At 48.4% G+C, this 69,938-nt stretch overlaps 3 protein-coding genes across 3 annotated transcripts; 2 read left to right on the plus strand and 1 right to left on the minus strand.

Annotated features, from left to right (window-relative positions):
• Nucleotides 1-8,365: 8,365 nt before the first annotated feature.
• On the plus strand, nucleotides 8,366-28,036 carry Irf6 (interferon regulatory factor 6). The gene is made up of 8 exons (XM_057769764.1): nucleotides 8,366-8,514; nucleotides 12,480-12,656; nucleotides 17,951-18,155; nucleotides 19,132-19,260; nucleotides 22,293-22,454; nucleotides 23,497-23,889; nucleotides 24,526-24,644; nucleotides 25,299-28,036. Exons 2-8 carry the CDS (start codon nucleotides 12,483-12,485, stop codon nucleotides 25,521-25,523), a joined length of 1,407 nt encoding a protein of 468 aa, XP_057625747.1. The 5' UTR covers nucleotides 8,366-8,514; nucleotides 12,480-12,482; the 3' UTR covers nucleotides 25,524-28,036.
• A 1,874-nt stretch (nucleotides 28,037-29,910) lies between these two features.
• Nucleotides 29,911-53,456, plus strand: C5H1orf74 (chromosome 5 C1orf74 homolog). Its single transcript, XM_057770744.1, has 2 exons — nucleotides 29,911-31,583; nucleotides 53,412-53,456. Exon 1 carries the CDS (start codon nucleotides 30,770-30,772, stop codon nucleotides 31,559-31,561), a length of 792 nt encoding a protein of 263 aa, XP_057626727.1. The 5' UTR covers nucleotides 29,911-30,769; the 3' UTR covers nucleotides 31,562-31,583; nucleotides 53,412-53,456.
• Nucleotides 31,872-57,195, minus strand: Traf3ip3 (TRAF3 interacting protein 3). The gene is made up of 16 exons (XM_057770745.1): nucleotides 56,974-57,195; nucleotides 53,280-53,680; nucleotides 51,679-51,826; nucleotides 51,514-51,577; nucleotides 51,290-51,314; nucleotides 51,034-51,063; nucleotides 50,855-50,950; nucleotides 43,318-43,389; nucleotides 41,091-41,231; nucleotides 40,469-40,606; nucleotides 38,022-38,157; nucleotides 37,395-37,457; nucleotides 35,918-35,974; nucleotides 34,771-34,907; nucleotides 33,017-33,123; nucleotides 31,872-32,228 (listed from the first exon to the last, which is right to left on the minus strand). The coding sequence occupies exons 2-16, from the start codon at nucleotides 53,619-53,621 to the stop codon at nucleotides 32,132-32,134; spliced, it is 1,653 nt and encodes a 550-aa protein (XP_057626728.1). The 5' UTR covers nucleotides 53,622-53,680; nucleotides 56,974-57,195; the 3' UTR covers nucleotides 31,872-32,131.
• Nucleotides 57,196-69,938: the final 12,743 nt, after the last annotated feature.

The following is a 69,938-nucleotide window of genomic DNA, read 5'->3' on the forward strand; positions in this document are numbered from 1 at the left end:
TTTCCTAAGTAAGACAATAACTAAATCTGAGCATTACATGAAGTAATGTCTAAGAGACTTGGAGAAGGGATGGTGCTCAGTAAGCAGTGCCTGTCGACCCAAGTGCCATTGTTATACACACTCCCACTGACAGGGACTCCAGCTAGGATTAGCAGTGGGAAATGTGTTCAAAACCTGTAATTCCAGAGACACTGATGCAGGAGGATGGGAGTTTTAAGGCTACCCGTAGCTACAGGGTTAGTCCGAGGCCAGTTTGGGCTATGTGAGCATCTGTCTCAAAATAATCTAAAGTCAGGACAAAATAATCTAAAGTCAGGACAAGCAAATAAAACCCAAAGTGTGTCGAGGAAGAGAATCTTAAGGTGGTTGCAGGAAAGAGGCTTGGATGGTAAGACATGAGTGGAAAGGGGGTGTGCAGCCAGAAAGGGCTTCCCAGCTCCCCACCTGGACCTGAGACACAGCAGTCGGCCTGATCCTGCAGACACCTCCACCTACCCTATGTTGTCCCACTCCTCCACTTAGAGGCCTCAGGGCTCCTGCCGCAGTGCAGGAGTCAGCCCGGGCTTCTCAGGCTTAGCATCCTACCGCTCTCCCCTCGCTCAGTCCCCACTCAGTCCACCTCAGCCACACTGACTTCCTCATCTGTCCTGAGCTCTCAGGTCCACTCCTGCCTCAGACCCCTGGCACTCGCCTGCCCTTCTTTCTGATATGGTTGGGAACCGAAAAGCCCTTCAGCTGGTCTGCTGCCCACCTGGGGCTTTTCACTCCCGAAAACTGCCATTTTCTTGCCGTTCTTAGGAGTTGCCATTCACTGACAAGTTTGATCTTGTTGAGAGCAGAAGCTGTCGCCTGTCTTTCGTGTTCACTGCTATGCTCCCAGCACCAGCGACAGAGCCTGGCACATCTTCAGTACGTGAAGCATATGTGTTGGCTGAGTGGATAGAGTCGATCGTTTGACACACACTAAGCACTGGTAGAAAGCTGGGGAAAGCTGGGCTCTGAGCTCATGAGGGCTCAGGCAGAGACTGGAGTCCGCCTGGGATGTGAGCACAGTGGCTGGAGATGAGGAAGTGACCGCAGTAGCAGAGGAACACAGAAGTGGAAACAGAGGCCTTCAGTGGGAAGCGAAGGAGACCACAGGACGGGGGAAGTTTCTCGGGGGAGGGAATCCCCTGGTGTCCAGCGGTTGCCCAGTGGCTGTTTCCCAAATGGTGAATGAAGGGATGTGGCATGTGAGGTGAACCCAGGGCTCTGGGCTGGTCATTCGTGGGAGGTCGGAAGCACTGTAGCTCCAAAGGGTTCACCCAGCCAGGAGCTCTAAGATAGCACCAGTGAATTCCTGTGTTCTGGTGGACTTTGGGAGCTGCGCTTGGACAAAGGTGAGATTTAGGTTGTAGAAACAGGTAGGGTCTGGGCTGTGGGTATCTACATGGAGGGACCAGATCAAATGACCCCTTGGGTACTAGTATACTAAAGCTATGAGCAATGTGGGGGAATTTGTGTGGACAGGAGTCTGGAGGGATCTCCTTGGCCATTCCATAAGAGTGGGAAACCCTGCAAGCACCATCTTTGTCTCTTCCATGGAACCTTGAGATTATTTCTCAGAAGGCTGGAAAGTGGGCCAAGTTAAGAGAAAGCTCCAAGGTGGAGGGATGAAGGGTAAGCCTACTACTTGGCCAAAAACCTCTCATTTATCCTTCCTGGTTTTTGTCCTTCAGAAATATTCACTTGGCTCTGAAATTCATGCTCAGGCCTCATTCCTGGTCCAACCCACAGAAGCAAAGTGCCCCATACTCTGCCCAGGCATCAGCACGCAGACTCATGTTTTGAGATTTTTCAGGTTTTATTAGATGAAGACTGGAGCCTGGAGTCCTGCTCGCCATTGCCTAAAGATGGGAGTGTGGGTGGGGAACGAGCAGCAGTAACAAGTCACACTTGCTAATCCCCATCGTGTCCTAGTTAGTCCATTGGGTCCCTTTGTCATCCCCAAGAGACAGTCGGTGCTCTCATTAGCAGAGCAAGCTGAGGCAGATACAGTTAGGAGACACAGGAAAGCAACACTGAGGTGCATTTGAGCACACTTCATTTTTCTGAGGGTCTCTGTGTTAACTCTGAAATGTAACCACAGAACACATGTTCAGCAATGGAAACAGAAGTTCTCCTTCTTCTTCCCTAAAAAAAGCAATGTTTAAAGCATTTTGCTGGGAGATGGAGAAATGGCACAGCAGTTAGGAGCATTTATTGCTCTTGACCCAACTTGAATTCCCAGCACCCACATGGCAGCTCACCACCATCTGTAACTCCAGTTCTAGGGGATCTTATGCCCTCTTCTGCCTTCCTTGGGCACCAGGGATGCATGTGGTGCCCATAAGTACCTGCAGGCAGGCAAAACACTCATACACATACAATAAAAATACATAAATCTTGGTGTTGGAGAGATGACTCAGTGGTTAAGAGCACTTGCTGCTCTTGCACAGGACTGACTTTGGCTCTCAGCACCCACACAGCAGCTCATAGCTGTCTGCAACTCTCGTTCCAGGGGCTACAAAGCCTCTTCTGACTTCCATGGCCTTCTGTGTACATGTGGCACACATGCATATAGTCAGGTACACAAATTTATGTTTGTTTTGTATTCTGTGTATCTGTTGTATTCTGTCCAATAGTTCTGAATGTTGTGCAGCTTGGGCAGTCTCTTCTATGCTTTTGCTGATGTAATAGTTTGTATTCTAGCATTTTGTTGACTTCATTTTCTATTCCTTTTCGTTAGTTTTTAAAAAATCTGTACGTGTGTATGCACATTTATATGAGTGAATATTGGCATGTATATTCCATGGTGTGTATCTGGAGTCAGAGAACCATTTCAGGTTCAGGCCTTGTCTTCCACGTTGCTTGTGGTCTCTTTGTTGTCCATTACTGCATATTCCAGCCCACAAGTTTCCAGAGATTCTTCTCTTACCTCGCCTGAGGAACACGACCTTGTTGGGTTTTACATGGTCTCAAGGCTTCATGCTTGTAAGGCAGTTGATTTACCCACTGAGGCAGGTGTCAGCCTGTGTTTGCTTGTTTTGTTCTTTTTTTCTTCAAGAGACAGGGCATCATGTGGCCCAGGCTGGCCTTGAACTATGCATGTGAGAACGACTTTGAAATTCTGATCCTCCTGCCTCCACGCCATGGTCATGAATGCTAACATTGCAAGAGTGCCCACCACACCTGGTGTTAAGCTGTGTGGAGGATCGAACCCAGGACTTGAAGTGTGCTGGGCAAGCATTCTGTCAACTGAGCCACATCTATACCTTTCCCTATACTTTCAGCTCCCTTCTCATGCTCTGCTCTGCTCTCACCTCGTGGGTTAGTATTTATGTGTCTCCAGTCCTCGTCCTCATTAGACTATGGAGGTCCAGGGAAAGGGAAGAAATAAACATGTCTGGCTACTCACTTTACCACCAAAGAGGTCGGTGTCCATTTTGCTACAGTCAGTGAACGGCCTTGAGTCAGCCAGCTCCCTCTTAAGCCCAGTCCTAGGCTGGGGTGGCTGACAAGAGTTCCCATCTTGTCGTCTTTGGAAAAGGCCTGGTGAATATGGCTGTGTAACGGCTCACACAGCCAAACACAGAACAGCTGACAACAGTGAGGGTGGCTGTCCTCCCTCACACCATTGGCTACTCTCGGGACACTTTCTTTCTTACCAGGATCTCGTGACGGGCTAGGTTGTTTGCTGTTGACCATTAACCCAAGTCAGGCGACTGCTCTGTCCCTGCAGAAGCACAAAACCTCACACTCACAGTGTCTGTTTGGTGGATGGCTCTTTTACTGTAGATGGAAACCACTCATTTCAGGGCGAGAGGAAAATGGCATCTCAGATTCGCAGGTATGGAGGCAGACAGACGGAGAGACCCGTGTTGAACTGACGAACTTCTGAGGGACCCACTTAGTCTTCTTTTCGTCTGCTCTTCCTGCTCAGGAAGAAAACTGCCTCTCCAACAGCAATTGTCAGTGTTGTGCTTGATTCAAGGACAGAGACAGTTAGAAACGAGAAACTGGGCACCTTGGTGGGGTTTCCTAGAGCCTGAGTCAACGTGTCTGTTCACAGTCCAAGGTAGAAAGTGAGGTTCGTTTGTGAATTTGTTTTTGCTGCAGCTCCCTGCCATCTTGATAATTCTAGGATGCTGTGCACAGGGGTCAGAGGGCAGAGGAAGGGTGATAAAAGCAACAAGCCAGTGCATCCCAGCCAGGTTGGGCTTTGAGGTAAATGTGTAGTCCCGAGACCTTGAAATATCTGGATGGAAGCAGAGGTGGCCAGGGCCAAGAAAGGGTTTGGGCACAACCTCCTGGGGTATGGAATGCCTTCTAGAAGGGCCCACTGGAGCCTGAGTTTCTTATGGGAGTGCAGAATGGATTGCTTAGCTAGGTGTCTTCATGCCGTCCTCAGACAGCCTGGGAGAGCGGCTGCTATCGCTGACTCCTGTAAGGTTCAGGTCTCCCTTGCACAAGCTTCTGGCAGGGGTCCCAGTTTTACCTCACCCTTTGCTCTGCCAAGACGAAAGGGAGGATTGGATCTCATTGCTTTTTTGTCACACACGCAATATCAATAGAGGTTGCCATCTCCAGCAGCAAAGGAAACTCCTTCCCCCGAAACGAGAGGTGCCAGGAATAGAAGTGACGGGGGAAGGAGAGAGGAGGGACTTCCCCAGGTCTCTGTGTTGTGCCCTGAGTCAGGGCCTCTGCACTGCAGCATTCAGCTACTGCCTGAAACTCAGACTCACAGGTGAGTCAGCACCACCCCACCTGGGCAGCAGCACAGGGAGAAATGAAAGAGCAGGTCAGGCCCAACCACGCCGGAGGAGGTGGGAGGGGACTGAGCTCCCAAGCAGGGCATAGAATCCATTCCTGCAGGACCTTGGAGGGGCTTACAAGGTACTCGCTTCCCAGCCCACACAGCTGAGGCTTATTACAAGCTAAAGAGACCTGGGGTTTTCTATCGCCAGAGCCAGAGTTTCTTCCCAGCTGCCGCCTGGCTTCCTCCTGCTGATCCTTCAGGAAAGCAGAGAGCTGGAGTTCTGTGCTATGCACTACATTAGCAGTGGCGCCTCCATCCACATGTGGTTTGTGGGTTGGGAGTCAGCCAGTATAGCATCAGTCAGAATAAAGTCTGACTGGGGTGCTGAGCAAGGTACAAGGAGAAAGAACCAGGTCTGGGTTCTAGGCCTGGCTTTGCTGCTATTTGGCTGGACGACTTTGAGAAAACCACTCAACCTCTCTGAGGTCTCTTCTATGACCTCAGAGACTCCAAGCTTTAACACTCAATTTCATATAATTAAGCAAGTGAATCCAAGAAGGACAATGATTCTCAACCTGTGGGTCTCAACCCCTTTGGGGTCACATATCAGATATCCTGCATATCAGATACTTACAATTTGTTATGATGCAGCAATGAAATAATTTTATGATCGGGGGTCATCATAACATGAAGAACTGTGTCAAAGGGTCTCAGCATTAGGAAGGTAGAGAACCACTGCCCCAGGGTGTCCTGTCCTAACCCCAATACACAAATTTCCCTTTGCCTGGGCAGCTCTGGCCAGCTAGGAATGCTGGCCAGGTGTCTGTCCAGTGTGATCGCCGGGGCTTATGTGAAACTTTCCCGCACCGAGAACGCAGAGTGGGACCAAAGAAACACTGTAAGCCATCTCACCGCTGAACTAGATAATCTATTTACCTTTGTGGTGGTCGGGGTAGGACCCAGGGCTTTGCATACGCCTGGCGAGTACTTTACTAGTGTGTTATGTTCCCAGCCTCTGGACTAGAGAATTAGACTCTTCCAGCTTAAATTTCCCTCACTGTAAAATATGTATCTTGTTTTTGAGACTAGACCTAACCTTACTTACTGGTGACATCCCAAGCTGAGTTGGAACCGGGAGAAAACCAAGTTTGTCACCAATCCAGGGCTCTCCAACTAACTTATGTGAATTCATAACCAAGGCTGGTCATGAATTTATGATTCTCCAGTCTCAACTTCCCAAACACTGGGATTACAAACACATACCATACCCAACCCCCAACATTCAAAATTCTTCTACAGAAGACCCTCGAGGTATCACTTTAGTCTTGGGAGTTCACACACACACACTCAGCATTTGCTTGATCTCAAGAGCCAGCCTCCTCCTCCCCACCCCCAGGGAAGACCTGAGCTTTCCTGAGCATCTGTCATAGTGGGCTGGGCTGATGAGCCAGCCCTTCCCCTGAGCAGAGGGAAGAGTGACCACAGGCAGTGACTGACAGGGAGGCGGGCTGAGTCATGCCTTAGGGCCCTGCTGCCTTCCTGGGCCTTTGCACTGGTGACATCCCAAGCTGAGTTGGAACCGGGAGAAAACCAAGTTTGTCACCAATCCAGGGCTCTCCAACTAACTTATGTGAATTCACTATGATCACCAGAATAGATACCATAGCCAGTAATGGCTTACTACCTTGTCATTCAGGCCTTCAGAAGGGCAATGCTGTGGTGTCATTTAAGCCGAGGGCTGTAGGAAGAAAGTAACCCCAGGTCTGCCTTTGACTTCAACCATCTCCTTTATCTCTGAATCATATTCGTTCTACGCTGTGTTCAGCTCTCTTCCTTTTGTAAAGACAACAGTTGTATTGGATTAGGGCCAACCCAATGACCTCATTTTAACGCCATCATACTTTTAAACAACCAAATAAAACTGCACTCTGATCCTGGGGGCCAGAACATAAAGTTACAGGGCTCCACACTCAACTTCTCACATCACCAGGCCACAGCTTCTCCCTCCTTGCCTTGCTTTATTCTATCTATCTATCTATCTATCTATCTATCTATCTATCTATCTATCTATCCATCCATCCATCCATCCATCCATCCATCCATCCATCCATCCATCCATCCATCTATCTATTTATTTTTTGAGACAGGATCTCACTATGGATCCCAGGCTGGTCTCCAACTTGCTGTCTTATTTTTCTTTGCATCGTTGCAATAAAATATTGAGGAGAAGCAGCTCTAGGGGGAAAGGGTTTGTTCTGGCTCCATTCAGGCATGCATACAGTCTGTCGCTACTGGGATTTCAAGGTCCAGGAGCTTGCAGCATCCTCAGTCAGGAGCACAGAGCACTGAATACACACTCGCTAAAGCAAGGCTTAGGGTCTCTATTCTATACAGTCCAGAAAGCCCTGCTCAGGGAGTGGTCCTGCTCACAATTAAGTTGGGTCTTCCCACATCGATACGTTTAATAAGATAACCCCTCACAGACACTCTCAGGGGCTAACCTTAATCTACACAATCCCCTACACACGTGCCCAGAGGCCTGTTCGCTGGTGTTCAGATGACGGTTCTAACCTGCTGTATCTGGATGGTTTGAAGTCTCAATCTTCTTGCTAGAGTCTCTTGAGTGAGGGAAGTCCTTTATTACTGTTAGAGGTTCTTACCCGGGGGGCATGATATATTAGGGAAACAATCTACAGAGGAGTTCTACCGCCTAAGTGCCTTGCCCGCGGTCCATCTCCTTGTGACTGAGGTATTTGGGGGTGAGGTATTTGCCTCACTGGCTGGACGCTGCTTTCATAGGTGGTCTATTGATGGGGGCGGTGAGTGACGGTCTTCAGGCATGCAGGACTTGAATTCCAGGTGACATCTTCTTATTCCACAAGGCACTATGGGATATTCTACCGCCACTTCAATAATAACCGAGTGCTACGTCCTTTAGACGCTCGCCGAATGCCCACATCCCCCAAAAGGCAGGCACCATTAGCAATGTAAATCTACAAAAAGAAACGGAAGCCTAGACAACGGAGAAAACTTTCCCGAGTCTCTAGTGCCCGATAAAGTTGGGGGTTTGAACCCCACAGCTGGCTCCAGGGCCTGTGCTTTCAAATAGCACTTCCTGGAGAATGGAGAAAGCGGAAATTGCAGTGGTCTTCGAATAGATGAGAACATAAGGTGGAACCCAGGGTCGCACGGACAGTCCCGCAGGTCACATTGACAGGTCCTGACGTAGCTTCTCAAAGCCGAGTCCACTTACGCAGGTCCTTAAGCTAGTTGTGGTGCCAGCCAGTCACCAAACCCTCATTTGTGCGGGGTCACTCCGGGAGGAGCGACGTCCTCCCATTTCCACGTGACCTCCTAACCTCCCGGGTCCCCAGGACCATCGGACACGCGCAGGGCGAGGCCCACGCAGGCACCGCTCCCTCGGTCGGTGGCAGGGGCGTAGAACTGGCAAGGCGGGGCCCGCGGCCCAAGAACGCAAAGTATCAGATTTCTTGTACTGCACCAATCCTGATCTCCGGGGGATGTGGCCACACCTGGAGGGCGTGGCCAGACGGCTCAGGGGCCGCGGCAACCTGGGCTTGGCGCTGAGCTCCGGGCACCTAGGTGGGCAGGTGCGGGCCTGTGCGGGCCGCCAAGGAGCCCGCGGTTCCCAGCCGCGCCTAGCCGTCGAGGGGGACTTCTGTGCTGTGGCGGCGTGAACTCCTGTACACCTGCTCCCGGACACCGACTGAGGCCAGGTGAGGGGACACTGGCGTCGGCAGGCCACCGTGACCGAGTAGAGACATATGACGGGTGGGGCCGGGTCCCCTGGAGTTGGTGTGGGCGGTGGAGCTGGCTTGGGCACTGTTTCGTGTCCCGCACCAGGCTGGGTACTGGGCACCCTTCTCCATGTAGCTTAAGGGCGGCACCGGGCCCCTCCTGATCTCACACCGACTGGACACTCTTTTCCTTCCCGCGGAAAGAGCTCGTTCTTTGCCCTGCCTGCTCTGCGGTTGGATGGAGTGAAGGCATCCCCCACCCCAGCCCCTCCGGTTTTAACTAGCTAGCTTGGTGACTGACTCCTGTACCCCAGCGGGGACTTTCCAGGCTCTGAGGCCCTGGGGTCCTAGTGGCGGGTTAGGGGGAACTAAGATAAGGATGACCCAGGGCTTTGGCCGACTTGTTTTCCTTTTTCCAAGTGTCTTAGCTTTCACGCGCTGGGCCTGGGAGAGGTCCGCGGAGTTCCAGGTAGCCAAGCTAGGTGCTGGGGAGGGTGGCGCTAGGCGTGGCGGCTCTGCGGGTGAGGCCCTCCTGGCCTGAAGGGGCTGGAGGCGTCGCAGGGAAAGTCTCCCATACTTGCCTGGAAGGGAGGCCTGGGCTGCAGTGCTTCATGGGCGGGAGCCTGCTCGGTGGTAAAGTGGTCACCATCCCTTCTCTCTTCTCTTGGTGGGTATCAAGATGGAAGCTAGGGAAGCGAGAGGGCGAAGGTGCTTGGGCAGGGATTGGCGAAGTTGCTAATAACCCACAACTAGGCTCTGACATCCACCAGTTTCAATTCTGCGGGGAGGAGGGACCTGTGGAAGTGATCAGAGGCCCATAATATACTCCCAGGCATGGCTAAAATCCACAGAGCCGGTATTTCTGTTCCCGTCAGGGAAATTAGGACAGCCCAACAGCTGCCTTTGAGAACTGGCTCAAACCTTGACAGCCTTCCAGCTTGAGGTCTGTGGCCCCAGAAACTGGCCCGGTAGGGGCTGCAGATGTGGTGGGATGTTTCTTGTAAAGGACTTGCTTCTGGAACAGGCAACGAGAGGATAGTTAGTGCCCCAGGGAGCCTGAAAGTGCCCCTGCTCTCTGCGTACCGTGAGAAGGTGGGTGGTGGCTTTGCCACTTGGATGGTTCCTACCTGTCAGAGGCACCGAGCTTCCATTTTCATGTGGCAGGGCTGAGGCTCAGTGGCATGAAGGTTTAGAGTGGTCTGATAGAGGTGTGTTTAAGACTGGGTGCCTTTAATCTCTTCACCCCATTGTGATGGGGTCCTTGATGGTTTAGATCTGACCTCGTATGTGGAGAAGAAGGTAGGGGACGCTTAGAGTGCAGGGCTCAATTGGCAGGGTTTGGGGCAACCCCAAGGTAAGATAGGAGCCACTTCACATCCCTGTGCTTCCATCAGCTCAGCCCGTCAAACTGGGCTGACACCCCTTGTAGGATCCTGAGGGTGAGCTAATGCAGGGGGACACTGTAAAGCCTTGTTGATGAGCAAGATGGTGCTGCCGTTCTTCCTGAGAAGTGCTGTTGTCCTGTGGCGTAGAAAAATGATGCCGCAGTTCTAAAATAAGTAGGAATCGAAACATAATGTGGATAGTATATATAAAAACACACAGAGAAGCGCACAAGGTGTGGGACAAGCACTACGATATCTTCCCCGACGTGTGGCTGTCTGTGTTACAGAGCGGAGAGGCTGCTGTACGTACGGTCATGGTTGTGGGCTTCGCAGTCCCTGAATTTCCTCTCTGGCATTTTGGCTCTCTTAACCCCCCCACCCATGCCTGTTTTAAGAATCTCAGAGAGCAGATGAGGATCTCTTGACTGACTTTTAAAAGGCATGGAGGGCTGCAGAGGAGGACAGGCTGAGGGGCCACACATGTGTGATCCCAGCTGAGGAGAACATGGAGAATCCAAACGCAGATCTAAGTCATGGGCATCCAGGGGTGGCTCTTCTTGCCTTGCTAGTGCAGATTGCTGTCATGGGCTGGATGCTTTCATTTTTTTTTTTTGATGGCTATGAATCAACAATAATAAGCCCTCCGGGTACACGGCCAGACAAGAGATAGATTTCTCATGTGTGACAAACCCAGAGTCAGGACTTATCAGGACTGCTGTGTGACTGCTCAGAGCCCAGTGCTAGGTTAATAGGTCTGCTGTCCCCTCCCTTGTTCTGACTCCCCTATCCCTGTCTCATCCTCTTCTAGCAGGAATGGGATGTGGGAGGAGGCAGTGGCAGCTCTTGCCATGGGGGTATGGATTCCTTCTAAATATTTCTTCTTAAGGCAGGGTCTCATGGAACCCAGTCTGGTCTCGATCTCCCAGTCCTCCTGCCTTGTAGTAGCCCCTTTCCATCAGGTGTCCACAGGCGCTCTGGTTTAATGGCTCCATGGGATGCCCAGTGAAGCATCCCAAACCAGGGCCAAGAGTGAGGGTTCTAGAAGGCTCTGTGCCCTGCTTACCGGTCCCAGCAAGCTGTGCTCCCAAGGGGAAGGTTTCAGTTGCAGTACTTGTTAATTGGGTCAGAAGGCTCAGGTCATACCTTGCTCTTAAAGTGCCAGAAATCAAGTTATGTTGAGTTCCTTGTATTTGGGGCAGCGTGGGGGCGGGGGGCAGGGGTAGGGTGGGGAACCGGGCCAGGCAGAGAAGTGATGTTAGGGGTTCACCCATGACTAGGCTTCTCTGAAGACAGTGTTCAGCGGGCACAACTAGCTTTGCTTCAGAACCGTGACCCTGATAGGGGTTTTCTGGAGTGAAGAAGGTAGCACTTTGCAAGCCATAATGGGGTTTACAGTTCCAGTGTAGATTTCCCCCAGAAGGAAGGGACGTGGGCTGGGAACACTGAGCCGTGTTCAGTAATTAACACAGTGCTTGGCGTGTGACCACTAGTGAACAAATATTTGTGGAATGACTTACTTTTTCCAGGTGTCCATTTCTAGCTTAAGTAAAAACAAAACAAGGACACTAAAGACACCCGAGGAGTCTGCGACCATACTACTCTGAACACACCTGATCACATCCAAAAACAGCCGACGTAACACCGCCCGCAGACAGTTTGCTAGCGAGCGGCACTGGATCCACAGGCCTTTGTTTTGGGCTGTGAGTGCTGCCTGCTGTACAATGTTATCTACAGCGTCCATGTTTCTAGGAGAATCAATCGCAGACTTTACCCAGCCTGGCGCCTGGAACCAGTTGGTTCCCTGCAGCCTCTGTGGGGAGATAAACAGACCCAAATGAGGCCAACCTAGCTGCACAGGGCTTGGCTGTGACAACAGGATTTGGTTAGTGTAGGGCTTCTTAGGGTTTCACCATGCTTACCTCGGGGAAGTGGTCCCAAGCTGTACCTCAGGTACTGGAGACCAGCTGGGACTGTTTTGGAAGTCGAGAGAAAGAAAGGCCGTCTGGGCCCAGCTCTTCAGATTTCTGTGCACAGACTGCCTGCTCACCCGTGTAAGCAAGGACTTTGGAACTGGGGCCCGCCCCTCGCCTGCTTCTCTCAAGGAACCGTCCAGCTCATTTTCCATTGTCTTCTTGGAAAGACGTGTGTTTAGCCTCTGGCCCATATGCTTTCTGTTTCTGAGACTTGACTTCCCTCTCCGAGGCAAGGTTGAAAAGAGCAATGCGTCTCCTTTGCAGAACCCCCCCTCCCCCCCAGGAAGCTCTGCTCCAGCACAGGTGACATCACCTTTTCATTACCCTGCTTAAAGACTTAAATAGAAGAAATGCGATCTGCTCGCATGATAAGTCTGATTTGGCTGAAGCATGAAGAATAAATGGCTTTGCAGTCAGAATCAAAAGAACCCTTTTACCTGGTTCCTTTTCCTCTCTCTGGCACAGGTTATTGCCATATTTAATTTCTTTGCTGTAATCTAGCGAAACTGTAGCTGCTGCACATGGGAACAGTGGCTGGGAAAGTTCCCAGTGGCTAACCCCATTCTTCCATCCTCCCTACTCCCAGATCATGGCCCTCCACCCTCGAAGAGTCCGACTGAAGCCCTGGCTCGTGGCCCAGGTGGACAGTGGTCTCTACCCTGGTCTCATCTGGCTACATAGAGATTCTAAGCGCTTTCAGATCCCCTGGAAACACGCCACACGGCACAGCCCCCAACAAGAGGAAGAAAACACCATCTTTAAGGTAATGAATTTCCTTCTACCATCTGAGCTGAATTTTGTCCCAGTTCTCTGAGGCCATTCTGGGCTTGTTAGCTTTCTCTATTCTGGCATTCTGGCGTGGTGGCGTGTATATAATGAGATGCCCAAATTGTGATTCCTCTCCTCAAGCTGTGTCTATGAGGCTGAAGCCTTTTACATTTCCATTGTTTGGAAGATACTTGGTTCATATCCCAGTGGATCTGGGATGTGTGTGTGTGTGGGGGTGGGGTGGGGAGGAGTGGTTCAACTCCCAGGGGATGCAGGATGTGACTTCTCCAAAAGAACTAAGGTTACCCACCCACTTGCCCAGGGCTCTTACCATGAAGAAAGGTACTTGGGCCTGGGGGTGGCTGACTTGACAAGGGCATGGCATGTGGTTGTCACTGGTCTTGTACATAGCCTATAAGATAATGCAGACACCTGCACTCAGGAAGCTGTTCTTTTAATCTTACATATTTTGTCCCACTAATAACCTCTGCTTAAAAATTAAAGGTGCATGATTTAAATTTTTATTCCTTTTAAAGATTTATTCTTATTTTTAATTATGTGTGTGTGTGGGGATACTCTGTGTGTGTGTGTGTGTGTGTGTGTGAGAGAGAGAGAGAGAGAGAGAGAGAGAGAGAGAGAGAGAGAGAGAACAAGTGTTGTTTGCGTCAGAAGCATTGGATCCTGAGAACTAGAGTTTCCAGTGGTTGTGAGCTGCCTGATGTAGGTTTGAGAACCAAGCTCAGGTCCTCTGCAAGAGCAGCGTAGACTTTCAACTGCCGAGCCATCTCTCCAGCCTCACATTCTTATTCCTTAAATATCTTCCTTCCTCCTTTCCCTTTTCCTTTCCCTTCCCCTTCCGTTCCCTCCCCACTCCTCTTCTCATTGTTTTTCTCTTTCATTCCTAAGGATGAAGCTCAGGCCTTTGTACATGTAGAGCATGCCCACACATTACCACCAAACTACAACCCAAGCCCTAATTATGTTTTCTTAAACTTCAAGGAATTCTATGATCCTCATTGTAGTCAACTAAAGATGAGATTTAGTCACATTGTACTTTACTAAATTTAAGAGAAACCAGAGCTCAACTTCAGACAGAAGAAAGTGGGCAGTGGTTATGGAAGGTTTCATTGTGGTTGCAATCCCAATCCCAGGAGCTGCCTCTCCACTCTAGACCAACTTCCCCTTCAATGTCAGGAGTTCCTGCAGCTTAGGATGTGCTGTCAGCCTGTCCTTTCTTCCTTGCATATATGCTGGAAGGCTGTGCTGTGATCTAGTCCTGACTGTGGGATCAGGAAGAGGCAGAGAAGGTGGTTCTAGGGCTCTTGTTGATGCTATTTCCTACCTATGTCAGGTGCAGGGAGGGGAGAAGCAGAGAGAAAATTGGCTTGAGAGTACTTTGAGAGTGTGTATTCCAGGGCAGGAATCAAAAGCTACGGAGAAACCCTGTCTTGAAAATCAAAAAAAAAAAAAAATGTGTGTAAATGACACACACTTAATTTAGATATGAATATTATGGAATTGTTAAGAAAATATTGGTAAACCATTGCCCATCACTGCGAAGCTGACACTGGGAAAGGGTTGTGCTCTGATGGCATCCCTTGCAGCCTTGTTCTGAGTCTATGGCTTCCCTTGCAGCCTTGTTCTGAGTCGATTGCTTCCCTTGAAGCTTTGCTCTGAGTAGATGGCATCCCTTGCAGCCTTGCTCTGAGTCTAGTTTACTGTTGAAGGGTCTGGTTGGTCACAAGGAGAGGCTGACCCTGCAAGCTCCACTCATAAGGGTGTGAGGAAGCTTTGCATTGGTGTGTCTGTTCGTAGAATGCTGACGGAGCATCCGAGATGTCAGGAGAGAGAGGGTACTGTCACACTGTAGAACGATGATGGAGCATCCACGCAGTCAGGAGAGAGAGGATGCTGTCACAGATTCCTTACTCTGCTGTGCCTTTGGTGATATACAGAGATGAGGCACCAGCATGGAATAGGTGCCTGTGTTCCCGATGCCTTTTAAGTCTCATGATGACCGTTCAAGGAGTCTTTCTCCCACCTGATGTTATAGGTATAGAAGCTGTCAGTAGGGCTTAGTCACACAGCCAATCGGTGGTAGCTCCAGGATTTGAACCTGTAACTCTGTCTTTGTTCCCTTTGCCCCTTCTGATTCTGAATGGACTGCCCCACCTCAACTTCTATAACCCCCAACCCCATGGTAGGTCTTGAGCAAAGCATGCAACTTTTCTGGGGTCCAGTTTTCCCCTTGGTAAGCTGGGTTGGAGCTAGTCTGTTTGCTTCGTAGAATTGTCATGAAGATCAAATAAAGTGTGGGGAGATATTTGTAAAGTACTACAAAAATGTAGAGCTAATAGCCATCTTAGGAAGACAAAGAGGGCCTTTGCAGCTACCAGGGGTTTGAACAAATACAATGTATATACATCACAGCATTTGCCCTTGCGGTGCTCCATGGCCCTCCCTTCTTGACGCTGAAGTTGTGCTGTAAAGGGTACAGCCCTCCTGCTGTATCAGCTGAGCTGGATAAGGAGGTGGCTGGGTGTGAGCAGGAAGCTGGGGTTAGGCAGGGACACAGCTCGCCTAGCTATGCCGTGAAGGAGCAGGGCTTAAGGGAATCACAGATAAGGACAGACTTCCAGAATCTGCAGCTGGAGTCAGCTGGATGGAGTCAGAGCCAGTGTGAACACAGGAAGTGAAGACAAGCTAAGGGGAGACCAAGGAGGCCATAGGAAGGCAGGCAAGCAGGCAGGCAGACCAGGTAATGGCAGGTGTGCATCTCAGCTATTAGGGACGGTGGAATTGAGACTCCCTATGGGGTTTAGGTAGATGGAGCCAGCCTTAGCCACCCTGGTGCCTGCTATGCCACACAGGGCAGCTCAGCCACATTGTTGGTATTCTTTATCCTGTACTGCAAAGAGGAAGGCAGATCCGAGAAGGTGGCTGGAGGAAGGAAGTCTGAGTTGGAAGATGAAGAGGACATAGATTAACCCCGGACCCCTGTAGCATGGTTAATAAAAACCCAGAGACAGAAATTAGGGTTCAACCTGAAGGTCAGAAAAGCAAAAAAAAAAAAAAAAAAAAAAATCCAGCCACTGGCTTTTACCTCGACCTCAGTCTGAAATGGCGAACCTGTCTCCAGGAGTCTCAGAATGAGACTGTGTGAGAGCTGTCTCCTCCTGTCTTATATTCCTCTCTAGTTGTGGGATTAAAGGCATGCATCATCACCACCACCCAGTTTCTATGGCAAACTAGTGTGGCTCCTGGGATTAAAGGTGTGTTTCACCACTGCCTGGTCTATAAGGCTGATCAATGCGGCTGTTTTACTCTTTATTTATTACTTTATTTATTACTACAAATAAATAAATTTGTTACTTTATTTATTACTACAAATAAATAAATTTGCAGGCTTTATTTATTACTACAAATGAGATATCACTACAGACCCCGCTGCTCTGCAGGACGGGATCTAAGGAGATCAGAGGTGTCAAAAGAGGGTGCAAACGTTGAGCTTCAGCTTAAGGAAAGATCTGTGTCTAGCGTGGTGCTGCCTGTCTATATTAGCAGTACCCTGGAGGCTGAGGCAGGAGGATTGCTGTGAGCTTTTGAGGGCAACCTGAACTACAAAGTGAGACTCCTAAAATCAAAAAGAAAAAAGTCCTCTACAGCAAGAGTTTGGGCAAGTACTCTGCCCTGTCAACTTGAAAAGGTCCAGGAAGGGGGCTGGAGAGATGGCTCAGCGGTTAAGAGCAATGCCTGCTCTTCCAAAGGTCCTGAGTTCAATTCCCAGCAACCACATGGTGGCTCACAACCATCTGTAATGAGGCCTGCAGGAAGAATACTGTATACATAATAAACAAATAAATAAATATTAAAAAAAAGGTCCAGGAAGGGCTGGTAAGATGGTCAGAGGGTAAAGGCATGGGTCACTATGCCTCATGACCTGAGTTTGATTCCTAAGACCCACTTATATACACTAAATAAATAAAATGCAATGGAAGTCAAAAATTAGAAAAGGCTAGTGTGCTTTTTTTGTTTGAGGGACAGACCTCTCATGAGATCTCTTCCTTCTGCATTAGAGAACACGAAGAACGAAAGCTTACTGATCTGAGGGCACTAGGCCTGCAGGATAGTGGGTGGGATGCCCCTGAAGGGTTGGGTCTGTTCCTCAGCTGCTTTGGTTTTCCCTCTACTCATGGGGTAGATGAGCTCCCTCCTCTTGTCTGCAGTGGCACTATGAGTTCCTATGCTGGGAAAAAAAGAGGAAGCTTCAAAGTGGTTTTTTAAGGCCACTACATGAGGTTTCCAATGAGAAGGGAGTTTGAAGAACGGGAAAGAGATGTGTGTGGATTTGTTAAAGTGTGAAGCCTTCAGGTTGGGGTGGGGGCAGGCTGAACTCCAGAGCATGCTTCCTAAAGGACTTTTGCATTTATTGAAACAAGGTCTCACTCTATCGTCCTGGCTGGTCTTGAACTCGCTACTGTTTTGGCCTCCTACGTGCTGGAATTAGAGGCAGACAGCACCATAACTGGCTCCTGAAGTCCTTGTATCATCCTCCATTACCTTTTGTCGTACTTACTGTTGTGTGAGATGGTCTTCTTTAAAAGAGAGCCTGGTGAGATGGAGCACACTTCATGCTCATCTCTATGGAGGCTCAGGAAGGAGGACTTGGAGCTGAGTCCAGCGTGGGGCTCATACCGAGACAGGAGCTGGAGAGCTGACTTAGTGGTGAGGAGAGCACGCCGCTCTGCAGAGTACCCAAGTTCAGCTCCTAGCACCCAGGCTGGGCAGCTCACAGGGGCCGATAACTCCAGGTCCAGGGGATCCCACAATCTCTTCCGTTATTGGAGGGCACCAGCACCTACATGAACACCCCCATGTGCCAAATAGACATAATTAAAAAATTAAAATCTTAAACCCTCAAAAAAAAGATGGAGGAGGGAGGGGAAGAAAGGAAGAGAAGAAAGAGACTGCCTGCAGCCCTACTATACAGTGTTGCCCCAGGCTTCCGTTTTCAGCATTGTTGTCTGGACAGGAGCTGGTGCTCAAGCCTGAACTAAGGCTCCTTTCAAAGCTGGGTTTGCATACAGCTTGATTTCCCTTTGGTCTGCCTTGGTTAGTCCTAAGGTCAGCATTAGCCACTGCAATCTCTACATTGGTGTTGAAACTGTAGAGCACTCACAGATGTATGTGCTAGTGTGTGTATTCATGGGGACACATGTGAAAGGGGTGCACACATGCTTGACTGTGGTTCTCCATAGTGGTCAGCGCTCATGCTGTCTCATTTCCCAGGCTTGGGCTGTGGAGACTGGAAAGTACCAGGAAGGAGTGGATGATCCCGACCCGGCTAAATGGAAGGCTCAGCTCCGCTGTGCTCTCAACAAAAGCAGGGAATTCAACTTGATGTATGATGGCACCAAGGAGGTGCCCATGAATCCTGTGAAGATCTACCAAGTGTGCGACATCCCCCAGCCCCAGGGCTCTGTCATGAACCCAGGTGAGGCTCAAGACTTGGACAGACCCAGAGTTGGGCTCTTAAAGAGACAGGTTGAGATCAGGCCATTCCCTAGGAAGAGCTCAGAGAGAACATATGGTGTAAGCAGTTACATGGTGAGTACTTCAAGCAGCTGAGGGTGCAGTTCTGCTGGTAGGACAGCCTCTCTGGGAACGCAACGGTAGGGATGAAGGAGTAAGAACCAGAGGGATCGCACTCCAAACTCGGCTCTTATCGCTCTACCACTGTTGGGCTTGAACTGAGTCATTGGCATTTGAGCCTCTGTTTCTTCTGTTTCTAGATGTGAACTCTTATTCTGCCTCTTTCAAAGGATCTGGGAAAGCGGTTGTATTCTCTACAGACACGGGGTGACTGGTAGTTTAGTTTCTAGAGTCCCTCTGCTGAGAGCTTGCCGCCCAGTCCTCAATGCATAACAAATGCGAAGAGGCCGATATTTAGCCTTGTCGTCCAGCGAGGCCCTGGTATGATGATGTTTGTGCCTCCCTCATATGTGGCTCACACACATGGAAAGTGAGTGTTCTGGAGCCCTTAAAAAGGATGTTAATATGTAGAAAGCTTTTGTTGCTATAGCAAAGTATAGGTATTTCTTTTTATGAGATTTACTGATTTATTTATTATGTATACAGCATTCTATCTGCATGTATGCCTGCACGCCAGAAGGCGGCACCAGATCTCATTATAGATGGTTGTGAGCCACCATGTGGTTGCTGGGAATTGAACTCAGGACCTCTGGAAGGACAGGCAGTGCTCTTAACCTCAGAGCCATCTCTCCAGCCCCGGTGTATAGGGATTTTAAGGCAAGATAAGAACTTGAGTTCAGACTCTGTAGAAGGAATTAGAACTAGCTAGGGCAGTGGGTGCATACTGACCTGAGGTGTCTCTAGCCTGCGTAGTGGGCCTGCTGTTGAGATGACAGTGAAACAAACCGCCCTTCTGTGGGCTCATGTGTCATGGATAGGATCCACAGGGTCGGCTCCTTGGGATGAGAAAGATAATGATGTGGATGAAGACGATGAGGAGGACGAGCTTGACCAGTCACAGCACCACGTCCCTATCCAGGACACCTTCCCCTTCCTGAACATCAATGGTGAGTGGGGTGGCCAGTGTTGCACAGGGGTGAGGAGGTTGTAACTGGCTTTGACCTTGAGATTACTGACCCATCTGCCACCATTGTGTTGGGGGGGGGCAGTGGCGAGCTCCCTAGCCAGGCTGCAGGTGTGTTAATAGGTGGGAGAGCTCTGATGCCTCAGTTATTCCAGTGCAGGTGCATGGGTTCTAGAGAACATCCAATTCAAGGAAATAAAAAGGCATAATTTAAGTCGGGCGGTGTTGGTGCACACCTTTAATCCCAGCACTCAGGAGGCAGAGGCAGGCGGATCTCCGTGAGTTTGAGGCCAGCCTGGTTTATAAGAGTGAGTTCCAGGATAGGCTCCAAAGCTACAGAGAAATCCTGTCTTGAAAAAAAAAAAGGCATAATTTATTACTGATGAACGATGAATTTGGGTACGTGATAGATCCCATTTATGAATTGTAGTTAAATTCCTAGTAGTCTTCCTTGCATGACTTCTGAGTCATGTCCTTAGCAGAATCTGCTCTGCTGAAGCCATGCCATGGAAAACTTGATTCTAGCCTCTGGTACTTGGTTCCGGTGGGTTTAGCTGTAAGACTCTTCCTTTATGGGTTTTTTGATTTTGAAAGCTTTTTGACAATTTTATTAGCATATAAAAGAAATCTCCCTGGATAGGCAAGCTGTCAGGAGGAAGATGGAGAAGACCAGAGAAAGCCACGCTGTTGGGATTGAGCTGACATTTTTAGCAAACATGGTCAGCCACATGGTGGATATGAGGGACTTCAAGGGAAGAGTAAGAAAGCCCTGTGTGTTAGGGAGAGTATGCCTGGGCTTAGGCCAGTTAAAAGAAAATGAGCTCAAAAGAAAAACATAAAGGTAGACCTTCCTGAGTCCTGCACAACAGCTTTCTGGAGCTGCTATGGCAACACCCTCTCGTATGGATTTTTGAATCCAACTCTCCAAGAAAGAGGAGCGAGTGGAGAGGCTGGGATTGCTGTGTGGCAGCAGGGTCTGAGTCTGGAGACGCTCATCCGAGGATCCCCATGGTGCCCTGGGTTGTCCTCTTGAAGCATCCTTACTGCATCTGCCCATGGAGATGCTGGTCGAATGGCTGGCGACAAGCCCAGCTTACGCTACGTGCACGCTGTGGGTCAGATGAGATAACTTTTGCCACCTAGAAAATTCAGTAAGCCAAGATGCTTTCTTAGGTTTGGGGGTCACTTATTCTAGTTCTGCACCTAGAACCAGGGAATAACAGTGTTTGTTCACAGCCCTTCCTTACTCATCCTGACCCCCTTCCTTCTTCTTTTTTTGTTTTTTTAGATAGGATACTATGTAGCTCCCTGGCTGGCCTGAACTTGTCATATAGACCAGGCCCGTCTGGAACTCAAATATCCACCTGCCTCTCTCTCTGTCTGTATAAGAAGATAATCAATTGAAAGATTTTCCTTGAATCCTGTCCCTGGGCCTAATAGCTCATTCACTGATGTAGACAAATCTAACTAGGTTCTTAAGTATTGATACTTTCTAGCCAACTTTTCAAAATTTATTTTTTATTTTTAAATTTTATGTGTGTTGGAATTTTGATGGCATGCCTGTGTACCACACATGGACCTAGTGCTTGCAAGGCCAGAAGAGGGTGTTGGATCTCCTGGAACTGGACTTACAGACGGTTGTGAGCTGCCATGTGGGTGCTAGGAATTGAACCCAGGTCCTCTGGAAGAGTAGCCAGTGCTCTTAACCACTGAGCCATCTCTGCAGCTTCCCCACCAGACATTTTAATGTTTTATTGCCTTTTTTATTTACTGTGTGTGGGGACGCACACGCGCGCGCGCGCGCCGCGCACACACACACACACACGCGCACGCACAACACGCGCGCACGCGCACACACACACGTACACACGCATGTGGAGGGCAGAGGACTGCTAGCAGGAGCCACGTAGATCTGGGGACTGAGCTCAGGTTGTCAGGTTTAGCAGCCAGTGATTTCTATCATCTGAACTATCTAGCCAGCCTTCTTTTTAAGACAGTTTATGATTGAAAAATGAATTCATTTTACTAGAACATTGTGTTGTACATTGACTGTACATTGACACTCACTTGAAGACAGTTGGCTGAGCCAGTGGCACTCCCCTTATAGGACATCAAGTCACCTGTACACACCGTGCAGTGCTCTCCTTATGGAGACATTGAGTCACCTGTACACACCATGTAGTGCTCCCCTTATGGAGACATTGAGTCACCGTGTACACACCATGTAGTGCTCCCCTTATGGAGACATTGAGTCACCGTGTACACACCATGTAGTGCTCCCCTTATGAAGACATTGAGTCACCTGTACCCACCATGTAGTGCTCCCCTCATGGAGACATTGAGTCACCTGTACACACCATGTAGTGCTCCCCTTATGAAGACATTGAGTCACCTGTACACACCATGTAGTGCTCCCCTCATGGAGACATTGAGTCACCGTGTACACACCATGTAGTGCTCCCCTTATGAAGACATTGAGTCACCTGTACACACCATGTAGTGCTCCCCTCATGGAGACATTGAGTCACCTGTACACACCATGTAGTGCTCCCCTCATGGAGACATTGAGTCACCTGTACACACCATGTAGTGCTCCCCTCATGGAGACATTGAGTCACCTGTACACACTGTGCAGTGCTCCCCTTATGAAGACATTGAGTCACCGTGTACACACTGTGTAGTGCTCCCCTTATGAAGACATTGTCACTGTGTACAGATTAAGCAGCAGAGTGCCTTCCCGACATGCCTTTCCAATTCAATTTCCAGAGTAAACTCCCTTGTTTCCATCTGATCTTTAGTAAATAAAGAGCCATGAGGTATACAAGAAAGAAAACAACTCGGAAGCAGGAGCTGGGATAGCCACTGAGCCATGAGTCATGGGATCTGCTCGGCTGGGCAGTCATACCAGGTTATGGTTCATTGACTCCTGTCTGTGGACCTTCCCTGTTCTCTGAACCGCAGACCAGGTGACAGATATTGTGCCCCTGTGTGCTTAGTCACTTTCTTCTGTCCTAGGTTCTCCCATGGCACCAGCTAGCGTGGGTAACAACTGTAGTGTGGGCAACTGCAGCCCTGAGTCCGTGTGGACCAAAACAGAGCCTCTGGAGATGGAAGTGCCCCAGGCACCCATTCAGCCCTTCTACAGTTCTCCGGAGCTGTGGATCAGCTCTCTCCCAAGTAAGTGAGCCTGCTTTTTATTGTTGGGGTTTCGTCTCTTATTACGTGACCTTTCCTCTCTTGTCTCCCACTTCCTTCTCTGCCCTTTTCCTGAAGGGTAAGGAATCAGACAAGAGCTTCTTGCATGCTGGGCAAGCACCGTGCTGCTGAGTCATATGCCCAGGCTTCTTCTGCCTCCGTTTTTGCTGTGTCTAGAATAGCTACCTGCCCAACCCATGTGTTCTCTGTGTGTTCTTGTGAGCTGCCAGACGAGTTAGCAGGGAAGTGAAACATGCTAGCCTTCTTGCCCGCGTAGCTGCTATGATGCGTGGGAGCTTCAGCTAATTGCTGCCGTTCTGAATTGAGGCTTTAGGGACAAGGTCTACTGTAAGACAGGGAATTATGGTTTTGATTCCCAGCCCTAAACAGAACCAGGTAAGGTGGCATACACCTGCAATCCCAGCACTCAGGGACTATTGGTGGAAGGATCAGGAGTTCAACATCATTATTTGCATAGTGAGTTCAAGCCTCATTTGGGGTACATGATACCCTGTCTCAGGAAAAAAAAAAGTGAAATTCAAACCAGACACTTGAGGTTTTAGTGTCTATGCTCTGGAGATATGATTGGTAGGATCATTCTCTATCCGTTCAATAGACGCCATTTTCCGTGCTGTACCACACAGTAGCCAATAGCTGTGGGTGATTCTTAATTTAAATTAATTGATGTCAAATAGATCCTTGGTCACATTGATTACCAAGTGTGCTCAGAAGATACATGTGGACCTGGGATACCAGAACCATTAGTGTGTGGATTAGAGTCTAGCCCTGAGACTGTGGCCAAGGAGCAGAGTGCAGCATGGCCTTAAGCTCCGCCACAGGGCATCCTTTGGTGTGACTGTCCCGGGGTGTGTTGACATCTCCCTTTATTGCAGGAAGGATAACTATGGCAATGGCCTTCCTGAGAGCTGGTTGAAAGATGGCTTGATCTTGGTGGACTCTCATGAGTTAGGGATGGACAGACAGAGCAGAGCAACAGGACTCACTGTCCTCTCTCACCTTGTAGTGACTGACTTGGACATCAAGTTTCAGTACCGTGGGAAAGAGTATGGGCAAACCATGACGGTGAGCAACCCTCAGGGCTGCCGGCTTTTCTATGGGGACCTGGGCCCCATGCCTGACCAGGAGGAGCTCTTTGGTCCCGTCAGCCTGGAGCAAGTCAAGTTCCCGGGTCCAGAGCACATCACCAACGAGAAGCAGAAGCTGTTCACCAGTAAGCTGTTGGATGTCATGGACAGGGGACTGATCCTGGAGGTCAGCGGACACGCCATCTATGCCATTCGGCTGTGCCAGTGCAAAGTGTACTGGTCTGGGCCGTGTGCCCCTTCGCTCGCTGCCCCTAACCTGATTGAGAGGCAGAAGAAGGTCAAGTTGTTTTGTCTGGAAACATTCCTGAGTGGTGAGTCTCCTTTTAGAAGAATGATACTGGGAGATGCCCCTGGAGATTTTTCTCCTTCCTCCTCCTCCCCCTCCTAAGCTTTCCTTGCATAGCAAAAAGCCAAGGGAGAAGAAAGCCCTGGTTCTATGCTAGGACAGGGACTGGGACAGTCTCAAAGGGAGTTGCACTATAAAGCTGTCTGCATGGAAGGTGTTTTGAGGTTGGTTATGGCTCCTTCAGGGACGGAGGACACAGTCCTGATGGCCCCTGCCCCCAAATGTTAGGTCATCTTTCACTCTGGCAGGTTCATCGTAGTCAGTGAAGCTCCTGCTCTTCTCTCAGGAAATCTTCGAGTGGTTAATTTAAGGAGGAAAATTTAGGAAAAATATTGAGATGTGAGTTTACAGTGTGGCTTGATATATCCTCAGTGTCCAGTAGAACCCTCTGAAATGATAGAAAAGTTGTATTTTTGTCCTATCCAATTTGGTATCCATTGACCACATATGTCTTGTGAGCATGTAAATGTGACTGATATGACCAAGGAGTTATTTAATTAATTTAAGATTAATAGCTACATATGGCTTGTGGCTGCTGTACTGGCTGCATGAAAGATGATGGCTAGAGAATGGTCCCAAAGCGCTTTCCTATCTTCTGCAGAGCTCATTGCCCACCAGAAAGGACAGATAGAGAAGCAGCCACCGTTTGAGATCTACCTGTGCTTTGGGGAAGAATGGCCGGATGGGAAGCCCTTGGAGAGGAAGCTCATCTTGGTTCAGGTGAGGAGATAAGGCCATGCCGGCAATGTTGGCAGCTCTTTGTGCTGGTGGTTCAGCCCTCGGCTGAGAGGAGTCCTGGCTGAGCATCTGTTGGTGCATATGTATTTTCATGCCCTCAGAGATGCAGCAGATTTAAGCTTTGCACAGTAGGACTGTGCTGGACAGTACCACATTCTTATCTTTCTTACCATGGGCAGACAGAATAACGGACACCTTGCCTTTCATTCTCCTGCTGATGTTAGGGGCTTGCTAATATCTTATGAGGGGTAACATTTTCCATCTCGTTTTGTAAAAAGTTTTGGCCATGCTTGTAAGATGTAGCCACGTTCTGGGGATGGTAGCAAGTCTACTTGGGACTGTGCATGGAGTTAGGGGCCAAGACAGGCAGTGGATGTCACAGGGAGTTAGGGGCCAAGACAGGCAGTGGATGTCACCTGATTCAGTTTTCTAGATAAGCAGCCATCTAGCTAGGCACATTCAGGTTCCTTACCTTGAATCAACCAGCTTCTAGGTGAACCTTGACGAGTGAAAATCCAAGTTTGGGTGGGAAGAGGCCTTCTCAGGGCCTCGTGGTTCTTCATCAATGTTGGGGCTCTTCTGCTACTGAAAGATGCCCGTTCGTCAGCAAAAGCTCGTGTGCTGTTGCCTGAACAGGTCATTCCAGTGGTGGCTCGGATGATCTACGAGATGTTTTCTGGCGATTTCACCCGGTCCTTTGACAGCGGCAGCGTTCGACTGCAGATCTCCACCCCAGACATCAAAGATAACATCGTAGCCCAGCTCAAGCAGCTGTACCGCATCCTTCAAACCCAGGAGAGCTGGCAGTCCTTGGAGCCTGCCCCCAGCATGCAGCTGCCCCCTGCCCTGCCTGCCCAGTGATCCCGATTGCTGTGTGTTTACTCTTTTCTCCTCTCTCTTTTTTATATTGTACAGATGAATTTTTTTTATTCACATTTAACCAACTTCTAAGTCTCCTTTCTCTAACAACATTAGAGGTCTGTGACTTTCCAAATATGCCTAGTTTTAAAAGTTGCTCTAATTTATCAAGATCCCATCCCACTGAGGGGTTCCTTTTAGATCTTCCACAGTGGGTGCAGGAGAGATTTGATTTGGGAGTTTAGACACCAGAGTTCTAGCTGCAGCTTCCATGAGGCAGGTCAATGTGACTTGAGGGCTTCAGATGTATCGCTTGTAAATAAATGAGGTTTGGGGTGATGCCCGACTGCATTCAGCCTTAAAACTCTGACTTGATTACATTCCTCTACTTTCACAAGGCAAAACTGCCAGAACAGGACCCTCCTGTATTGTTCTTACACCTGCCCCCTTGCTTTCATCAAAGTTCCTCAAGCACTGATCTGTCCTGAACTGAGCTCTGTTTGACTCGTTCTGCTGGTACAGTAGGCTGGCTCCCTGCTGGGAGAAAGGAGAGGAACTGACTGGTTGCCTAGGAACCCGTCTGATAACTAAATAGAAATGGGTGCCAAGGTCTGAAAGTCACCCAACCTGTGGTGTTAAAGCTCATAAAGTGAGCGTCAAAGGGGAAGCTGGTGACATGGAAAGCCTAGGGATTCCGTGAAAGAATGGTGGTCAGATGTTTGTCTTCTCCCCACTCACGCCACCTGCTCTGTGGGGTGGATGAGCGCACCTGGCTCCATGGTGGACTCAGGGAGGAAGGTCTTCTTCTCATTTCCTTCTCTGAAGATGACCTGGAGGGAGCTAGGCACCTAGGATATACTCTGACGACAAAAGGAATGGTTCTTGTTTACCAGGGCCTTCCTGACATTTGGGTTTTTCCAATGGGAAGAATGAGGCGTTAGGTTTGTTGACGGTCTGGGCAGTGCTCTTCTGGGAAGGGCTCAGTCCTACTTCTATCTCTGGCTGTGAGAAATGGAGACAAGCTGTGCAGAGCACTGCAGCTGGGTCTCAGTGTCTGCCCCCAGCCGCTTCTTAGGATTTGAACTCCATGACTCAGATGAAAAGCGATGTGGATCTCCGGTTATAGGCCCGAATCCTCTTGAATACTGATGTCTGTTTGTGTGCACATGTGTATAGTCTGCTGCCCTTAAACTAAGAATCACACCTCCTGTTTTTCAAGCCACTGAAAGTTGGGATGGATTTAAAGTCTAAAAGCTCAACCTGATCTTGGGTGACCATGAGGCTTACTTAGGATGCTGAAGCTTTGGTTTAAAACCCTTTGAGAGATTGTTAAAAGAAAGGTGACTGTGGAGGCTGGTGGTGGTGCATGCCTTTAAACCTAGCACTTGGGAGGCAGAGGCAGGCAGATCTCTGTGAGTTTGAGGCCAGCCTGATTTACAGAGTGAGTTCAAGGACAGCCACGGTTGTTACACTACACAGAGAAACCTTGTCTCAAAAAACCAAAACAAACAAACCAAAAAAAAAAAAAAAGGGCAGGGGTGTGTGTGTGTAAAAACAAATTGTACACACATACACAAAGTATGGAAATGTCAGTGTAAAACTCTTTGTATGCTAACTAAGATAAATTTAGGTAAAAGTCTAAAAGTCGGATTTTTATAGACCAGGAATCATGCAAGGTATAGGGACTTTTTTTTTTTCTCTTTTGGAGGAACAGGAAGTAGCATCACTTGGTGAATTGAAGTGAGGGAATCTTGATGTGTGGCAGCTCAGAGTTAAAAATAACCCATTATAGGAAAAGTGGAAGGGCAGTTGTGGAATAGGGGCCATTTCCTCCACTCACCCCCAAGCCCCTGAAATGTAACAGGTTATTAGGGAAGGCCAGGTAACCGGAACTGGTAAAGGATGTTGAAAAATGTTCTGAAGTGCCATGGACCGAATGCTCAGTGCGTGACTGTGATGGGAAGCTGAGGAGTGCGTTAGGTGGAGGAACACTTTTGTGTGGTCCTCACTAGACAGCCCAGGGCCTTCCTTGTCTTGCATCTTTTCCAGGATTCTGGGAGAGTACGTTACACGCAGGGATCTTCTCTGATCATCTTCAGTAAGCTTTCTCTGGTTTTGGTAGACACCAGGTATCCTCTTTTAGGGTTCGGTTTTCTGCCTCTTCCATTTCCTCCCGAGCTGTCTTCTCCCTTGCCTTCCTCTGAAGACTCAGGAGGGAGGAGGATTCTCCCTAGCGCCTCCTTTTCCTCCATGTGCACTCTAGATTAACTCAGAGTTAAAAAGAACCCACTGCAGGTAAACTGGGAGGGCAGATGTCAAGTCTGGGCTCCTCCCCATAATCAAGTCCCTGGTTGTATGTTCCCATAGCATCTTATACTTTCAGAATAACTGTGTTCTGTGTAAAGTCCTCACCACCTATGCCCTACGTGACTGTTTGTCTTGGATTGACTGCCAGGCCTTCGGCAGTGTCTGATACAGTATGTTCTCAGATATTTGTGCTGTAATAAATGAACTAAGTCTTCCAACTTGGAGATTTATTGCTAACTCTCATGGGGATATAAAATAAATTTGGAAAGGAAAAAAATATAAAGCTAGAGTACTGGTTGTATCAATTTTTAGTATCTGATGCCCTCTGAGCTAAGAACCTAAGTTAGATTGGCAGGCCCTACAACTGGTCTTCCTTACGTGCTGTCTTTAACCCCACTGTTGGTCCTTTTCTGTCTGAAGGTACCAGCAAGGTAGAGCCAATCTCCAGTCCAGGTCTCCATTCTGCTGCTCATAAATTGGCATTATTTTTCCAGGCAGGAGTTTTCTTAAGATTTTAAGGTAGTTTAAAGACCTTAATTTCTTATGTCAACACGTGTCCTTCTTTAGTATCTGGTTGTGAGATTTATCTCCCTTTCTAAGGTCCCAGTGACAAATGGGGGGTACATTTCCACCGAAGTCAATCTGGGGAACCAATGAAGACTCACATTAGACTCACAGAGCAGTGGGTAAGGGGTGGTGGGCAGGAGCATGGGTGGCCTTAAAGCAGCCATGATGGGTGCAGGCCTTTAATCCCAGCGCTTGGGAGGCAGAGACAGGCAGATCTCAGTCTACAAAGTGAGTCCCAGGACAGACAGAGCAGTAACACAGAGAAACCTGTCCTCCCCCACCCCCCCAAAAAAAACAAAACAAAGCAAAACAAAAAGCAGCAGCCTCAAGGGGAGTTCTACACCCAATATGGAGGTGTCTCCTCTATGACTTCCCAGAGGATGCTCCCCTCCCTGCCCTCCTAGGTTTTCCCAGCCTAGATACTTCTTGAGACAACATTCAATTGGTTGAATTGGCTGGGTATTCCGGTGAGGGTCCCAAGATCTTCCTTCTACAAGGGAATGTCAACAGTTAAGCCTAGTAGAAATGTTCTTTTGCAAGACCGCACAGATGAACTCATGACAATGGTGGCACTTTGGCTCCAAGGATAGGTAGGTACACCACTGCTTGGTCCACTTGGCCCCTGGATCTTCACTTCTCGTTTGATTCCCCTAATGTGGGGGCATGGTGGCACAGACTCTAACCTCAGCACTCTGGAGGCCGAGGCAGGAAGATTGTCATACGTTTGAGGGGCACATAGAAAGACATTGTCTCAAAAAAGCACAACAGGATGGCTATAGAGACTCAGCGGGTAAGAGCGTTTACTTTTCTTCCAAAGATTTGAATTCGGCTCCCAGAACCCATGTTAGGCAGCTCGCAATACTTTTAACTTCAGGTCTGGGTGATCCTACTCCCTTTTCTGGCTTCTCAGGCACCCACACATATGAACATATGAATGAAAGTAAAACAGAACAAAACCTCTTAAAAATGATCAGCAAACTGGACTCTTGGGCCTTGAGGTCCACGAGATGGGGTTGCTGTTTTGTACAATGCAATACCTCTCCCGCCTAGGCACACTGAGGGTAAATACTCGGGGCTGCAGAGGTAGCTCAGTTAGTGAGTGTTAGTATGCCTAAAATCTAGAGCTCAGTCTCCAACACGGCATAAACCGGAGAAGTCCCGTCCCCCGCCTGCCCCAGCTACACAAAACGCTGTCAAAGTAAAATAATACAATAAAATAGTGGGCCAGTGAACTGGCTCAGCACTTAATGGCACTCGCTAAAAAGGTGTGAATATTCACGGTCTTGGCACTCAACTTATCACGTCCAGGATTTAGGGGCATTAAAATAAAATAAAACAAAATAAAAAGAAGCTTTATAGCATTGCTCACAGAAGAGGCATTTCCACTACATTGCTGACTAAATAATTGCTCGTCCCGGAACTACCTCTCACTTCCGCCCGGCAGCCCAGCCGGCTTCAGTTCTACCGGAAGGGGTTTGTCTAGGGTGACTATACTTCCCATTCTGTTCCTGTCCACGGTCTCGTCAATGGTTCCGGCTTGCGTTCGCGTTTGCGTTCTGAATGACGTCGCAGAAGGGCGGAGAAGGGTGGTGTGTGCTCGTGCGTCAGACTGTCTTTGCTGGGGGTTCTTCTCATAACCGTAGAGCTTTCGCGGTTTTGTGTGGGGCGTAGGACGGCCAGTTACCTTCCTGGCCGCTGGCAGGGAGCCGGAAGGGCTTCCTGCGACCCCGCACCTGCAGCGGAAGTGCAAGCCTTGAGTCAGATCGCTGCCTTATGTAACTAGTCTCTAATCTCACGCGTGGGTACGTGTGGTGGAGGGAACGTGTCTGCCCAGAAGGGAAAGCGGGCCCAGTCGTGTTAAACTGTGGCCGTGCCCCAGTTCTAGCGGCTTCCACTCGCCTGTGTGTCTAAGGGCGAGGCGGTGGTTACTCCAAATTCTTGCTTATGCTGGTTTGATCAGGCTGCTGTGAGAACTCTTTTTAGTGGGAGAAAGCGGGAGTTGGAAAGCTGACGTTTGGAGCCCAGAGCTCTGTGTCTGAAGGGCAGTTTGGGGAGAAATGGTAACTTTTACCAGAGACTGACCCAGATGCCTTAAGGTTCGAATCCTAAAGTGTAAACTGCACCAGGTAAAAGTTAGAGTCGAAGCCAGAGGCAATATAAATGTGGCTAGAAGACCAGTAGCACCGTTTCAGAAAACTTAAGTCTGCCAGAGAAATGGGGTGCAGCACTGGTGACCCTGTCTTGATAGTGTTAATGATCTCCCCCCTACCACAGTGTTCCTAGGCTCTTTCTTAAGTGTTGGAGCCTGGACTGTGACCCAGGGATGGGAACCATGGCTAGCTAAGGAGGCCGAGCTTCACTAACTTCCAGATCTCATGTCAACACCAAGCCCGCAGCTGCTGGTGGCAGCTGCTCGGCAGACCCTGGGTACCGGAAAGAGAAAGGGCCCACCTCGAGCTGTCTGTCTTCACCTAGCAGGAGAGGTGCTGGCCGTGGCTCGCGGGCTGAAGCCTGCTATTCTCTATGATTGCAACTCTGCTGGAGTGTTGGCGCTCCAGAGCTATCTGGAGGAGCTGCAGGGGCTGGGCTTCCTGACATTGGGACTTCACATTCTTGAGATTGGAGAGAATAATCTCATTGTCAGTCCTGAGCACGCCTGCCAGCATCTGGAGCAGGTACTGCTTGGTACCACAGCCGTAGTGGATGTTTCCTGCTCCCAGCCTCATCCTTCTGTCTGTTCATTGGACCAGCTCCAGGACTTGAAATCTCTCATAGCTGAGATCATCACACATTTTCAAGGACTGCAGAAGGATGTGTCTCTGGGAGTCTCCTCCAGCAAGCTGCCTTCCTCATCTTGGAATCTCTGCACTGTGTTTGGGATACTCCTGGGCTATCCTGTCTCTTACACATTTCATCTGGACCACGGAGATGGCAACTGCTTAGCCATGACCCCCTTGCGGGTGTTCACCGTCCAGATTTCATGGCTGCCTGCTCAGCCTCCACTTCTGCTCTACTCCTTCAGTGTTCCAGAGAGTTTGTTCCCAGCCCTGAGGAACTTTCTGAGCACCTGGGAGAAGGAGCTCAGAACCCGATTTAGGACTCAGAATGACTTTGGTGACCTCAGCATTTCCTCTGAGATAGTCACACTGCCTGCCGTGGCCCTCTGACTTAACTCAGCCCATTGAGAAGGTATTAGTGAACGCTTATCTCTGGGTGGAAGATGTCACATCATTCTGCGCGTCTTGGGAACAATGTTGTTCAGTTCCTTGGCCACATATGTGAATGGGGATGGCTGCTGGCAGCCGTAGTGTGTTTTCCATTTCTGTCAGGAGTTCCTATGTATTAGCAGAGGTGTCTGTTTTTCATTGAAAAAGAAATAGAAGGAAAGAGAGTGGGGCAAGGAGTGTTGTGGAGATGAAGCAATACACCTGCCCTAAGTGGATGGTGGCTTAGAGGAAAAGGGAATGACTGGTTTCTTTGCATGTTATATAGCTCTAATTGAATTAGGAGATGAGACCATAATGTTCAGGTGTCATATGTGTGCTGTGTTTTCCAGAAATACACAGTTCTGAAGAATAGTCTTGTGAGATAAAGTTTATTTACAGCGTGGATATATATATATAACTAGGAATCTGTATTCACTTGGAGGGAAAACCAAAGTTGTAAAGTACCAAAACTCAAGTTTTTCAGGGAGTCGTTTGCTTCTAGTTTTCCCCCAGACAGACGCCAGAAGTTACTCAGATCCCCAGGCTGTCTTTGTTTGCCAGGAACACCGCCAGTGCTGTAGCCATCACCACCATCAGCACCGGGAGCCACTGGCCACACTGCCGCTGTGTGGAAGGAGGTGGAGACAGGAGAGAGCATCTCTGAGTTAGGAGGAAAGATGGGCAAGAACAGTGTTTGGTGCTCTAACAGCAGAAAGCCCCACATTGGTGGCAGAAAAGACATTTTTGCTTCAGTGTCTCTCCTACTTTCTGTCACCTCCCTTGAGATAAAACCATTTTACTAGTGGCCTAGAGACTCATATCCAGTAGGGGACAGATATTTAAATGCTGATATGAATATTCAAAAGTAGAAAATAATTTACCAAAATAATACTCTCTTTGTGTCCCTCAATGCTTTTTAGGTCTTCCTCCTGCCCTTGCCATATTTTCATAATAAATCAAAAGAGCTCTTTTATACTTGAGCCAATACAGGGTATGTGTCATTTTTCTGAAATGCTTGGGATTAGGAGTGTTTCAAATTTTACTTTTTTTTTTCATTTTGTAACATTTGTATGAACTTTACCAGTTGAGCAGGCCTAATAAAAAGGCGCTAGATCACAAATCCCAAATGCTCTGAAACCATCTGCAGCTTTCGAGCATCGTGTTTGTGCATGCGTAGTGTGTTTTGGGTCTAGAACGTGTCAGGCTTTCAGAGTAGGCTCCATCTAGTGTGGGTGGATCACAGGCGGCAGCATTTCGTCCATATTTATCCATAATATATTATTTCATAGCGCATGTTGTTGGCATAAGTGGGACAGGGCAGGACGACCAGATGTTGGTGTGAACTGATGTGTTTTATCGGTAAGACGGCATGAAAAAGGAACTACCCCAGTGTCATGTATGGCTATGGAGAAGGATGGGCCCTCCTGGCTGTGGCTCAGGGCTTCTTGACAGTGCTGTAGCTTTCCAAGACAGGAGTGGTACTTGTCATTGAGGATGTCTAGCTCTGAATGCAGCTCTCTGCACTGGGGACAACAGAACAAAGTGCCACCGTTTCAGTCTGGGACGTAACTCCGGAGGAGGACTGCCCTGAGTACCGTACCCCTTCACTTGTTTTGAGTGAGCCATTCTCCCCGCTTTTCCCAGAGATTTTAGTTAGTCGTTTTCCTATCACATAGTTTATCTGGAATATGTTGAGTTATACGATTGGTTATGCTTCATATATTACATTTGATGCATGGAAATGCTTAATTTTTTACATTATTTGTTGTTGTTGATATGTGTGTGTGTATGTGTGTGTGTGCGTGTGCTGATATCACAGTGCATGTGTTGGAAGGCAACCCCTCAAAGTCACCTCTCTCCTTCTACCATGTAGGTCCCAGGGATTGGATTCAGGTCATCAGGCTTGGCCGCAGGTGCCTTTACCTGCTGAGCCAGCTTACTGGCCCACTCCATGCACATGCTTTTCTATGACTTTGTGAAAGTGTTTTGTAAGTGGGCGTACTAAAACATAGTTCTTACAGCACGAAAGACTTAGCAGTAGTTGGAGGACAAGTCTCTCCTCCTTGCGAGCTAGCTGCTTCTGCACACTTCCAAGTGTGCGTGAGTTTGGAAGTATGTTCCTAGGGCAGCGTTTGCCATTTAAAGGTTCTATGTAAGATAAAATCACTGTGACACTTAGTATGTGACAGAATTTAAGAAGTGAATGTGTTTAGTCAAATATCTTTATCTTCTGGTTGACTTCATAATAGTCTATCAATATAACCTTGATAGGGGTTCTTATCAGTTAGGAAGGAGAAAGATTGCAAGTCTATTCAAGAGCAAAGAAATTTGTACAAGAAAATGAACACCTCTGGGCATCTAGTCACAACTTAAGCTTGGAAGTTCCTGCCTTCCAGTTGCCTCCCAGGTTTCCCTGCTCTTTACAGTCTAGATCAGTGGTTCTCAACCTTCCTCACACAGAGACCCTTTTTATATAGGTCCTCATGTTGGGGTGACCCCCAACCATAAAATTATTCCGTTGCTACTTCAAAACTGTACTTTTGCTACTGTTACGAATCATAATGTAAATATCTGATATGCAAGATATCTGATATGCTACCCATAGGTTGAGAACCACGAATCTAGATCAACCCTCACAATCTGGATGAGTGCTCAGTCTGGATGAGCACTCAGTCTGGATGAGCACTCATAGTCTGGGTGAGCACCCACAGTCTCGATGAGCACTCATGGTCTGGATGAGCACTCATGGTCTTGATGGGCACTCACGGTCTGGATGAGCACTCAGTCTGGATGAGCACCCACGGTCTGGATGAGCACTCACGGTCTGGATGAGCACTCACGGTCTGGATGAGCACCCACAGTCTGGATGAGCACTCACGGTCTGGATGAGCTCACGGTCTGGATGAGCACCCACAGTCTGGATGAGCACTCACGGTCTGGATGAGCTCACGGTCTGGATGAGCTCACGGTCTGGATGAGCACTCAGTCTGGATGAGCACTCATGGTCTGGATGAGCACTCACGGTCTGGATGAGCACTCAGACTGGATGAGCACTCATGGTCTGGATGAGCACTCATGGTCTGGATGAGCACTCATGGTCTGGATGAGCACTCAGTTTGGATGAGCATTCACAGTCTGGATAAGCCCTTACACTGAGGTTGCCTCCTCACCTCCTTTTCCTTGGCCCGGAGCTGAGATGTCTCCTTTTGTAGCTGGTCTCTGAGCTCCCAGTCTTTCTCCTTCCCTGTACTCTCGGGCTTTGCTTCATCAAGGGAGGGCTTTGGATTCCACACAGGTAAGGCCTGATCTAGAAGAGCAGCAAGACCCTTGTTTGTGAGGGCTGGCCCTGTCACTGAGAATCCTCAGGGTTTGCAGAATAGGGAGACGGCAGGTTTGTCCTTGCCTTTGCTGAACGCAGTAGAACATTCTGCATTAAAGAGCTCTGGTGTGCCCTGTGGTCTGGACACACAGCTGGCCTCAGACTTCTTGAAGCAAGGTTGACATCTCATTTTTCTTTGAACTTGTCTTAGTCTGATCGTTTTAGTGAATACTTGCTAATTGAAATTATTTCTCTATTGTCATGTTATCTAGTGTCTCACACAGGTTTCCTCAGTGCTTCTGTCTAACTCTGCACTCTTTGCACCTTTCACCTCTGTGTCCTGAAGATGGAAGTCTTTCTAGACTGCCCCTTAATGTTTAAAGCTAGGTTTTCAGCCACCTTGTAGTCCTGGTTTTGGAGAAAAGAGCACTAGACTAGAGTCAAGTTCTGGGTTATTGCTTTAATTCAGTCCTCGATTTATGTGGCTAAAGATCTTTATTTTCTTGTCTGCCCCATGTGGGCACAATCCTGTATTACTCCCAGGAGTTGTGAGAATAAAATAGCAGGCTATGTGTTGTCCTTAACTGAGGAGCCGCTGGGGCTTGTGTGTGCCTGATGGGCCCCTGGCAGGCTTGGGCAGTAGACTGGTCAGGGCTAGAGTGAGCGAGAGGACTCGTGTGCTGTGTGGTTTGGGCAAAGCTGGATGTGATTTATAAAATCAACTGTGTAAAAACTGACATGAAATTATGAGTTCAAAATCAATTTATTGAAATGTTCAAAACAGACAATGTTTTCAGAGAAAGTAGAAACCCTTTCCCAGTTTATGTACCTCTCGGAGTAGAAGGCTGCCTGAGATGTCCAGGTCAGAAACTTTTCCCTACCTCCCTGACGTCACAGACTCTCAGGAGTGGGTGGGACCCCAAGAAGTCATGTAGTCCATACCCAGCCTCTAGGCAGACAAAGGAAGAGCAACATTTAGTGCGAGTAAATTTGCTGACCTTTCTTTAAGAGTTTCTCCTGTTCTTGGTGGTGTAAGGACTGTTTCTGAAGCAGACCTGTTGGGAGACAGACAGAGCCAGGGTCAGATATCCCAGATGCTGCTCCTCAGAATTTTTGTGTGGAAGTCCTCACTCCTGTGATGTGACATTTCCTAGAGATGAGTCTTTGAAAAGGCAACCAAGTGAAAGTAAGGTCATTAACACGGGCCCTAGTCCAGATAACCGCTGCTCTTATACACGTAGACCTACATACGCTCCAGGGAAAGCATGCGTAGACACATCAGCCAGCCAGCCACCTGCACAGCTAAAGAGAAGTTGCCAAACCTCTGGACAGCTTGATTTTGGACGGCAGACTCCAGGACCGGCTTGTTTTTGTCCAAGTTGTTTTATTACAAATACACCGTCCTTATGTCAGCCTCTGTGTCTGTGAGTCTTTGCTTAATTGTCGCTGTAGGAGGAACTCGTTCTCAGATGACCTTCTACACGACAATGACTAATTTTGCCTTGAATCTGCTGCTTTTTCTCTGTAGTAGTTATTGACTTGACACGCATTGATTTCTTTTTCATGGAAGCCCCTCCGCTGGACTTGCTTAGAATGGAAGTTTCTTAAGAAACGATTGCTTTTGCTTATGGTGTGCCCCCAATACATGTTTAGGGTGCCTGACTCATGTAGGGGTTGAATGAATGCTTATCGTTCGAACCAGCTCTAGCGAGAAAGATCTGAGTGACATGTTCATGTGAATACATGGAATATATAACAAAAGAACCATCTTAGAACACCTAATACTTGTTAAAATGGACAGTCCCGGGGCTGGGGCAACGGAAGAGCAAGAGGTCTTGCAGTACACACGTGAGGACCTGATTTAAATTGTCAGCATCCCTGTAAAACAGGGCATGACTTCTTGTTCCTGTTACCTTAATCTGTCAGGTCCTGGGCAGAGGAGGGAAGATCACTGGGGCTTGCTGGCTAGCTTGGCTGGGAAACAGCGACTTACCCTTTCTCAGGGGACCAAGGCAGGAAGTGACAGAGAAGATGCTCAACACCCTCCAGCCCCCTTGCCTCTGTGCACATTTCATGGGCTCCCATACACACCACACATACACATAGCATGCACACACACCACATCACACATATGTATCACAACTCTTCCTACATATCACACACATACACACACATACACACACACACATGCTGGAATTCTTGTAGGAATGTAAATGGTTGTCACTGACAAGGAGGAGACTAGAGAGGAAACACAAGAACAGATGCTAATATACAACTCGGGGAAAGAAATCGACCATATAACTTGTGAAGAGCTATGCAAATGACCCTCCCTTTGCAGGAAGTGGGCTTGAGACTGCCCTGAAGCAGGACACACCAGAGCCTGGGCCTCTGGCCTGCCTTCGAATGCCTTTTGTGGGCACAAACACCGGAAGCGGAAGTCGCCTGTGCAGGTTTCAGGCTGTCAAGGACACTTACTCTGCAGCTGCTGTACTCTGCTCACCAGGACCTGTTTCTCCTCCTCTGACCGCTTCAGCCGGTCTGAAAGTGAAAGAATGCAGACTGAAATAGAAGAGCGGCAGAGGTGGCGCCGAGCAGCAGTCCCGTCCTCTCCAGGGCCCTTCGGGTCTGAAGGGGAAGGGCACCATCACACATGAACACACTGTGTTGCGTACACATGCCCCCGGGTCCCTTCAGCCCACACCGGCACTGCTGGAAAGCCTTTGTTCTGCCAGTGTTTGTGCTAACCTTTCCCTTTCAAATTCGGAATATGGCCTTGGCATGAGACTCCTGTGGGAGTTGTGGTCTGGCCCACAGGGACAGGCCGGAGAAAAGAGCATACAAGGTCCTAGAGAAACCCAACTGATGTTCATTTAGGGTGACGAAGGTAGAGCTGCCTTTCCCTCGAGTAAAGATGGAATCATAAGGGCAAGCAGAAATGAAGACCAAAGCCTCCCCCCAGACTCCTCTCTCTGAGCTCATTCAGCTGTGGTTCTCATGATCCTGGGACCCCCAAGAAGAGAAGTACCTAGTAGGTCCTGGGTGTCGGAGCTCATTCAGTTGTTCTCACCCCTGAAGTTGTGGGACCCCCAAGAAGAGGAGTACCTAGTAGGTCCTGGGTGTCGGAACTCTGCTGCTCTCTGTCCCCTTGCAGGCGCTCGATCGTGGCCTGCAGCTCCTGGTGCTCATTTTCTAAAAGTTGCAGGGCCTGGTTCATCTGTGAGCCTCTGCTGTCTGCTCGCTGAGAGGAGGAGGCGGCACACAGCGGCAGGTCAGTGTGCAGAGACCGAGCAGGTGCCATGGAATAGAAGACGGCAGAACGTTAAGAGCCTGGGATGCAGGGATGTGTTCTCTATCCTGCATGTTTCCAACAGCGCATCTGACTTGATATCTACAGGGGATAGTGTCCCAGCGCCTTGGCAGGTCTCCAATCAAATCAGAACTTTTCTAGATGTTCCACTGTGCCTTCACTTTCAGCATGATCAGTTGTGAGGAAGAGAGCCCTGTGCTGTGCACCCAGTGAGATCTGTGCCTCGAAGAGTCGCGCTCCCTCTCTCATCAGCTGTGTGTGTGTATGTGGTTTCTGAGCTCTGTTGGGGGGAAATTGTGAAGATCCACCTTGGGAACAGATCCTCAAAGTTCCAAACTAAGTAAGTGAAATCTATGTGTTACTGAAGATTGTGGGGAGCCCCACTGGGGGTGCCATATATTACTGGGAAATTGGGGTCTCCTCTCTGAGTTCTTAGATTTGTTAATGAAAAAAATTAACACTTCAAGGAAATTTCTCTTTGCAACAGTTAGGGCCCATTACAGTAAATCACAACCAATCAAAATATATCCTCGTGGAGCCCTGTTTCAATGGATACATGTACAGCATGTCTCCAGCACCTGAGGCTCAGGGAACACTGCAGAAGATGCGCAGAGAGACGGAGAGCCAGAGGATCCGGGATCAGGGAGTTTGCTGTGAGAGCTCATCTCCTAGCAACATCAGAAATGACACCTGCAAAGTCTCCTCAACATGTCGGCTCAAATGTGAAGGGAACAAGGATGACATTATAGACAGCAAGCTGAATGGGGCAAAGCCCACGAGGCTTCGACCCCACAAAACAACCACAGACAACTGAGGACAGCTGGGTCAGAGAGGGGATCTCTCCCAGGGAAGAGCACATCAGGTGGTTGTCCAATCAAATGGTCAGCCCTGAAATCATACATGCAAGTTGCTATTTGGAAATATATATATGCACATACATCTATGCATGCAGTAATAATCGATGAAAAAGAGGCCATGAATTTGAAGGAAAGCAGGGAATGATATATGGGAAGGTTTGGAGGGAGGAAAAGAAGATAGAAATTAAACTCTCAAGAATATAAAAATTGAAGAAAGATGGTTAACGTTAAAAAAGAACAGATTCTGAAAGAAGCTTTTTCTTAGTTAAAAAAGGAAAATACCCCAAACAATAACAACGATGATGATGATGAGCATACGGTAAAATCTCAGCAGCTGCCTAGAGGGCAGAGACGAGGAAGAGGAAAAGAGTTAGGGCTGGAGGCTTGGCGGTTTGGCAGACAGCCATATGGCAAAGAGGATCGACAGAGAATAACTTCAGAGAAAAAGAGTAAGAAAGCCCAGAGTGTTCTGGAAGCATACCTTGACTTTGGCAAGTATTAGAAAGAGAGAGGAGATGAAAGGTTACACTTTTCTGAGAAACTCAGAAAAACGGGCAGGCTTCCCGGGAAGGGAAAGTGCACCTCTTATTAAATGGTTGATTATTCTTCCTTCTTTGTCGTGGGTTAAGGTGACTCTGCCTTCCTGAGGGGTAATTAGCCAGATGATTGAACAACTCCAGTGGGTTAACTCTTAGTTTTAGATAGCTAGGAATGCTAGGTCTCCACCCAGGCCAGAGGTAACACACACACAGTAATCGTTAACCTGTATCAAGTGTTCATAGTACCATAGACTATACTAAACACTTCGTATAAATAGTATCTAAACACTTCGTTTAAATAGTATCCATATTTAACTCATGTAACAATACTGGGATATGAAGACTATCACCCTTATTTTCCTGTTGAGGAAGCAGGCTTATCGAGAGTAATTATGTTTTCTAAGGCGACAAATTGAAAGCATAGGAACTTTTGAGTATGTCAAGGGTTTACAGTAATTTGATAAGAAACACATTGGCAGGATGTGTTAACACCTGTAAATAAGTTAGTAACATTTAAGTTGTGCACTGCGTACTCTGCTAGGATTGTGTCTGAATCAGGGTGCAATTCAAAGGTGGTTCCAGCCCAGGCGTTTGTATCTGGCTAATGCCTTTCCAGTGGGTACTTAGTTCATTTGCATGAGCAGTGTAGGCATTAGTTCTAAGTACAGAATCACAGTTCAGAGGCAGAACAGTGGGTCTAGGACTAAGTGGGCCATGGGGTGAAGACTGGAAAGCTCCTTGTTGCACGTATGAAGCCTTTGGGGCCCAACCCTGGAGCATCTTTTCTCCCCAGACCCTTTCCCTCACTCCTGCCCTCCTTCCCCTCCCATGCTAAGAGTCCAGTACCTGTAGTTTAGACTGAAGCACATGCAGTTGACTCTCCAGCTCCCTGTGCTGCTCCCCTAGGGTCCTCCAGTCCTCCTTAAGAGCCTCGTACTGACTCCTCCACTCTTCACACTTCTGCTCCGTGAAAGCCAGGGACAGCTGAAAGAGACCAGAGGAGAGTGTTCCCAAGGAGCAGACGCTTAGAGAAAACACACTGAATTCTGCATTTGCTTATATTGTAGTTTAAAATGAAGGATGAGCTTGAGGAGCATGGTCTCTGGAGTGTGTAGTTGGCCACCTTGCTCTGGGGACTGTTCCCTGCCCCCGGGGTCCCAGCCCCCAGAGCTGCACAGCGTCCCCACCTGCAACAGCGTCCCCATCTGCACAGCGTCCCCACCTGCACAGCGTCCCCACCTGCATAGCGTCCCCACCTGCACAGCATCCCCACCTGCACAGCGTCCCCACCTGCTCAGCGTCCCCACCTGCACAGAGTTCCCACCTGCACAGAGTTCCCACCTGCACAGCGTCCCCACGTCCCCACCTGCACAACATCCCCACCTGCTCAGTGTCCCCACCTGCACAGCGTCCCCACCTGCACAGCATCCCCACCTGCTCAGCGTCCCCACCTGCTCAGCGTCCCCACCTGCACACACTGAAGTTGCCGCTCCGCACTCATTTTCTCCTCCAGCACTTTCTGCAGCGACTCCTTAGCCTTCTGCTCATAATTGCTTCTCTGGTCTTCCATCTCCAGCAGCATCTTCTTCATTCCCCAGGGAGTGTGTTTCTGTAAACCAGAAGCAATCCGACAAATACACAGTGAACCTCTGCCCACCCGACAGCTGGGACACACACAGGGAATGATGTAGGTCCTGTCCCCAGGGCAGAGACACCAGTTGTCTGGTAGGCCTTTTCTTCAGGCTGGAGCTGAGCAGAGGAATCCCTTAGGGTGTCTGAGGGGTGCCTGCCATTGGCGGGGTACTTCTGCAGCTGCCTCCTCCTCTGTCCTCTCAGCTGGTTTGCCTCTGCTGAGCTCCAGACTCAGAACACGCACCATGTCTGTTAAATCTCCCCTAACTCCTCCATCCCCAGCTCTGGTGGCTTCGCTGAGCACTGACACACTGGCATTCATGAGCATGGGACCCATTCCTCACTGCTCTGCTCTTGGATGAATCTCCCTCACTGCACTGGAAACAGTTTGCAAATGGAGACACACTGCTGCCTGAAAGAAAACGTCCCGGGACTCTGAGGGCCTACTTAGTGTTCTTAAAGTCGTATTACATTTGCATTAAATGTTCCCCTGGTTTGGGTTTTTGTTTGTTTGTTTATGACAGGGTTTCTCTGTGTTACAGCCCTGGCAGTCCTGGAACTCACGCTGTAGACCAGGCTGGCCTAGAACTCACAGAGATCCTCCTAAAGGCGTGCACCACGACTGTCAAGTAAAATGTTCCCCCTGGTTTTATGACCAAGGAAACTACCCCCAAACCAGATAAACTAGATTTGAAGATCCACTGAAGTTGGGTGCCTGTGTTTCACCTTTTGGGTTTGATTTGTGAGGAAGGCAGGCAGCTTTCACAGTTAGTACTAGACCTGTCTGGGAGAACCCAGAGAATGGAGACGGAGGAAGGAGCATTAGGAGCCATTTTTTTTGTTTCACTTTGGGATTGTCAGAAATTTTGTATTTGTATCTGAAAGGGTGCTCTGCTTTTTTGGGTTTTTCATTAAAAATCAAACCAGAGAGAGACTGGTTGAAGTCAGGCATGGTGGTGTCCTAGTTATCGAACTTAATAACAGTCATCGCCGACCTGCTTCCTTTCCAATAGAAAATCGATGAGTACCTGAGCACAGTTGCTTATGCCCGTAACTCCAGCACTGGGAGGCTGGTGGGAGGATCACAAGTTCAAGGCCAGCTTAATGATGAGACCTTTCTCAAACAACAAATTAAAGACTTGCAATCTGACTTGCTTGATGGCCTCTTACAAGTTTAGTTGGCATATTCTAGCTAATAAGAGCCTAACAAAGCAGCTCACGTTGCAAAGCGAGCAGATGTGTAGACCAGGAAGCCTACAGACAATATAAGCTGTTCCCAGTCATGTAGGAAAGTGCTGATCCCTCTAGCGCTAAATGAGAGAAGCCCACCCATTCCCTACTTACCTACTTTTCCTTTAATATGTGTGTGTGTGTGTGTGTGTGTGTGTACACGTGCTTGTCATAGAGTGTGAGCAGAGGTCAGGACAATTTGTGAAGGGGTACATTTCTCTCCTCCTACAATGTGGGTTCCAGGGATCGAACTCAGATTGTCAGGTTTGGTGGCAAGGGCCTTCATTTAGGAAGCCCTCTTGCTGGCCCCTGCTCTCCCACTTTCTTTCTACCTGTCAGGGGAACTATTTTTTTTTTATAACCTGAAATTAGGCCAAATCAAGAGATCACTGAAGCCAGATATTAACAAGAAAAACCAGGATTCCCTTCTTTTAGACTCTTGTGCCCCTTGCTTCCTCCAGGTTGCTAAAAACAACTCGTTCCCAAGATCAATGTCATTTTTGCAGATTCCTGTCACGTCTTCTTCCCCTGCTATCAGATTGGGCCTCTGGAGACTGCGCAGCACACACCTTAAGGACTGTTCCCCACATCTCCGTAGGAGCCAACATCACGCCTAGTGCTGGGTTTCCTTCCCGAGCTACAGCGGTGCATGCTAGGATACAGAAGGAACCGTGGAGATAGTGACGTAGCTAACTAGGGACCCATGTGAGAACGGACAAGAGTGGGGTTGTGGCAGTCTTCATCTGGTGGCGTGTTTAGAAGACAGGAGGAAGACTCAAACGTTCTCATCCTATTGACATCAATGTGGTAGAAGTGTTCTTCAGAGCGCTTACCTGCATGCAGGTGTAGAGCTGGTTTTCCAGGGACCTTAGTTTGCCCTTCAGTTTGTCTTCATTAAGCTGCCCCTGAAGTAAACAGGATGAGTTAGTAAAGTAAGGCCTGAAAACACAGACATGGCTGAAGCTTGTTACCATGGGGCTCTGTGGGTTGCCGTGGGTGCGGGCAGGCTGAACCCTTGCAAGTGCAGAGACAGCTGAGGATCTCTCAGGGGAAGTTAGCCTTCTCCCTCTCTCTGCTAGGCCAAGGGCCATCCAGACTGGTCCCAGACTCTCTTTGTACTTTGAGTTTCTCTATCAAGTGGCCCAGGCAGCAGAGAAGACCACCGGCAGGGAGGGTCCTAAGCTGTCATTTCTTTCCTCCCCACCACCCCCACCTGCACTGCAGCTTCCCCTGCCTCTGTTGCTCCTGGGGAGAATCTGTGTTTGCTACAATGTCCTGTCTGTTGCTCCTGGGGAGAATCTGTGTTTGCTACAATGTCCTGTCTGTTGCTCCTGGGGAGAATCTTGTTTGCTACAATGTCCTGTCTGTTGCTCCTGGGGAGAATCTGTGTTTGCTACAATGTCCTGTTTGTTGCTCCTGGGGAGAATCTGTATTTGCTACAATGTCCTGTTACGGACTGATTGAACTGCGCTTGCCCTTCAGGCCGGAAGGCTGCAGAGAGCTGCAGTACTCCAGGATGGAACCACATTTGGAGGTAAGCCTTCAAAGAAGTTAACATGCAGTCAAGTCTGGTTCCCCGGTGTTTTTATAAAACAAGATCTGAGTGTCAGGATATACCGAGGGGAGAACACCTGAAGACAAGAGGGTATCTGCAACCAAGAGAGACAAGGGGAGAGACTGGCATTGGTGACACTGGTGGTATACCTTGATCTCAGGCCGGGCAGGGCTGTGGGGCAGAGGTCTCTGTAGGGGTGGTCCTTACTTTGCACATGCCTCATATCCACTGAGGATTAGTTCCTAGAACCCCTCAGAATGCTCAAGTCCCAGTGTGTAGCACTTACCAATAGCCTATGTACGCCTTCCTATATGCTTAAAAACCATCTCTGGCTCACTCACAGTACAGTGGAAACATGGCGTAAATGTATAATGTATTTACTTGAGACTAATTACATGAAAAACAAGAAAAACAGGATTTTTTTTCCTTTAATTATTCTTGGTCCAGTGTTGGATGAATCTGAGGCTGTGGAACCTGTGGCTGTGGAGGACTCTGACTGTACTCGTGTGTGTGTGCATGTGTATGTGCACACGCGCGTGCACGCATGTCCTTTCCTCCTTGACAGGACACAAGTGAGAAAGTGTAAAAAGTGAGAAATGAACTTAGAGATATTAAGCAGAGTAGGAGTGGGCCCAGGGAGGGGTAAAGGGGCTTCTGGGAAAGTCACGGAGGTATTCAAAAGCTGGGTCTATCTAATGGTCTCATCTGTCTGCCCTCCCCATCACCCCTAGCGTGCCCCAGGTCTTGTGGTGCCTGGGGGAACTTTAAGGCATTCCTTGATCTATGAGCAAGTGGAGAAGGGTGGGTAGAGGTGCAATTTTGGTTTTCAGTCTTTTACATTTCATGTACATTGTTGCTTCTACCTGTAGACATCCCCTTTGCCAGAATTGGGTTTTATCCCAGGTGTATCTGGCTGGGGCTGCGGGGGTGCCGTTAACAAGAGCATGTTTTTTTTTGTTTTTGTTTTTTTGTTTTAGAGATACAGTCATGAACCTATAAGTGGTTTTCACGTTTCTTTCTCTGACTTCTCCACCCTAGTCCTGTGGGACTCTTGGGGAACCTTTCTCCAGTTCTGGATGTTGTGGCTCCTGTCATTGGCGAACAGTTCCAACACTCTTGGTGGGCCATGGCTGTAAAGACTAGGGGCAGAAGAGGGCCTCTGGAGTGAGGGGGGCCTCCGGTGCCGGGACTCGAGGTGCCTGGGGAAGGCAGGAAGTGGTATCACAGAGCTCCTGTTTTGATCGTACTTGTCTAAGTCTTCTAACCGTGGGGACCAGGGGGAGACCCCACCCGTTCTGCTTCCTGTGTTACTCAGCTGGACCTTGCAAAAAGCAAAAGCCTTTGCCAAAAACAATTTTTTAAAGTGCCTCCTATTATTAATGTTTTTCTCAGCCGCATGTGGGAAAGCGTCGAGAGTAAGAGATTTGGCATTTACAATAACCACAGGGCTTGGGACAAATGAGAGGAGGACAAAGGCTCCCACTGTTCAGGCCCAGGCCTAACTGGTAGAGCAGCTACATTCCCCAGAGGGGCCTGTTCATTGTCAGTCTGCAGGCCCTGAACCCAGCTAGCCCCGCCCTGCCACCCTCTGTGCTGGTCTCCCAACAGACTCTGCCAGCTACACCCACCAAGTTTAAAGATTGCCGCCTTATAGCCTGGAAGGAACACAGGCTCCAGACAGTATCCTGGAAATGTCCTCTGGGTAGTTCCCTAGTCTGTAGGATCACTTTCGTTCAATATTTTCCTCTTCCAAGTATTTGCGCATTTCAACCCAACCCCACATTATTTTTCCATTTATGTTGCAATACAAGATGATTCATGGTAGCCCCTTCAAGTAGGGATAGGGGCTGCCACCCAAGTCTACGGCATGAACAAAATCCCTGGCCCACAGCTCCAGACTCCCTAAGGCAAGCAGGAATGTTGAAGCCAAGTTGCTGCAAATAGAGCAAGCAGTCCCCTTACCCCCAGTCTCCCCATGCTGACTTTAGTGTTAAAGACTTAAGAAGTTCTACAGGCTGCTGTGGACCCTATCCAGGAGTCTGGATCGCCTCAGACAGGCCACCCCTGGTGGGGAAAGGCAATGGGGAGACCACACACACCTGGTGCTGGTCCGTCCCCTGCCTCATATCTATTTCCAGAAACAGCACACCTCACCCTGGAAGCCTTAGCCCATGGCTCATCTCTGCTCTCACAGAGTTTGCATAGGGTGCAGAGCCAGTTCCCCCGTGCTGTCATCGCAAGCTCTCAGTTCCGCTTCGCAGATCCACCCCAGCTTCCTCTCCTGCATAGCTGCATCTGTTCTAGTAGTCAGACCCAGCTCTGGGTTCCCAGCAGCTCCAGGGAGTGACCTGGGGGGCACTGACTCTGGGGCTCTGATGGAGAGCTTGCTGTGAACATCATCTCTACATGAGAAGCTGGAGATTCATGCACGGAATCAAATGAAAGGACAAAGACGACACTTGGCTGAGGTCCGAGTCCTAATTCTGGTCTCGTTCATTCAAGTATTTTTTTCAAAATCACCAAATGGGGCCACTGTTTCACTAATATTGGGGCCTTCTTGGGAGGGATGGAGTTGAAGTGTTTTGTTTTGGGAGAAGCAAGGACTCTCAACTGAACAGCTAATAATGACTTTTCTTAAATACAGGAAGCTGGGAGCTTGGGGTGGGAGGATGAAGAAAAGGGTGAATGTGAGACCTGGGAAGGGTAGGAAGGTGGGAGAGGAGCCACAACTCCTCGTCTGGAGCCCGGGGTAACATAACACCCCCTCCAAGTTTATGGTAGAAATGGCCGAAAAACAGCAAAACAACAAAGCAACAACAACAACAACAGCCAAACAGGGTCTCAACATAAAGCCCAGGCTGGCCTGAAGTTTAGAATCCTCCTGCCTCAGACTTGACTGCTACATAAATAGCTCTTAAGGCATCTGCCTCACTTCCACTAACTAAGCACAGTTGACCTAGACTCTGCTAGGCCTCCTTAGGGCTCCATCCCTCGCTCAGAGTCAGGCCTTTGTTTAGAGAAACTACAAGCACAGACCAGATTCTTCCCCTGCAGAAAGACAAGCAGGCATGGCAGAATAAGTAAGGCCCTGCTTTCAACTCTGAGTGAATGTTAACTTCCGCCCCTCTTCCTGCCTGTGACTGTGTTTCTCAACCGGGGGTGGCATGCGATCTCATGGGTCCTCAATACAAGGCCTGCTGTGACACATATGCACATCCACATACAGATATGCACGTGTGTTTTCTACAATGGAGTCTGCACATTCAGTTTGAAACAAACCTTGACAGTGAAGGGCCAAGCCTCCTGTTCTGAAAGTGTGAGAGAGGTATTTCTTTGATGCTCTTCAGATGGGACCCCTTCCTGTCCATCACACTGCGCTACACCCAGTGCTTTGCCACACCCAGGCCTGTAAATATCCTAATTCCTTAAACACTCTTCTGCTTGCCCCCATCATAGAGCCACTCCTGAGCTGGTGAGCTGCTACTCACCCCTAAGACCCAGCAGAAATGGCCTCTTTCCACAGAGCCTTCCTTCCTCTACCTCGACAGAACCGCTCTCTTTCTCTGTTGGGCTGCGCACACACTCGCAGCCTGGTCTCACCAGAGCTGCCTGCTGTGTCTCTCCCTTGCTGGGCTGTGAGTCTTTCAGAGTAAGGACTCGGTTTCGTTTTGTTCCTGAACCCCCAGCCTAGAGTTGGACGTTACCAAGCATCTTATAAACCAATGGGGGAGATGATCTCAATTTAGCTCAGCCACTGGCGTGCCCGGCTGCGAACTCTGGCTCCTTCTCTGCCAGTGGGAAAGACAAGCAGGGCCCGCACAAGAGAGACTCCAAATCCAGGCTCGGTGACTGGTGTAAGGAGGGATGACTTGGCTCCGAGGGGGAGTGGTGGCCTTCTGTGTCACCACAAACCTCTGGGAGTGTTCCAGCTGCCCCCCTTCATTTCTTTAAGCATAAACCTTCCTATAGTGAGTTGCGTGGAGGCCTGGGAGGCTGCATGTTCTGGCTGAACACACCTGCTGCCATAGACTTTGGTGGCACCAACTTATCCTTTGCTGAACACAGGAGGGTTCTACAGACTCTTTCAAGGGATCTATCTGCAAGGCCTTTCCCTTTTCAGCACATGCTCCATGACACTGACTGCCTTCAAATACTTCAATTGAAAGAGTGCTCACAAGAGGTTGAACTGAGAAGGAAATAGAGTTTAGGTGTCTTCTGTTCAGCTAGTGTTTGTCTGGAACCTGCAGCTCACTCCTGCTTGATCCGGAAAGCCCCAATTCTCTCTCCAAACCTTGTCCTCTCAGAGAGTCTCCAAAAGTGCTAAGAAGGCCAGTTGTGTATTCTTGTTGGCTGAAGTAGCTCCTCGATGTGGGATTCTCCTCTGTTTGCTGTGAATATCATTGGTTAATAAAGAAACTGCTTTGGGCCTATAGCAGAGCTATAGGGGAACAGAGCCAGGTGGGGAAAACTAAACTGAATGCTGGAGAAGAAAGGGGGCGGAGTCAGAGAGAAGCCATGTAGTCCCACCAGAGCCAGAGGGAACTCTAGCCAGTAAGTCACAGCCACGTGGTGATACACAGATGAATAGAGATGGGTTAAATTAATATGTAAGAGTCAGCCAATAAGAAGCTAGAGCTAACGGGCAAAGCAGTGATTTAATTAATGTGGTTTCTGTGTGATTATTTCAGGGCTAAGTGGTCGGGAACCAACAAGCGGCCCCCTCCCTACAACAGTTAGGCCAAGAAGTTATTTAATTAATACAGTTTCTGTGTGATTATTTTGGTTTCTGGGCAGCCGGGAAACAAACAAGCGGCCTCCTCCAACAGCTCCTCCCCTGAAGTTGCCAGTAGCCCAAGACCCCTCCTAAAGTGGTCAGTTTTTGACTATACCTGGGCTTGTGGAGGACATCATCACCCCTTGCCAACAGGGTATATACGCTCCCTGCTTTAGTTTGGCTGCGTGACTTCTCCAGGCCTTGCTCAAATATACCTGTTCTTTTACTTTTTAATTCAACTTGATCTGGCTTACTGCATTGGTGGAGAAACCTATTATCATGTTACAGGAAACCTACTAACTAGGTATTGAGAATGTACAACCATGTACTTCTCTAATTTTTCTTTTTTGAAGCAAAGCTTTCCATTAAAATACATAACTTAAGTTAGCATATGATGCTTGACTGTTGTTATTTCTAAATTAATATTCATAAATTTCCATTTTAAGTTTTAACACGGCAAATTATAATATGGTACCCATCAGAAGTTCTTTGGAGTTTTTAGTTAAAAATTAGTACAAAGATGGGTTGCCTCATCTAGATTTAATAGGAAGGGAGGTGCCTAGTCTTTTGACAACTTGATATGCCGTGGCTGGCCCATATACATGGGGAGACCTGCCCTTTTCTGAAGAGAAAGGAGGAGTGGGTGGGGTACTGGGGAGGCACTGGGAGGAGAGGAGGGAGGGAGGGGAAGTGTGGTCACTCTAGGAAAATATTAATCTATTAAAAATTAATATAAAGATTCCTGAGATAAGAAACTTAGAGAGCCATTGTGCTAAATCGAGCCACACTCTGGCTCTTACCTGACCACCCTGTCACTGAGTCCTCCTTTGCCTGGCAATGCTTTGTAACTGTCCTTGTGCCTCTGGCTCCCTTCCCTGGGGTTCTTTGTTCTCCCTGTAGCCTGTTCCACCCTGGAAGCATCTCTTATTTCTCATGTCTGTATTGTTTTGGCATGTGTCTTGCTTACAGAACTATGAACCCTCTGAAAAGCAGGAGCCTGAGCCCGGCACAGTAGTGCGCGGCGCGGCTTTGATCCCGGCACTTGGGAGGCAAAGGCAGAGATAGGTGCATCTCCGTGAGTTCAAGATCAGCCTGGTTTACATAGAGTTCTAGGTCGTCCAGGGCTACGTAGTGAGGTGATGTTTACAAAATAAATGAAGGTGTCTGCCTAAAGAACAATTTCCCAGTGCCTGGTATCAGGAGCATGGCCTTTGACAATCTAGAGAATGAACAGACCAACATCAGAGACCTGGACTTTGCTAAGTAGTAATGTGACTGTGGGAAAGGCCTTGGCCCATCACGGCAAAGAGAAAATCAGACCAGAACAACCATGAAGTTCTCTGTAGGCTGAGTATTGTTCAGGCTGACTTGTGTGTGTCTTGATACGGATCCGTGATGGTTGAGTTTGATTGTCTGCTTGATGACATTTAGAGTCATAGCGAAGGCAAACCCCTGGGTATGCCTGCAAAGGAGCCTCTAGATTGCAGAGGTGGTTAGACCCACTTGGAATGGAGCACTGGCTGGGGTTCCCAGTGGGAAAAAATAGGGCAGGGGAGCCAGCTGAACACCAGCCTTTCTCAGTTGGATCCTGTCTGTGGATACAATGTGACCAGCTGCCTCACAGTCCCGCAGCCATGACTCCCCCCTTCCCGAACGATGATGGGTTGTACTCTGGAACCATAAACAAAATAAGCCCTTTCTTTAAAGTTCCTTGTATCAGGTAATTTGGTACAGCAATAAGAAAGTGACTAATACAGAATCCCACGTGAAAGCCGTTGCCTTGACAATACTTGGTAACAACACTGGACGGAGCCTTCATTTCATCTCTTCTCATGGTTTAAAAGCAGGGCCTTATGTCTGCTTTTGGTTTTGGGTCTCCCCAGGTCACACTTACTGTGACCTTTGGGCCTCTGCGTCTAAGCACCCCCACCTTTGCCTCCTCCCAGTGAGACAGCCCTTCCCATGCCGGGTGGGATGCTGAGAGACACGAGGTGGGCATGCATGAAAGTCTTCACACCTGGTCTGAAAATTTTACTCTTACCTTCCAAGAGCTGTCAGAGGCCCGGATCAGGGCAGGCAGCAGGTCCTGGAGAAACACCATTTTCTGTTTGAGGATCAGCTCCCTTTGGAGAGCTTCCTAGAAGGAAAAATATACAGGGGAAGGTTAACCTGGAGGAAGAGTGGGTGTGAGGCTGCCACAGGCGTCGCCGTGATACTTACTTTGAGGTACTCAGAGAGTTGGATGATGTCCTACAGAGAGAGATGAAGAGGCTCAGGAAGACGTCGGCAGAGAACCAGAGAGCCCTGGCTGGCTTACACGGAGCACATCTCTTTTGCCTTGGATCTGGCAGGGTCCTTCTAGGCCCACATCTATGCTCAGGACCCTCCACCACAGCCCAGGTTTATCCCAGAATCCTGGGATGCTAGCTCTTAGGGACCATTTGACCCACACCTTTCCAAATGAGGGTTCTCTTACCTTATCTTGAACTGCGACTCCACAGCTGGGAAGAGAAGGAAAACATGACAGTGGGCCAAAAAATTGAAACCTGCGAGCAGGCGGGGTGTAAGCTGCACCTGGCATCCCTGTGGAAGAGCAGTAGGGCGGGGAGGGGCTTCTTCCTCCTCCTCAGCTGGGCTGTCAGTGGAGGAGAGGGATGAATGGGATGTGAACTGTTGGGGTCAGAACACGAGGGAACTCACTTGGTTTGCTGACTGGCATCACTCTTTACTCTTGGCTGTGCCTCTTCTGCCTTTGTCTGAGTACCTGAGAGACAGACAGGGTGATTCAGCAGGTCAGGAAGGAGGGAGGATGAGGGAGGGATGGGAGAACTGGGCTGCCGTTGTAGGTCAGGGCCGCGCTCTCACCCCGGTGCTGTCTGTGTGGTTTCTTTATGGCAGAGTCCTGTGGTGGACAGACTGTCACGTGTGAGGAATGGAGGCCATCCAAATCTCTCTGGAGGCTTGAGGAGGAATGGTGCATGGTCGGGAAAACGGCGGCGCTCGTCCCTGTTACCTGGAAAGCAGAGGAAGGTTGTGGAATGCCACTCCGAAGGGCCTTTTAAGCTCTCCAGAGAACTGCAGAGAGAAGAGCCAGAGGCTGGGGCTGTAGCTCAGTGCTAGCGGGTTGCTGGGCACATACAAAGCCCTCGGCTCCATAATGAAACAAAGCAAATGTTAATGACATCTGTGTGGACTGAGTGGTTTTCCCGAAACTCCTGTGTTGAAATTGTAGCGGTTTTTAGGAGACAGAGCCTTTGGGAAGACTTATGTCGGAACATGGGGCCATTGCGAGTGAGGTCAGTGCCTTCCCAGAAGAGCTGTGTAAGAGCGCGCCTGTCTGCCCACTTTCTGCCACGTGTGCACATGGTGGCGCGACTCTCTGCACAGGAAGAGTGTCCTCATCAGATTCCAGATGCTCTGGAGTCTTAGGCTTGGACCTGAGCTTCAAAAATGACAAGAAATATGTTGCTGCTGTTTCCAGCTACTCCCTGTGTGACATTTGGTCACAGCAGTCCAAATGATACTTTCTACCTAGAAAGCCAAACCACCCAAAGCTTCACAGCCTCGAGGTCACCTCGGTGCCTGTTCTTTCTTGTCTTGGATGGAGGGAATGTCTGTTATTTTTATCTTCTTTTCTACAAAATCAAAAAGTCTATGTAGCTAACCCAGTACTAAAAGGCTAAGAAATATCTATGGGATCCCATGATGGGCTGACTAAATAGCCACGGGCAGACAATTATTTCACTGCATTTTTCTGTTCCCATTCTCGATACCTCTGCCCCTTTGTCAAGGCCATTCAGAGGCCCTGTTACCATGTAAAACAGGCAGTTGGCATGTTCTAGCATGGTTGCTCTGGGCAGCCGTGTGGCAGCATGTGCATGCACACATGCATGTTGGGGCATGAAGAACACTGGCTTGTGTTCCTGGCATATTCAAAGCATTTAGTAAGTCTCTGGTGAACGATGGTCAAGTAGATGCCGTAAGATAGCCGCAGAAGATGTTATAGAGTTGGAGATGCGGCTCAGTGGCAGGATGCTTGCCGACCATGCACAAGGCCCTCAGCATTGAGAGAAGAAAAAGCAGAGTCTGTGAATTACAGTGCACCTGGAATCCCAGAACTCAGGAAAGGGGGGGCAAAAAGATCATAAATTTGGAGCCCTCTTGAATTATATAGCAAGGCCATATCTTAGAGAAAAAAGATCTCATACTAGTTATTATTTATAATTGCTTGAACAGTTATTTCTTTTCTCCTAACAGCCAGGAGTAGGACCCCCATTCCCCATTTCAAAAGAAATTAAAGACACAGCACAATCTCTAAAGAGCAATGGTTGATGACTGATGGAAACTTGATTGCATGGCTGAGGAAGGGGCTTACAGGAATCACTTGTTAATGACCTTCGACCTTTGTGCTTCTCAGACTCCCCATCCCCCGGGTCTAGAGCAGTGTTTTCTTGGACATATCCCACCTGCTGTCCAGGGAAAGCAGTCTTGTTGGCACCAGGCAAGGACTCTTTGAGGACAGTCACCTGACATGTCTCTCCATCTGTCTTGCGGGAAGGCCCTTGCTCCCTGACCTGGCCTTTCGTTTCATCTTCCAGGTTTCTCCTTCTGAGGAACTGGAGCTGCCGAGCTCTCTGAAGCTGTTCCCTGTGCTGGGTCCTCAGCACCTTCACCGGCTGGCGGCAGGTAGTCTCATTGCGGCGGCGGCGACGGCTTTCTCGGATCTCCTGACGTCTTTCACACTTGGCCTCGTAGCTCTCAGCCCACCGAGCCAAGCCAGGGGAGGACTTGGGGTCTGAGCTGATCATGGTGACCTCCCAAGCACCTGTTGTCTTTGGCTTTCAGTTCCTTGAACAGCTGCTTGGATCTGCCAGATACCAAGAGGGAGGAGTCAGAAGATGAGCCAAAAACTGACAATCTATCTCCCTAGGTCAGGGCAGAAATAGCACAGGGCTCCATCTGTGTGTGAGCTGAAAACCCGGGGTGAGGACTCCTGGGCTCAATCCTGCATGAACTGATGGAATCCAGCAAGGCCAGGTTTCTCTAGCACTGATCCCTAAAGTGGGCGGCTCTCTCTGGAGCCCCTTCTTCTTTGGTTAGATGCCTCTGAGTGAGGGTACACAGGGGACAAATGATACTTGTCGCAATGAGCGTACAGCCCTTTGGGTGGCTTGCAGAACTGTGGCCACCTCAGCCCACTTCATCTCCCAGTCTAAAATGAAAGATGATGTCATTCTGACTGTTCTCTTGCCCACACTATCCCTAAAATAGCTAAGAGGCAGTTCTCGAGACCCAGTGGGGGTCTAGCCACAACCCCTCAGGAAGTGACCAGGTTTGTGACTGGCACCCTCTGCCCCATTTCTAGCTCTCAGCAGTCACCTTGTGGCTCAGGACTGGCATGGCTCAGGGAAACCTGCCCTAATTCCTCCATCACCACATCCTGACCTTTCTCTCTGTCATCTGCTATGTATCTAGGGCAAGGTGCTGACGTCAGCTGCTGATCAGGTCAGTGTATGGGATGAGCATCTTCACGATGCTTAGTGTTGGTCCACTCCAGAGACGCTGGCTCAGTGTCACCTCCCTGCCAAGCTCAGTCTATCTCCAAAACTGCTGTCTGAACTCTCAACAGGAGTCCTCCAAAGACAAACCCTAAGAAACAAGACAAGAGAAACCTGTCCCCAAGGAATGGTCTTCAGGATAGGTCACCCTTGGTTCCCCATTAGGTGACTTTACCTGCCATCTGTCTAGTACCTAAACCCTCGTCTTCACCTACCTGTTGTGGATTTGGCTAGCCTCATTCTGGGCTCTGGCAGCCTGGTGGAGTGAGGGCTGGACTCAGACGAGCTACACCCTAACATCAGAGATGGTGCCCTGCCTCCTCTGCCTTCTGGAGCCTGGCTGGGTGATGAGGAAGGTCCTCCTCACAGCTGCTGCCTCTTCTCTATTACCGTTCATCCCACTGTCCTCGAATTCAGCTCCTGGATGGTCAGAGGAAGTATCCCAGCTTCACTGACCAGCAGACACTGGGCAGTTCTGACCCCTGAGACTTGTTTATAGGCTGCACAGAATCTGCAGGCTGAGGCCCTATGCTTCTTTGTTGGGACTTCGATGTCTATTCTGGCACAAGATAGAATTCTGTGCAGAGCGGCTGCTCTGTCCCTGGTCACTGCGCTCATTCACAAGCCTGTGGGTGGACACTCTCACTCTCTGAGGGGCTTATATGGCCAAGTCCTGGATGCTTTTTGTTACCTGAACCTTGAGGGCAGAGGAGCAGCCTCTGCCTTGGGCAGAGCTTACCCCATGGACTGTGAGCTGGTGTTTGTCCTCCTCATCATCTCAGTGCCTTCCCCAAGGCTTTGCTCTCACTCATGCTCTGCCAAAAGCTCTACACATGTTCTGTGATGGATGGATGGATTGTTGTAATAAAAAAATGTGGTATGCGAGAGAAAGACGCAGTGCGACAGAGCTCAGGTGGAAAGAGTTTTATAGGGGAAAGGGGACTTCAAAAGGGAGAGGGGAGAGCAGCCTCTGGGGACAGGGGCAGCAGAAGAGAGAGGCAGAGAGAAAGGGAGAGAGGGAGAGAAAGGGAGGGAAGGAGAGAGAGAGGGAGAGGGAGAGATGGGAGGTAGGCATGGCCCTTTTAAATGTGCACAGCAGGGGCTCTTAGTGGCTGCATCCTGTCAGAACCCCAAGGCCAGGCCATATACAGATGCCTGAATACTACCATGGATGGATGAATGGATGGGATGGATGGATGGATGGATGGATGGATGGATGGATGGATGGGTGGGTGGATGGATGGGTGGGTGGATGGATGGATGGGTGGATGGATAGGAACTCTTGCTTTGGGGCCAGTCTGCGACTCACTTTCAGGCTGTCATTGCCTACAAACAGCGGGGAAATGGTTAAGTGTTGCTAAGCCTCAGGGTTCTCATTAATGAAATGGGGCTAAAACGTCCCGTGAAAGGGATATGAGCATTAAATGATGACATCCACACCATATACTTAGCACTGCCATTATGATAGCTTTTAAAAATAACAGACAGAAAGCATCCTACCTATCCTTGCTGGTGCTGGATACTGAACACTTGGTGTAAATCAAACGCCCTGGCAAAGCCAGACTCTAGGACACCGTCTGATTCCCCCTAATTCCTTCTCTCAGTTCTGAACAGGCCTTATAGCTCCATCTTGGAATAATTTTCCTGTGGCCTCTGAGTTTGGGTTATAAGGACAAAGCGCTTCTCAGTGGTCTGGACGTAACCATCAACTCCAGTAGGTCAGACAGGAAGGCAAAGAACAGGCAGATGAAGAATGGGTATGGCCTCACGAGAGTGAGGGGTTAGGTTCCTCCCTGTTGGGTCCTACTTCCATATAGGCTTTGTACTGGAGGTAGCTGTCTGGGTTTAGGACCCTCTCGCCTTCTAGACAGGAAGAGGAAACATCTTGTGGGGTTGAGGCAAGGCTGTGGTGACGTCTCTCCCTGCTCTCCATCTAGCTGGTCTGTAGGTCTACTGAAATATGGCTGCTTTACTCTCTGCATCATTAGGACTTAATACCAAGAGGGAAGTTACAGTAGGAATGGTTCCCTAGAAAGAGGAGCATTGCTCGACCCACAGGTCCTCCCACTCCCCGCCACCCCGATGGGATTTGATGTGGTGCTTGTATGGAGCCACACAGCCTTCTGGAATGGTGTGAAATGGTGGCTCACTTCAACATAAGAAGGCTGTGGAAGATCTGATGGACAGGGACTAGCTGCAGAATAAAGGAACTGGTCCTGTGGTTCAGAGAAAGGTCACAAGGTCACTTGCCCAGGCTTTCTGGAGTCTCCATTAGCAACAGGAAGGGTCCAGTTAGAGCCTTGGAGGAAGGGGTAGTACCCGCTAGGGAGGGCGGCTCTCCTTCCTGCATAGGGAGGCAGCAGGGCACTGCCCCTCACCTACAGGCTTGTCGTTACCTTTCCTAATCTAACAGGTGGAACAGAGCTGTTAGCCATATCTCAGTGGTTACCCAAGGATGCTTTCTTGGTCACACAAAGCCCAGCACTCAGACCCTACCACCTGCTGCTGTGCAGGAGGCTGGCATGGGCAGAGCCCCTTCTGCCCCACCCCCAACGCCAACAGACCCAAACCTGGATCCCAAAGCATTGTCCTCCACCATTACCTCAGGTCCCAGGTTCTGTCCCTAGTGTCTCTCTGGTCTCAGATGGCCAGGGAAGTGGTCAGTCGGATGTTCTGAGCCCCCTCTCTGGTCTCAGGTGGCCAGGGAAGCGGTCAGTCAGATGTTCTGAGCCCCCTCTCCATTTTCCTCCGATACCCACATTCTTTTGGCACAGCAGTCTGGTGAAACAGGAAACAGACAAGCCACAGTGCTTGCAAACCTCAGTTCCTCTCCTTGCTCTCAGCAACTTGAGAGGGGCCCCTTCACCCTTGGGGCCTCCAGGGCTGGTGAGGAACTCCACCCCACCACCCACTCTTCCGCTACCTGATTGGTCTGTGCTCCCCAGCAGTTTCAAGCCAATATCCATTTCCAGGGGTTGATGATAGAGTTCAGTAGGTAGAGTGCTTGCCTAGATGCATAAAGCCTCGTGTTCCATCCTCAGCACTAAAAGCCATATCTGGCAGTGCAGCTCTGAACCCCAACATCAGGAAGTGGAGGCAGGAGAATCAGGAGTTCAAGGTCATCCTCAGCTAGATATTCAGTTCAAGGTCAGCTTGGGCTACTTGAAACCCTGTTTCAAAACTTTTTGTTGTTGTTGTTTGTTTGTATCTGGGATTACACAGGGATGAGCTCTGAGCCAGATCCAAGCCTCGCCATTTCTGTGGTGAGACCCAGGAGGGATGTTTTCCATGCCATCCAGCTATCTGTTCAGGAACCTTCCTTTCCTTTGGGCACCTCTCCCCAGTGTTGGCATGTCTGAAGGATCTGTGTTTTTCGAGGAGCTCTAGATCCTTAAGGGGTTCTGCATTCATTTCTTTCTGAAGCAATGTGGAGGGTTGACAGTAAAGGTGGCTAGAAGACAGAAGGTAGATAACCAACATAATCTGGGGGAATAAAGAGAAAAATCCCAGTGAGTTGAACTGAGAAATTTGGGGAAAAATTAAAGAGAACAGATGCATTAGAAAGAAACTATCACAAACAGGCAATCTGGAGCAGCTCATGATAGATCAGCAGGAAACTGGGTTGGTCCAAGCTCACGAACAGCACTGGGACCTCTGAGCCCTCAGCATGGAGGGGTTAGGTGGTAGATGCGGCTGCTGTGAATGTAGAGTTTACAGATGTGTAAGGGGGATGTAAGGAGGCAGTCGTGAGGCAGGCAGTGAGACGCTCACGCAACTGTGCTAAGTTTCGTTAACATGGAGAAGTTATCACAGTCCTCCTCATGGTTGCTACTTCCCCTCGTGTCTGAAGAGAAAAAGGCAAGAAGCACACAGGTTAGATTCTTACACTGGTGCCCAGGACAAGAGACATGAGGGAAGACAGGAGATTGTATTGGAATTGCAGCAGATCTGAACTGTATTAAAAACTGTACAGAAATGTGTCAGAGGTCAAAATCCCTCCTAGGGCTGGGTACTCTATGGGGGCTACACTCATGTTGCCTGGGCTAATAGGTTTTTATGTGTGCTCAAAGTCATGCGGCAAGGGCTGGACCCAGGTTTGCTCTGCGTCAAAGAAATAACTGTTTGTTTTTGGATTTTTGAGATGGGGTTTATTTGTGTAGTTCTGGCTGTCCTTGAACTCTGTAGAGTAGGCTAGCTTCAAATGCACAAAGATCTGCCTGTCTCTGCCTCCCGAGTGCTCAGATTAACGGTGTGCACCATCACTGCCAGGCAAAGTCAGAACTCACTTTTTTTTTAAAAGAGTGTTTATTTATTATGCATATAATATTCTGCTGGCATATGTGCCTACACGTCAGAAGAGGGCACCAGATCTCATTACAGATGGCTGTAAGCCACCATGTGGTTGCTGGGAATTGAACTCAGGACCCCTGGAAGAGCACCCAGTGCTCTTAATCTCTGAGCCATCTCTCCATTTCCAAAGCCAGAACTCTTAACCCTGCTCTGAGAATTAATGGTTCATAAAGTTGCCATAGGCTACTGATCTATCTACATGGAATAACTGCACATGCACGCATGAACACACACTGTCCCTGAGAATAGAGAGTGTATCTTATTTTCAAATATGCATGAAGCATTATAAGATTGACCATGCTGACAGAAAACAATGTTTTAGCTGAGTGTGGTGGTACATGCCTATAATTCTAGTACTGACCAGGAGGAAAGTATGCCTGAGGATAGCCTGGGCTAGCTAGTGAGATTTTTTTGTTTTTTGTTTTTTTAAAAATAAAACAAAAACATAGCCTTTGAAACAAGATTCTCTGGCCATAGTACAATGAAATTAGAAATTAACAATAAAAGTTGGGAAATATAGATCAGTCTTGACATGTAGAGAATTGAGTCTGAAATTAAGAATCTAGTGAGTACAGTGATAACGGGAACATTAAGACCAAAGTCTGTGAGGCACTGCGGAGGTATGCCCCATAGCTGCAATCATTTCATTATTTAAATAAGATTAAAATGATTTATGAGCTTACTTACATTCAAGCAGACTTCTAAAATTTGTCATAAGAACCAAGGAAAGTAGGTGAAAATTAAGAAGGAAAGAAGAAAATGTTAAGTTAGGCTAGTGAGCAGGTGTGATGGGAATGCAGAAGCTTGTGCACATGTGCAGAGATGCTTGTGTGCATGTGTGTGCAGATGCTTGGATGTTTGTGTGCATGGGTGTGTGGATGCCTGGGCATTTGTGTGCATGGGTGTGTGGGTGCTTGGAAGTTTGTGTGCATGTGTGTGTGGATGCTTGGGCATTTGTGTGCATGGGTGTGTGGGTGCTTGGACGTTTGTGTGCATGTGTGTGTGGATGCTTGGACGTTTGTGTGCATAGGTGTGTGGATGCTTGGGTGTTTGTGTGCATAGGTGTGTGGATGCTTGGGTGTTTGTGTGCATGGGTGTGTGGATGCTTGGGCATTTGTGTGCATGGGTGTGTGGATGCTTGGGTGTTTGTGTGCATGGGTGTGTGGATGCTTGGGCATTTGTGTGCATGGGTGTGTGGATGCTTGGGCATTTATGTGCATGGGTGTGTGGATGCTTGGGCATTTGTGTGCATGGGTAATCTTGTGTAGGAGGTGGTGGTATAAATACCAACAGAAAGCAGAACTTAAAAGTAAGTTACTGCCTGTTCTAATCAATACAGGAGTAAGGACATATATAAAACCTTAGGAAGCAACCACAGTACGGTGAAAATTAATACATCAGGTCATTTTCATCTTACTAACTTTTTAGTCAGAATGATGCTTCAATATAGGATTTACATATGTATGTGATTTCAGCTTGCTCGCACTAACCCCTGATTTCTCCTTAGTTTAACCCTTCTTCCCATGGGTTTCCTATTCCTCAGACATGGCCCCTTTCTGCTCTCAGGTCTTATACAAAGTATGTGTATTGCTGAGTCTATGTTCTCTATATGAGAGAGAACATACTTATCCCAACAGTCCTCTCTTCTGTACCCCCTCCTTTCAGACCTACTTCACTTACTTAGTTCCCTTCTACTTTTATGTCTGTCTAAACCTAGTTTCCGAAGCCAGGTATAGTATAGCTCACATTGTATTCTAAGCACTAGGAAGGTAGAGGTAGGGAGGACTGGCATAAATCGGAGACCAGCCTGGGCTATGAAGTAAGACCCTGCCTCAAAATATATATATCACAGGAGAGAAAACACGTGGTTTTTGATTTTTGAGTCTGGCCTGTTTCACTTGACCTGATGATCCCTGACTCATCAGTTTCCCTGCAAATGGCATAAAAGTCAATTTGCATAACTGTGCTGATGGCTTTGCAAACCAGAATCAAATGGATTTAAGAAAACCAGATGCACGAAGAGAGTCTCATCCGCAGCTGGCCTCTTAGGGTGGGAAGGGAGGGTTTAATCAGCCTATTGACCAAAGGAAAAGCTTTACACTGGGCTAACTGGACACTCTTTTTTTTTTCTTTTTTTTATTGAAAAAAAAATTTTCCACTTCCTCCCTGCCTCCCATTTCCCTCCCCCTCCTCCCGCCCCTCTCCCCCTCCCCCCACTCCTCTTCTCCTCCCTCTTCAGTCCCAAGAGCAGTCAGGGTTCCCTGCCCTGTGGAAAGTTCAAGGTCCTCCCCCCTCCATCCAGGTCTAGGAAGGTGAACATCCAAACTGTCTAGGCTCCCACAAAGCCAGAACATGAAGTAGGATCAAAACCCCGTGCCATTGTCCTTGGTCTCTCATCAGCTCTCATTGTTCGCCATGTTCAGAGAGTCCGGTTTTATCCCATGCTTTTTCAGTCACAGTCCAGCTGGCCTTGGTGAGCTCCCAATAGATCGGCCCCACTGTCTCAGTGGGTGGGTGCACCCCTCGTGGTCCTGACTTCCTTGTTCATGTTCTCCCTCCTTCTGCTCCTCATTAGGACCTTGGGAGCTCAGTCCGGTGCTCCAGTGTGGGTCTCTGTCTCTATCTCCATCCATCGCTAGATGAAGGTTCTATGGTGATATGCAAGATATTCATCAGTATGGCTATAGGATAGGTTCATTTCAGGTTCCCTATCCTCAGGTGCCCAAGGAACTAACTGGGGACATTGCCCTGGGCATCTGGTAGCCATTCCAAGTTCAAGTCTCTTGCCAACCCTTAGGTGGCTCCCTTAACTAAGATATGAGTTTCCCTGCTCCCCTATCCAACCTTCCTTTATCCCCAATCATCCCATTTCCCCCAGTTCCCCTCATCCTCTCCTTCACACTTTTCTCTCCCCATCTCCCCTCACCCCCATCCCACCCCACTCCCAAAATTCCAATTTTTTGCCCGGCAATCTTGTCTATTTCCCAAAGCCAGGAGAATAACTATATGTTTTTCCTTGGGTTTACCCTCTTGTTTAGCTTATTTAGGATCACAAATTATAGACTCAGTGGCCCCTATCCATGGCTAGAAACCAATTATGATTGAGTATATCCCATGATCTTCCTTTTGGGTCTGGGTTACCTCACTCAGGATAGTATTTTCTATTTCCATCCATTTGCATGCAAAATTCGAGAAGTCATTGTTTTTTACCTCAGAGTAGTACTCTAATGTGTATATATTCCACACTTTCTTCATCCATTCTTCCATTGAAGGACATCTAGGTTGCTTCCAGGTTCTGGCTATTACAAATAATGCTGCTATGAGCATAGTTGAACAAATGCTTTTGTCATATGATAGGGCATCTCTTGGGTATATTTCCAAGAGTGGTATTGCTGGGTCCAGGGGTAGGTTGATCCCAATTTTTTTGAGAAACCGCCACACTGATTTCCAAAGTGGTTGCACAAGTTTGCAGTCCCACCAGCAATGGATGAGGGTACCCCTTTCTCCACAACCTCTCCAGCAAAGGCTATCCTTGGTGTTTTTGATTTTAGCCATTCTGACAGGTGTAAGATGATATCTCAAAGTTGTTTTGATTTGCATTTCTCTGATCGCTAAGGAGGTTGAGCATGACCTTAAGTATCTTTTGGCCATTTGAACTTCTTCTGTTGAGAATTCTCTGTTCAGTTCAGTGCCCCATTTTTTAATTGGGTTAATTATCATTTTAAAGTCTAGTTTCTTGAGTTCTTTATATATTTTGGAGATCAGACCTTTATCTGTTGCGGGGTTGGTGAAGATCTTCTCCCAGTCAGTAGGCTGCCTTTGACACTCTTATCTGGTTACTAGGGCCTCCCTTTTGGGAGCTTCTGAGACTCCTTCATTCGGCCAGCTGATTGCTTCTTTCTCGGAAAATGGTATTGTTAATCAGAGTTGTTCATTCTTGGAGTTTCTCCCAACTGGCCCCTGTTTCTCAGCAATGCATTCTCAAGCCCAAGTAATTTACTCTGGAATAAAGTCCCAGACAGTTTTTATTAGTATTTAGTGGTACCTGTGGCCCTTGCTGTAGTGTGGCTCCCCGCAGAGGCCCATATCTCAGAGACTGGTTCCGCACCTCAGTCCTGTTGGAAGGTGGTAGAATCCTAGAAATGGGCTTAGCGGGAGGAAGTTAGGTTGTTGGGAGCATGTCCTTGGAGGGGAGAGTGCCATCTTGGCTCCTCTATCCACTTTTCACTTCCTAGTCATGAGGTGAGCTTTTGCCTCATCATAAAGTTATGGAAACCACAGTCCTGGTAGTGTCTGAGGTAACCAATCACTGACTGAATCTTCCAAATTCTTGTCTCTTCATAAATGATTTTCTTGGGCGTCTATTAAGGTACAGGGAAGCTGACTGACACATCCCGAATCTCACAGGAGGTCCCAGGGTGGGCAGATTGTTGTCAGGGTTTCATAGGGTTTGCTCTTTGGTCTTTCAAGGGTCTTGATGGTCAGTTTAATCAAGTGTCCACATTTCTGAGGTAGTGTATCTTCCACTCCTCAGGAGGGAGGCAATGTTCCTTGTTTCCTACATTTGCAAGGTTGCCTGCCACATGGAACTACGTGCCATTCCCATCTGTTGGCAGAACAGACTCTCAACCCTCTGTGGGGTCTGTGGGGGCCTTGTTGGCAGAGCGTCTCTTAGATATAAAAGCCTTGTATGTTTGTGTAAGAAATCTAAGCAAGAGCTGTCTTTGGTGTATAGATTCTGGGGGGTTGTGAGGCTACAAGGGAGGCAACATCTGATAACAAGAACCTGCTTAATATCCACCGAACCTGCAGGAGGTCGAGTTTCATCTACAGAACCACGTAAATTGGGCGTGGTGGTGTCCACACGTAATCCTAGCACTCTGGAGGTGGAGGCAGAAGGATTAGGCAGAAGGTCATTCTGTTTTACGTAGTTAACCTGAAGCCAGCCTGTATGACTTACTTTAAAAGATTGCATCAGAACCAGAACCACAAACTTGCACAAAGTCCACTGCAACCTCCCCCCCTACACACACACACACACACACACACACACACACACACACACACACACACATCTTCTGCAAGGGCATTGCCCTGCTGTTTGTTTAATTTTGAACAGATGCCACCCTTGTCTTTGGCCTTTGGCACTAGGATTACTTCAGAGAGCTCATGTAATCCTCACTTTGCTTTTAAAGACTCTGCTCACCTCACCTCCAACTGCCTCATGGTTTACATGGTTTATTGTCCCCACCACGGTTCTAGTCCTGAATCGGCAGAGCTAAGGAATCTATCTGCTCTTGAGCTCAACAGTGCTGAAGGCCTGAAGGCTTGCTACCATGCACCAATGATCCAGCTTTGCAGAAGATGAGTTACCTTTTGTTCTAGGCTGATAAGAAGGGTGACTTCTTGGCTTTAATTTTAGTATCCCGTAGGGTACAGCCTTAGGCCTGGCATAGCGTTTGTAACATATAAATGGGCACACATATGTAGTATGATTAACTGACAGAAAAGCAAAGCGGAAGGCAGGCTGACTAAAGAAGGCCTTCCAGTAACCGTCTGGGAACCACAGGACAAAGATGTCAGTTTTCAGAGCAGCTCGGTGTCTGTTGCCTCCCCCTGGGGGGGGGGGCGCTGTCAAAAAAACACAAGTTTGCTCATGAGTTAAGCATCCCCCCTCATCCTACATACGGAAAATGCACCTCCTCTTCTCCAGGCTGCGTGAGCCGTCCAGTAAGTGCTTCCTTCCACTTGCTTGTCTCGTAGGAGCCGTTGCCCCACATGGCCTTCGAGGTCAGAACCCTCGCTGGTGGCTTTAGCTCAGAGTCCCAGGGACTCAGCCGAGGTGACTGCACTTTCTGATGCTGGAGACGTGGGTACTAGAGGATGATGGTTGTTTAATAGCGTTTCAGTATTATTTACCGAACAGGCCTGCCCTCAGTGAAAACCATGCTAATGATGTCACAAGTGGCATCCCACTCCAGAGGGAGTCTCCCTCCCCAGAGCCCTTTCAAGCCTGTTCTTATTCAACAAGATCTGTCATGGGCAGCAGTGTAGGGGAGTTTCCCTGAAATGAAGCCACCAAAGCACAGGGGGGCATATACTATGCTGCCAGCCTGTGGGGGGAAGGTGGACACCCTGAAAAATGTCTGGAAAACATTCGGAATCTCTCTCTCTCTCTCTCTCTCTCTCTCTCTCTCTCTCTCTCTCTCTCTGTTTTATAAAGTATAATATAGCACCATTAAAAGATTCCTTTTTATAATTTCATGTAGCCCAAGCTGCTCTTGAACTTCTGATCCTGCCAAGCCCTGGGATTGTAAGTGTGTATACCACCATGCTTTGCTTTAAGAGACTTTAAGCAGAGCAGCAGTGACTCATGCCTGTAATCCCAGCACCCAGGAGGCAGAGGCAGGAAGATCTCTCTGAGTTTCAGGACAGCCTGGTCTATAGAGCAAGTTCCAGGACAGCCAAGACTACACAGAAAAACCCTGTCTTGAGAAAAATAAAAATAAAAAAAGCCCCACAACTCAGCACAGAAATCCATGACCATAATCACCTGTCTTGTTTTCATGTATTGGGACCCATCATTGTGTTTGTTATTTAGACTTGGCACAAAATTATATATATGTTCCATGTCTTCATAATTTTCTTTTTAAAATTGTTTTTATTGATCTATGTATTTTTCTCCACTCCCTTCCTTCCCTCTCCCTCTCCTTCCGCCTTCTCCCATGATCCCGTGCTCCCAATTTGTTCAGGAGATCTTGTCTTTTTCTACTTCCCATGTAGATTACACCCATGCATGTCTCTCTTAGGGTCCTCTTTGTTGTCTAGGTACTCTGGGATTGTGATTTGTAGACTGTTTTTTCTTTACTTTATGTTTAAAAGCCACTTATGAGTGAGTACATGTGATAATTGTCTTTCTGGGTCTGGGTTACCTCACTCAATATGTTTTCTAGATCCATCCATTTACCTACAAATTTCAAGACGTCATTATTTTTTTCTGCTATGTAGTACTCCATTGTGTAAGTGTACCACATCTTCTTTATCTGTTTTTCAATCAAGAGGCATTTCATAATTTTCACCTTTAGATGTTTAATGATTTATTTACTATTGGGCAGCCGCCATGGCCTCAGCATCACTCACAGTAATTATTAACCACCAATGAGCCCAACACAAACACATCTCAGTTCACGCAGTTCAGGTGAACATGGCTTCGGTGTTCTAAGGGTCCAGCAATTCAGAGCAGAGATAGCTGTCCCCTACAGAGCACCTCTGTCACCTGCTCCTCAAGCTCTTCCACAGTGTTAGCCTGGGACACAGGTTACAGAAGACCTGGGGAGCTGGACTGCCTTGGCTTGAGTTGGACTGGTTTTAGCACGAGGGCTCATTCTCAGAAAAGTACCCGACCTCTGGGCCATTTGGCTCCTTCACTGTTAATAGTCATAGCAGTAATGTTGACGTAGATTGGGGTGCAGCTCTGGGGCACAGTGGGCTCAGCCCCGGGTCTATCTTTGGTACCAGGTGTTGGGGAGGCCTTATTCTACTGAAATGATACCATTCACAGAACACTCAGTAGGGGCTGGGATGCAGCACAGTTGTAGAGAGCTTGTCTAACATGTGTGATGTCTGACTTCAGTCTCTAACACCATGTGACCTGAGAGGAGTGGCCTATGATCCAAAAGAACAGGAGGTGGAGGAAGGAGGGTCAGAGTTCAAGGTCATTCTTAACTACGTAGGGAACTCAAGGCCAGACCCTGTCTCAAAAAACAGTCAACCAACCAGCCAACCAAACAGCAGTCAGACATAACTGTCACACTGCAGCAATGACACCTGCAGTTGAGACCATTGGCTTGTGATTTAACAAACTCCTTCAGATCTGTCTCTTTGTGACAACCAAGGAGCCACCCGGGGAACTAGTGCACTCTGTCTGATATGCTTTTTAAAAATTAATTTTAATTAGCTCACAAAGAAACGTGCTGTGGGACAATGGTCTTTTATCCTATCACTTGTATTATTTTTAATAAAATGCTCATTGGCCAGTAGCCAGGCAGGAAGTAGAGGCCGGACAACCAGGCAGGAAGTAGAGGTAGGGTGATAAGAACAGGAGAATTCTGGGAATAGGAAAGTTCAGTCTTCAGTTGTGACCCAGATGCAGAGGAAGCAAGATGTGACTGCCTTGCTGAATAAGGTACTGAGCCAAGTGGCTAACACAGACAAGAATAATGGGCTAATATAAGTTATAAGAGTTAATAAGAAGCCTGAGCTAATGGGCCAATCAGTTTATAGTTAATGTAGACCTCTGTGTGATTTCTTTGAGACTTAACGACTGTGAGAACTGGACAGGACAGGAACCTTTGCCAATAGAAACGGGTTTCATTATCACACACACACACACACACACACACACACACACACACACACACACTTTATACCTTTGCTTTGTTCCTACTTGATATAATGCTGTAAGTATAGCCATAAGAACCAATCATCTGGACGATTCATAAGCATATGGCCTCACATTTCATAGGATGACAGCAAACGTTAAAACATACTTTTAAAAATTCATCTAACACAACCCAATTAACCAAGTTCTTGTTTTCTCTTAGACAGGGTCTCATGGGGCCCAGGACAGCCTCAAACTCATTGTACCATTAAGGACTTGAGTTTATGGTCCCCCTCCTCCCAAGAGCTGGGATACAAGTGTGAACATCACAGCGGGTTTCATGTGGCTGGCGTTGGTATAGAACCCAGGGCTTTGCAATGACAGAGTTACCATCTGAGCTACTCCCCTGCTCCCTAGCTAAGATCTTTAAAGAATGCCTGCCATGTGACTGTGCTTGGGAGAAAGATTTGAAAGGCTTCCCAATGTCTTCTGAAGAAGAGTTTGCAGTAGTCAACCGAGGTGACTCTCGGGAATCTTTTTTTTTTTTAATTTTAATATTCTGTACAGACAGGAGTAAATGTGAACATGAAAAGTTTAAGATTTGATTTGAAACCTAACACCTCCATCTGATTTAAATGTCAATTAAAAAACAGAACAAAACACACCAACCACTATGAAAACAGGCCAATTAGGATCGTACAAGAACAAGAAAACCAAACTCTTCATAATAAAACACATCCAACTGTGAAGAGAGCTGCTCCTGGCGTCTTCCCATCCTTGGCTTCTGTGCACCTATGTGCAGCACACTGTTTCCGTGGATGAAGGCTTCTTAACAATCCCCGGGCCTCCGACTCTCCGGATTCTTGATAGAAAGATACCTAAATAATTCTGGTGTGCTGTAGGATGGAGAGTGGTTTGAGCAGAGGAGATGGGAATGGGGGATACTGACAGAGGACCACTCTCCACGTCCTTGGAGAGTCAGAAGCAGAGCAGGTGGCCTGGGATGTGCCTGCAGGTTCCATTTTGCTCAAGGTTGGCTTTGGACAGAAGCCAGCCTCCTCTCACAGCAGAGAACCTGTCGATTCTCTTCCCCATCCTTTTGAGTTTTCATTTCCTGCCAGGCCCGGCACTCCCTTCTGAGAGCACCACTAAGGGTCGCTATTGAATAGGACTAGCTTCCACAGCTCCAGGCTAATCTCCTGGGGTGGCTGGGTCAGCGGGGTCAAGGTGTTGGAGCTGACATCCCTCTCCCGATCTGATCGTGGCCCACAGATCACGACCCCTTTCGTGGGCTCTGGCTTGAATGATGATAGACTCGGAGTAGAACCTTGTCAGAGGATTGTGTCTTGAAGCTGCCCACCTGCGTGGGACCACTGGGTGGCGCTACTGCGCCTATCTGCCAGCAGGAGGCTGGTGATAGCCTTGGTAGTTAATGCCTTGCACTTTAGGCATGGTGGAGGTGTAAGGGTTCACTCTTGAACCCTGTTTCCTCAAGTTTATCTAAGGATAGCGAGTGAACCCTGAAATACGCCTCTCACCAGCTAGTCACCCAGGGGAGACTCAGGGATACTATTGTTTTCTCTGTCTTTTGTAATATGATGTGGGTAGTTGGGGAAGAAATGTAGGTGGCTTGTGGGATGTTTTATCCTATGCCAGTTCCTAATCTCTGGCCCCAGGTCATTCAGTATGCCCCTGGGTCCTCCTCCGTGATTCATACCTCCTGAAATCCTCTCTTCACAGCCTTCCCTGCTCAGCTCCTGTACGTCTGATGCTCGATTTTTTTTTTTAAGCATTCATTTGCGTATTGTCTGAGGATGTGGTTTAGTTGGCAGAATGCTTGCCTATCATGCAAGAGATCCTGGGTCTGTCACCGCCTGAGCCAGGTGTGATGCCTGCCCATTGTCCCCTCACCCGCAAAGGACAAAAGCAGGCAGACATCTGCTGTCCGCGTTTGACTGTTTCCTTTAAAGGCACCTTGGAACCGGGGGAGGGGAAGGGTGGGAGCCGCCGACGCACCCTCTGACCTTGGAGTGTTCCTCCCTCTCAGAGTTTGGAGTTTGCATTGGCTCACAGTTTCTGTGGACTCAGTCTCCGGTTTCCTGACCTTCTTCCTTCTTTAAACAAAAGTTGTAGTTGCTGTGCAGAAGACAGCTTGCCAGTGCTGGGGAGAAGTCGCCCTTCCCAGACAGAGAGGAAGACTATGGACAGCTGTACGAACTAGACCAGTCCTGTTGCCTTCGCCCTCCGGTGCCTCTCGGCCCAGTTAGCCCTGTGTTCTCACTGCCCTCTCATGGATCAACTCAGTGCAGACGGAGCTGCTTCTTGGGAGGTTTCTGTTTCCTCGAGTGTCTCCTGTGCAGCCAAAGCCATGATTCTCCCCAATTTATTTACTTTTTTTTTTTTCCGGGTTTGCATCAATGACTTCATTTTGATTCTTGCAACTTTTACATCCCTTACTTTTAATCCAGACTTTTCTACCCAAGAGAAACCATACTTAGATAACAAAAGATGTTGATTAGTCATGGGAAAAATCCTTGATAAGTGTTCAACAACTACAGGAAAATAGAATTATTTTCATGACCTGCAGGATTTTTAAGGCAATGGACATGACTATAGCATCATTTCAGGGCTGTCAGACTTTTGTAAATCTTATGTAAACTTTACCTTATGTTTTACCTCAACATTTGTCAATAGTCTATGTGATGTTCACTGGAAAGTAATTACCATCCACTCAAACTTTTATTAAAAGCGGATCAACGTTCAAAAACCACTTTGTTGTTGTGTGATATTTTTGCTCTCTTGGCTTTTTGAGGAGCCAACCACCCAGCTCCCAAATA

The sequence above is a fragment of the Chionomys nivalis genome, chromosome 5, assembly GCF_950005125.1.
Source record: "Chionomys nivalis chromosome 5, mChiNiv1.1, whole genome shotgun sequence".
NCBI lineage: Eukaryota > Metazoa > Chordata > Mammalia > Rodentia > Cricetidae > Chionomys > Chionomys nivalis.

Excerpts from the sequence above, each read along its gene's own strand:
- Traf3ip3 (XM_057770745.1), bottom strand. The coding sequence starts at position 53,621 with ATGATCAGCTCAGACCCCAAGTCCTCCCCTGGCTTGGCTCGGTGGGCT. Across the intron at positions 50,951-51,033 it reads AACTCTCTGAGTACCTCAAA|GAAGCTCTCCAAAGGGAGCT; the intron begins GTAAGTATCACG and ends TTTTCCTTCTAG. Across the intron at positions 33,124-34,770 it reads TCCGGGCCAAGGAAAAGGAG|TGCAGAGAGCTGCATTCAGA; the intron begins GTGAGGAGGCAA and ends TGTTGTCCCCAG.
- Irf6 (XM_057769764.1), top strand. The coding sequence starts at position 12,483 with ATGGCCCTCCACCCTCGAAGAGTCCGACTGAAGCCCTGGCTCGTGGCC. Across the intron at positions 12,657-17,950 it reads AAGAAAACACCATCTTTAAG|GCTTGGGCTGTGGAGACTGG; the intron begins GTAATGAATTTC and ends CTCATTTCCCAG. Across the intron at positions 19,261-22,292 it reads CCCCTTCCTGAACATCAATG|GTTCTCCCATGGCACCAGCT; the intron begins GTGAGTGGGGTG and ends CTTCTGTCCTAG.
- C5H1orf74 (XM_057770744.1), top strand. The coding sequence starts at position 30,770 with ATGTCAACACCAAGCCCGCAGCTGCTGGTGGCAGCTGCTCGGCAGACC.